Here is a 71,267-nt window from a genome sequence, read left to right on the forward strand (position 1 = left end):
GGCCAACGCCTCCTCTCCTAGGCCCACTCTTCTAGCTCCCATGGCTTGGAAAACATTTCAGCAGTTCACACATGCAGGGCCTGCTTGTGGAGGTACCAACAGACAGGGACTGTCTACTGCCACACTGCGCACTCAGCACTGGATCCTCCCGCCTGGCAGGTACTTGGGGACATGCAGATGGGCCAGAGCTGCGCCCAGATGTCCACCCTCCTGACCTCAGGGCCTGGCGCAGCGTGAGGCGGCCAGCCCTCCTGCAGAGCCCGCAGGCAGCCCCATACTTGACCCCCACACGTCACACCCAGGCTGTCACCTCTGCCTGCCAGTGGGAAGCATGTTCTAGGTAATGGCCCTCCTCCTCGCCAGCATGTTCACAGTCCTCGTCCCAAAAGACCTATGCCCTCAGCTGCTCCTCGAAGTGTCAGGCCCCCTGGCTTCCGCCCTCTGAGGTCTACAGAGCAGCCTGGGAGCGACATCCCGGTCTGACAGGGCCTGGAGGTGGCTGACCAGAAACCGTCTCTGCTGGAGCCCAGCTGGGCGCCTCCCGCCTTTCCCTTCAGACCCACATCCTGTTCCCAGGCCCCGGAACACGTCCGTCTGCTGCCGAGCCAAGTCTCTTCTCACTAGGAAGTCTCGGGTATTTAGTTTAATGTCATCTCTAGTCTTGTAGAAAAAGAGGCTATGGAATCAGAAAATTTTATTTTCTGCTCATGATTGTTTATATGGAGAAGTGAAAGGAGTAAACAGCAGCCAGAAATGGATGCGGTCACACTGTAGCTCTCAGCATGTCAACTTTATGGATTCTCGTGTGACCCAGAGTCCCACCCCACCCCACCCACACACACAAACACAGGTAGGTACCTTTCCAGAAACTGTTTTGGGACCCACAGGAGAGGGAGGCCCTATCTTCACAAGTAAAGAAACTTCAGAAGGCAAATTCACACATTTGAAGAGAGACTCCAAGACACACTCTGAAACATGAGTCACAGTAACCAGGTCAAATAAATACGAACAAAGACTAAGAATCTGAAAATAATCTCAGTATTGGTTCAAAAGAACAAAGAGGAAGATGGATACGGAATGCCTGTGAAAGGTTCATGCTGTAGTTCTATAAAGCCCAGCACTGAGGCTACTTTGTTAGCTGGGTGTAATTTCACTGCAGATCATGGAAAGGCTGATTTTAGCATCACCGGCATACGTACAAGTCACCACAAGCTGCAAACAGGCCGAGCCCCATCTCCCTCACACGCCTCACTGCACGTGTCACCTAACACTGGTTTACTTCCTGTGCTGCTGGTTCATGAAGCATTCATCCCCATCAGAACGGAAGTCCTGCATCCTCAGGCCACAGAGCAGGGCCTGGCCCGTGGCAAGCCCTCCCTCCACACTTGTTGAAAGAAGAAATAAATGCCGTTTCCCTCTCTGCTCATTCCTCTGCCTGTAAGACACTTTGCCCGACACCTTCTTCTCTAATGCCAAGTGATCACTATACAGCTAATTGGATTCAACCCCAGGGCAGGCAGGAGATAAGGGGAGAGAGCCGGAAGGAAGGGACATTTGGGGTCATTAGGGTCGGCTTTGCAGGCCGGAAGAAGGCAGGCTGAAAGGAAGGGCCCATGCAGCCAGCGTTCACCCCTCTGCACTGCAATGGGCAATGACGAGACGCTTCTGAGCCCACTGCCCCTTCTGGGCCAGCCAACCTGAGGCAGAGGCTGCCTGTATTTGCTCCTTGTATCTCTCCAATGGGCTTGACCCAGGGCCTGGCCCCGAAATGTCTGCTGTCTGGGGATCCCCAGAGACCAGCAGTCCTGCCCCACCTCACCCAAATGCACCTGATGGTACCAGCAAGGCAATTCAGAATTCAGAGAATGGCACTTTATTTTAAGACCTGATTTTTTTCCCATGATTCTCTATCAATTCTTCCATGATGGTGTCGTCTTCTTCCACAGTGACCAGGACCTTCTTGCCCACCAGGCTAAAGATGTCTTCGGGAGGGTAACCTTTGGGCTCCCCCACCTTCACAGTGAGCATGTCCAGTGTCAGAATGCTGCCTTCTGGGATTTTCACTTTGGCCACCACAGACTTGCCCAGCTGTGGATGAAATGTAAGATTCAGTGCCAGCCACACAAGTAACTAGCGCACGGTGTTTCATCCCCAGGGTCCCTGACCAGTGTTCTCATACGAGGTGCCTGGAAAGCAGGGAATCTGTTTTCCCCTTCGGTGCCTAGAACAATAGCTCACACACAGCAGGGTCTTGGCCAGTGTGGGGTGGACTCAGACTCAGAGGGGTGGCCTTTACAATCAAGGACTCAGGTTATGTAGCCAAAGAGAGCAAGACCCGAATCCCAGGCACCTGGGGACAAGGCGTGGCTGAGAGTCTCTGTAAAACGGGAAATAACAGTGCCTCTATCCCGTGGGACTATAAGGATTTGTGATGATGATGCCCGTAATCTACCTGGAACACAGACTTGGTCAGTAAAGATGGTGATTACTTTTGTCATCATCCAGTTCAGTATCACATTTTAAACACAAGGAAACAGAGGTCTACGGAGGGCAGGTAAGCTGGCGAAGGTCGCGAGGAGCCAAGAGGAGATCCTGGGATTCTTAGCCCCTGGCCCGCGGTTCGACGGACACAAACCTTACGGCCTCCTCGTTCAGTACAACAGGAATACGGAGGGCTCACGAGACAAGCATGAAAGGGGGCCTCTTAGGAAGGGGCAGACAGGCTGCGCAACGAGGGGAATGGGGACCTGAAGCTCAGAGCCAGCATCTCTAAGGTCTGGTCTATAAATGCTGTCCCACAAAGTATCTAACTCTGCATCTTCCAGGTGAGGGCCAAGGAACCCATTCTGGAATTTAAGTCAGGACAGAAGGTCTGATAGCCGATGATTATCAGATGTTGTGTCTTGTGGTATCTCACTGTCTACCCACGGAGCCAGGATGCTCAGAACCCAATTCAGTGCGCAGCTGCTGAAACTTATTCCAGTTTCTGAGCCAGCTTGCTCCTCTCTTCTTCTATAAGGCAGTTAGTTTCTTTTTACCGTTATTTTAATTTTCCAGTGTATATACCTCTTTGAGAGCAGCAAGTAGGCCCCACTGGAATAAAAGACAACCCTCCTGGAGGAGGCCTGGTGTGGGATCTCGGCTTCGGCCCAAACAGCCCGCAGCATCAGAGGAGTGCCTGCTCCCCTCGCAGCCCCGACTCAGAGGCCGAGCCAGGTCTAGGCCCTGGCTTCCAGGAAGGCCCCATGGCCCCTGTTCCAGGCGGAGTGTGCTGGCCTCCCCCCGTCCACTCTGCCTGAAGGTTAATGCTACACAGCTGGCTCAAAGGGCTCCCAGGGGAATGTATACATCATCCCCCAGCAAGCCCATGAGAACCCTTGCCCCAGCTTCCAGTGTCTCCCCGTGCTTCGGGATTCCTCGACTTATCACAGCCCTCCTCCCCCTGCCTCGTGGAACCCTCCACCTGAACATGCCTCTAGGATTACCTACAGTGTGGGACCCCAGACTCGACCTCCGCATGCCTCATGAGGCCCCAGACACCACCAAGGTCTTGAGCGCTGGGGCCACAAGCTTCAGAGACTTAATGGAAAGCCATAATATGATGCCTGGGAACCAGAGGAACAGCTAAAGTTCCTTCAATAAATTCCTCCCGCTGCTAACATGAACTCCAAAAACCTCAGAGGCTCGCAGCAACATCCCTGCATCACCCCACCGTTGTGGGCGCAGGCGGGGCTGGTTCCCACGGCCTCTCGGGGAAGCCCCCACAGCTCCTCTCGGCGCTGGCAGCCGGCGGGCCGGCAGAGCCCACCTTCTCGTTGCAGGCCATCTCACAGGGGAGCAGCTGCTTGGTCGGGGAGCCCAGCGCCCTCTCCACGAGGCGCACGGAGCGCACCAGCTCGGCCAGCTCTCCAGGCTCCAGCGAGGCCGCGTGGTCACTCCCCTTCCAGGTCTTGTCCAAAGTGATGTGACGCTCCAAGACCTTGGCACCCAGAGCCACGGCGGCCACAGATATCGCCGTGCCAGTCTCATGCCCAGAATACCCTATGGGGATGTCAGGAAAGAGCTTCTGGTATTCCTTTAAAATAGAAAAAGGAAAAGAAAGTTAAACAGTGGTGCTTTCCACATACAATCCAGAGTCAGGCTGATGGACCTGAGGCCCCGTTCAGCCACTCACTGTCTGTGAGGCTCCAGGAAGTCTCTGAGGCTCTCGGAGCCTCTCCTGGGATGACGGGAGCCGAGTGGGAGCTGCTATGAGCGCGGAGGGCGCCCAGCACAGTGTGAAGGCTCAAAGCTCCTGGCTGCTCTTATCAGGGACACGTCGCAAACCACCAGGAGTAACACCGGGGCTGTACCCGGACGCCTCCACTTCAGGGACACATCGCAAACCACCAGAGTAACATCGGGGCTGTACCCGGATGCCTCCACTTCAGGGACACGTCACAAACCACCAGAGTAACACCGGGGCTGTACCCGGATGCCTCCACTTCAGGGACACGTCGCAAACCACCAGGAGTAACACCGGGACTGTACCCGGACGCCTCCACTTCAGGGACACGTCGCAAACCACCGGAGTAACACCGGGACTGTACCCGGACGCCTCCACTTCAGGAACACGTCGCAAACCACCAGAGTAACACCGGGGCTGTACCCGGATGCCTCCACCTCAGGAACACGTCGCAAACCACCAGAGTAACACCGGGGCTGTACCCGGACGCCTCCACTCACGCAGAAAGCATCTGGCACATTTAATCAGGCTGAGCTGCGGAGAGCAAACGCGCTACATGCACAAAGATCAGCGTCAGTGATGCAAACAGCCCAATCTCAATCCTTCGGTGGAAGTGTTAAATAATTAATTAATTGGCTATCTATAATTCACTGGATGGAACAAAAGACGTGCTAAGTCGAGGGAGCCTTGTCAGGGAGGGTCACCAGAACGCTTAAGTGCAGCAGAAAGACCCAGATGGGAGTTAATAAAAGGTTAGGGCGGCTGAGGGGCAAAGGCCTCAGGAACCAGGCCCAAGGGTGTGTGATGGGCGAGGAAGGGCAGGCTGCAGGCCGGAGCACCCGCGCTGCCGTGATGGGCTGGGCTGGGCTGGGCTGGAAGGGGTGGGCAGCAGGCTGGCAGTTCAGCTCTGGTCATGCCCTGCTCTCAGGAGAAAGGACATGAGCAACTAGGGAGGTGGGGGGGGACGGTGGAAGGGAAACGACCGCGCTTCACAAAGGAAGAAAACCGAGGGAAATGTTTGGCATCTCACACACTAAACTGTCAGTTACGGTAATCTCTGTGGGGTGGGATTACACAGGATGTTCACTTTCTATGTTATATACGTCAGGGCTGAGTTTTTTTTCTTAAATCATGTTTTAATTTTTAAAATAATATGATTTAGAGATGAGCTAGAAATGGAGAAAAGACTACAAACTTGGAGGGACTAAAACTTCAGTTAAAAAGACAGCCGTGTCATTTCAAAAAAAGATTACTTTTTTAAAAGTTAAATATGAAAGACTCTCTAGAAAAATGTATAAAAGCTTACATAATCAGGGGGAGAAAACCTCAGAATGTCAAATACTGTACTGAAAGATCAGAGAGCTGGTAAATAACAGAACAGGAAAAACCAGAAGTTTCAAGAAGGTCTCCTACATCTCAATATGAAGAAAAATGAATATTTGCACACCAACATTCGTATCAGCATCATTGACAATAGCCAAAAGGTGGAACCATCCCAGATGTCCATCAACAGATGACTGGATAAACCATAAGTGGTATACACATACAGTGAAATATTATTCAGCCTTAAAAAGGAATGAGATGCTAATACATGCTAGAACATGGATGAACCTTGAAGACATTATGCGAAGTGAAAGCAGATGGACACAGAAGGACAAATACTGTAATGATTCCATTTGTTTGAGAAACCTAGAGTAGTCAAGTTCAGAGAGACAGAAACTAAAATGACAGCTGCCAGGGGCTGGCAGGGTGGGGGATGGCAGTGTTAGTGAGCATAGAATGTGATGCGACTCTGAGATGGGAAAGAGTTCTTCAGATGGACGAGGCGGTGGCAGCATAGCAGTGTGAACGCTCCTAGTGCCCCTGAACTAGACACCAAAAAATGGCTGAGATGGCAAATTTTATGTACATCTTACAAAAACAAATCCACCACTCATGAAGAAAAGAGAAAAGCCAGCAATTCACAGAAAAGGGACCCCAATGGCTAATACACACAGGTAAAGAAAATGTATATGGACAATTACAAAGACTCCACCTTAAACGACAAAAAAACAAATAAAAAACAAAAAAAATAAAACCCCGAAAGACTCCACCTTAAATGTTATAATGAGAGACATTAAGATCGGTGTTAAGAAAACTTAAAATCGTTAGAATGTATCTGACTGCTTAACTCCATAGTCGGTTCTAATTTGATTCTGGAACAGCAAGACTGTCAAGTGAAAGTGAAAGTCGCTCAGTCCTGTCCGACTCTTTGCGACCCCGTGGGCTATGCAGTCCGTGGAATTCTCCGGGCCAGAACACTGGAAGGAGGCCCAGTGACAAAGCATGTCAAGGCTGGTTAGTTTCGGCTGCATCCTCCCCACAGCCAGTGACCCGGGCAGACGGGCGCCCTCCTTAGGCTCACCGAGATGACACGCAGGTTGACGTCCTCAGGCTGCAGCGGGTAGGCACTGGTGCACTGCAGGAAGCAGAAGTTGGGGTTGAGGGGCTTCACAATCTGATAGACGAGCTTCATGGTGTCCATGGACTGCATCCCACTAGAGATGACCATCGGGCGGCCTGAAGGACCCAACACCGGTACCATCACCACCTTATTTTCAGGGGTCCTGACTCTCCCTTAAGCACACCCCCGCTGATGGTCTCATCATTCAAACAGCTCTTACACAGTGGGGGAACACAGGTGAGGTTGGTGGGTTTCTGTCCTCAACCACGGGAAACGTAGACTCCCTTCATCCCACAACATTATTCTGCAGCAAAGTGAACCAAATTAAGAGGAATCTGACACTCTTTAGAGAAGGATGAGCATCTCACTGTATTAAGAGGCTGCACTGCGTGGTAGGGTGAGCATGCCCCAGATTCAGGAGGGTGAGGCCCCGAGCTGCCACGTCCCACCTGTGTGGTCTCAGATCCTCGGCTATGAAGTAAGTAGAAAGCATCATCATATGATCTGCTTCAGCCCCAGTACTGACTCAGGCCCACATGAGATCACTCACGTGGTGGAACCACTGTACAAGCTCTGATGTGCAGAGGCTGGATGTTCCAACATACCGAGAGAGTGCTTCTCAAAGGCAGAGCTGCCTCTAAGGCGTTTCATTTATCCTGTCATAGCCTTCATTTTATATCAATATTTTATTAGAAATTAAAAATAATTTTCATTTAAAAATTCTTATGGGGACTTCCCTAGTGGTCCAGGGCTTAAGGTTTCACCTTCCTATGCGGGGGGTGTGGGTTCGATCCCTGGTCAAGGAGGTAAGATCCCACATGCCCCATGGCCCAAAAACTGAAACATAAAAAAGAAGCAATACTGCAACAAATTCAATAAAGACTTTTAAAAAATGGTCCACATCAAAAAAAGAAATCTTTAAAAATTCTTATAAAAACTGTATATCTTTCATTTCTCTCAAGTCAGCACATGAAAAAGTGGGAGTATATGCTGACTGGAAAAATCTGTCTTCAGGAGACTCCTTTAGTGGGTTATTACCAATGGTGTAAAAACACAAAAAGTCTAGACTCAGATTGTATGACGAAAATTGAACACTCACCTTTTTTGGCTGTCTTTTCCAGATACGGGAAATTGTTGGTGTCCCCAGATCCAACTTTGAAAAAGGGAACATTCAGTTCATGCAGAAACTCAACTGCCATCTACAAAAGTCAAAGAGGGAGCTCACATTCACCACGTTTCAAAATCACTGTCCTCAAGACAGGCGAGGAGCCACCTACAAATAGAAACACCCCTTCTCTTGCCCAGCAACTTGAAAGCAGACACAGATCAGTTATCAGTCATTTTATTCAAATTCAAACATTCCTTCACTCATATCCACCCATCCATCTGTCCGACAAACACTGCACCCTGGCGCACACTGTCTATGAAAATCTGGAAAAGAATCAGACCCCTGGCCAGACCTTCTTTCCCCAGGGGCCCGGGGCCCAGTGAACAAACAAGAAGGGTCATGACCTAATCTTGACTCAGACAAGTAGGCACTGAGAAGGGAGTGTCCCTCAGTAGCCTTATCCTCGCCTCAGGACCCAACGGCAGGGAAAAGAGGCCACTTCAACCCTTGCCAAAAGTAGAAGTGAAGTGTGTCATGGCCCAGCCCTGACACATTGATCCACGGCTGGCAGGGCCCATCAAACCCAAGCCCTTTCGGACCTCAAATTATGCTGCCCACAGAAGAAAACCAACCTGACTGTTTGAGGCTACCTCTCTAGGGCCCTTCACCATCCTTATCTGGGATTCATCAATAACCCTCAGGAAATTGGCAAATGTCAGCAAACACCTGCTGAAAGAATTAGTGGACCACAAGTTTTCAGAGTAAAATCTCAATTACCAAAACCTCCCAAATTACTTTTCATTACCGTTTTTTTTTTTTTAATTGAAGTTGAAGATCAGAAGCAGGGAGAGTCAATGCCTTGGAATATTTCCCAGTGTCTAAGTTCCATCTACCTTAAAATGCTGGCCAAGTCTCAGAAGTAAGTTTGGAAGACTTGATTAGCTAGGTCAGTGCTTCTCACACTTTAACACAGGCACACGAACCTGCCATGGGTCTTGGACAGATGAAATGCAAGTTCTGACTCTACTGATCTAGAATGGGGCCCAAGAGTCTGCATTTCTTGTAAGTTCCTCAGTAATACCACTGTTAGTGCTCTGTGAAACAGATTAGCAAGGAGCAAGGTTACTGGCATGGAAGTCCAAAGGGTTCAGGGGTAGTAAGGAACAGTATGAGGTCATTCTGCCAGCAGGTTCTTTGAATTAAACCATTATTGCCTGAGCTTTCTTCCATCTTCCCAGCAGATGATGAGCTACTCTAATCGCTGGCCTCACTCAGAGAATCAGTTTCCTCTAATAAGTAGGGGCTAGAGATGCTGGAGGAGAAGGCAGTGGCACCCCACTCCAGTCCTCTTGCCTGGAAAATCCCATGGATGGAGGAGCCTGGTGGGCTGCAGTCCATGGGGTCGCTGAGTCGGACACGACCGAACAACTTCACTTTCACCTTTCACTTTCATGCACTGGAGAAGGAAATGGCAGCCCACTCTAGTGGTCTTGCCTGGAGAATCCCAGGGATGGGGAAGCCTGGTGGACTGCCGTCTATGGGGTCGCAAAGAGTCAGACACGACTGAAGTGACTCAGCAGCAGCAGCAGCAGCGCTGCTGGAGAGACATACGGTGACTAAGCAGCCAGTGAACAGGCCAGGGGCAGACGGCACTCTCCTCTGTCTAGGAGACACCTTTCGGGATGGCCGAAGCACCACTCACCTCCAAGGCGCTAAGCCACCGCCGCCTCCTCCCCTCTGCTTTATGTCTTGCTTGTCTCTCTCCTCCCTTCCACAGTTTGCTGTCATTCTCTCCTGTGTATGTGTCTCTCACACTATTAACCAGCCCTAAGATGAAACTGAAAAGCATTTGTTTCAAACATATTTACTGAGTAAAGTCTAGTGTCCCCACCCTCCCCACTCTGTCTGGCAGATGAAGAGAGTGTATTCTATTTTAACAGGGAAAATCCTACGCAAAATTGCAAAATTCCGTCTCTAACGCTCTACTTTCTGAGAGCATGGCCCGTGATCGGAGTCCCCAGGGCGTAAAGAGATGGGTGAGCCCAATCAGGAGAGGCGCAGGGCGCATAGGGGCAAGGAGGGGCCAAATGTAGCAAAAATGCTTTGCAAAAGCTTACCTATGCTGATTGTAAAATCTGCATAAAGTGAAGTCACTCAGTCGTGTCCGACCCTTTGCGACCCCATGGACTGTAGCCTGCCAGGCTCCTCTGTCCATGGGATTTTCCAGGCAAAAATACTGGAGTGGGTTGCCCTTTCCTTCTCCAGGAAAATATGCATGGAGCTCTACAATTTTCAAGCGAGCAAAGGGTAAATTTCCGTTGGCAGAGAAAGATGCAGCTGGTTTCTTGCAGCCTTCCTAGGGAGCCAGCCCCACCTCGTGGCCACTTAGAAAACTGGCATCTTGGATTAATCTCTTCTGCAAAGGGTGCCAGTTTCAGTAGTTATCTGGAAGTATTACTGGGCCCAGGCCTCGTCAGGCTGGGTCAGCGCCAGTGGCTGCCTTTCTCTCTGTGGACTTCCTGGCTTCGTCTGTCTTTGCTGCTTTCAGTCCCCCTTCCGTCTACAGGATATCGATACAAGGCAGCCAGGCAGCCTCATAACTTCTCCTCTCCTCTGCCCCACATCACCAGGGCTTTCTGAGCCTGTCTGAAAGGAACTCCATCGAGTATGACCCTCCCTGGGCATCCAGCTGGGCTAAACACGGAGCAGAGGGTCCTCCCAGCAAACTGGCTCGGGTGCAGCGCTGCATTGTACAGCCTCACCTTGGAGGGGCCTAGTGAATACACTCCTCTGGCTATTTTACTCCTAGTCTTTCCCACACTTAATTCAGCACAGAACCCTTGTTTATTTGGGGAAGGGACTTTGACTCTAAATCAATGAATTAATGAGGAACCCCCTTTGCACAATGTACCCCATGAGAAATTTGGGAGCCTGCTGATCTAAGGGGTAACAGAAAAGACAGGAGTGGAGCTGGGGGGTTTTCTACAGCCGCTTCCACTCCCCTGATTTCCGCAGCTATGATGATGAGCCGGGAGAACAAGCGCCGGAGGGCTTGCCCAGGCTGAGGAGAGGATGAGGCAGGGAAGCATGGAGCCAAAAAGGCCCGGCCGGCCCTCAGCCCAGCCAGAGTACACCACAAGGCAGGCAGGGGTGCCATGGAGCAGGGGTGCTGGAGGAAGGAGGGCGGGCACCGCGGAGGCAGGCACGAGGAGGGGAGGGCAGCTCTGCCGGGACGGGTCCGCCAAGGGCCGCCTCTACGTCACGGCTCCCATCAAAACTCTCCATTTCGACCAAAGGCACTCTGCTCATTGCAGTCGAGTTCCACAGGCCTCTGTGCAGCTTCTGACCAGGTGCCCGGGTATTTTCTGGGCCTTCATAGAGCTGCACCATGCCTTAACCTTCCCTCAGCCCGCAAAAAACGCCCCGGGACGGCACTCAGTACACGCCTGCAGTCCATGAGGGCTCAGGGCGGGTAATTCTCAGAACGACTCACCAGGCAGACACGGAACAAGGGACCAACCCACCTCCGACAGCCAGGCAGACAGGACTTGCTGCTTCAGCAAAAAGGGCCCTGGCAGGGAAAGCAAAGGGCACTCTGGCAAAGGCCCTTAAGCATGCCGCCGCGGGAAGCCCTCGCACAGCACGGAAGGGCAGCCCCTGCTTTCCGCGACTAGAGAAGGCCCGTCACATCAGCAGAGACCCGGCCCAGCAAAAGTAAACCAACAAACCTAAAAAAACAAAGAACACCTTTCTCCTCGCTGCCTGTGCCCTGGTCTGTCGGACACCAGTGGGGAGCGAGCGGCACTCCTACGACAGGGAAGACTCCCTGCCCCGTTAAGCGTGAAGCAGAGAAAAGGATTCTAAGCACCAACAGCTAGCAGTCACGGGTACACATCTTGCAAGCCCCCGGTCCATCTCGCCAGGCCCTCACTGCAGCTGAGGGGTGGGCATCCTGATCACCTCCCTTTCACACATGGACACCTGTGGCCCAAAGGCTGCGTGACCAGCCCGCGCTCGCAGCACCTGAGCTCAGAGGGTGGCTGCAGAGCTCAACTTGACACCAAACGGCTTCCTGGGGAACCAAGAGGCAGCGCCAGCCACCAGCACCCAGCCTCCTCTCCTTCCCCTGCTGCTCCCGACTCTTAGCCTCAAAGCCAGCGGGCAGCAGAAGACCTACAGAAGTGACTGCCTGAGCAGCGGCGGCCCAGCCGCAGCAGAGGCCAGGCTTTCCCTTCGGAGCCCACATCCGGGCGCGCGGGTGTCCGGAAACAGCCTGAACAGGGAAGTCCTCATTCCCGGTCCCAGCCGCCTGAGTGACCCTGCCAGATTCTGCGCTGACTCGGGACAAGAGAGCGGGGAGAGCCTGTGGATGGCAGCGTCCTCACACGTCAAAGGAAATGGAGGCCTCAGGGTGGGCAGCGACTCGCCAAGCGCACATGGAGATGACCTCAGGGGAGCAGGGCCAGGACCTGGACTTCCTGACCCTGGGCCCAGGCCGCCTCCTCAGCTGTAACTAACGTGGCTGAGCGCTGGCTGTGTGCTTCATCTTCTGTGGGCGATCACACTTAGTCCTCACCACGGCCCTGTGAGATGAGCCCAGCTGAAGACACAGAAGCACGAAGAAAGTAAACAACCTCCATCCGGACTTCCCAGGAATGAGAGGCAGAAACCTCACCATGGCTGCTGGGACGTAAAATGGTGCAGCCACTTTCAGAAAGTCTGGCAGGTCCTCAAAAAAGTTAAACACTGAGTTACCATAAATATATATATATACCCAAAGGACCACATACTGTCTGATTCTTTTTATATACAGTGTCCAGAAAAGGCAAATCTATAGAGACAGACAGCAGATTAGAAGTTGCCTAGGGCTGGGAGCGGAGAAGGCAATGGCACCCCACTCCAGTACTCTTGCCTGGAGAAACCCATGGACGGAGGAGCCTGGTGGGCTGCAGTCCATGGGGTTGCTAAGAGTCGGACACGACTGAGCGACTTCACTTTCACTTTTCACTTTCGTGCATTGGAGAAGGAAATGGCAACCCACTCCAGTGTTCTTGCCTGGAGAATCCCAGGGACGGGGGACCTGGTGGGCTGCCGCCTATGGGGTCTCACAGAGTCGGACATGACTGATGTGACTTAGCAGCAGCAGGGCTGGGAGAATTGAAGGAATTGAGGAATGACAGCTAACAGGTATAGGGATTCCTTTTGGGTGATAAAAATGTTCTAAAATTAATTGAGTGAAGTGTATGATGTGTCAATAAAGCTGTTATTAAAAAACCTATCCCTGGGAATTCCCTGGTAGTCTAGTGATTAGAATTTGGCGCTTTCACTGCCCTGGCCCAGGTTCAGTCCCTGGTGGGAAATGAGGTCCTGCAAGCCACATGACGAGGCAAAAAAAAAAAGAAAAAATCTGTCCCCTTGTCCTGGGGGCAACGTGGGTCCAAGACTCTCTAGCCACCAACATGGAGGGCGGTGAAGAACAGGGAGAAGCCCAAAGGCTCTGCTGAGCTCTGGGAAGCTGCACATGCCTGGACCAGCACCCAGGTGGCTGCTGGGGGATCCCAGAAAGGTGTCAGATCTGCCCTCAAGACCCATTTCCCAACTGTGCGACATCACATAGACGTTCTAGCCCCTGGAGCCTCCGTTTCTTTATCTGTAAAATGGGACATAGTAGGGATAAGATATGCTACTGTAAGTGAAGATGCTTCATCAACTATAACATCGAATTCAGATGTAGGAAATTATGATTATTAGATGAATCACTAGATCTGAAGAATGTCATGCTTATGAATGCTGTCAATTAAAGAATGAATCTGGGCTACAGAACTGATGCCTGAACTTGTCAAGTTTCCCAGACGTCTAGGTGCTCTGCTTCCCCTCCTTTTTTACTCTACTAATGGCCTAGACTAGAGTGACGCTTCTTTTGACTTAATTTACAGACACAGCTTAGGGTTGGGGCAGTAACACAAGAGGTCAGAGGCCTACAGAAGGAACTGGAGTCTCTTCAAATACCCTAGCTGACTAAAAGAATCACAAACCGAGAGCCTTAAAAATGTTAAGTTTCATCTACTGATCCGTTTCTGCAAAGTTATCCTAAGGAAACAACTCAAAACACAGAAAGATGGTCATCTCAGCATCATTTAAAAGCACAAAAAGCTGAAAGTAACCTCATGTTCAAACATAAAGAAATAGTCACTTTCAGCAAAAGATATGGAGAATTACATGTCAATTATAGCTCAATAAAGCTGAGAAAGAAAACCAGGATATGGGTAAAAGCTGTGGTATAATATTAACCGGAAAAAGCAAACACAGAACTAAACATTCACAAATATAGCAACCAGGTAATAAAATATGCATATAAAACAAGTTCAGGAGGAAATATGTACAAAGAGCTGCCGTGTAGAGATTATGAGTCAGTTTTTCTCTTTTTCCTGTTTTCTAAACTTTCTGTGACATTATTCATATAACTTAATTTTTCATATTTGAAAAAAGAGCTCACGAAGGAGTCTTGAGGCAGGTCACAGAGCAGACGGAACCTGAGACCTGGCACCAGCTAGACTCTTCCAGGATGTGGGCATGGCCATCCCGGGAGCCACTCCCTTCTGGGAGATGCAGGGTCGCCCCACCCAGATCACCCACAGCCACTTGGCAACAGGAGGACTCCTGTTGGGACTGCAGTTTCCTGATTCTGAGTCTAGGCCACTTTCCACTGGCAGCAAACTGGCCCAGTGGGGTCTCCCAGGGGCTTCAGGGACTCTGGCTTTCCAGGGTGGTTGCCCCCTACTCCCAGAGACAGCCTGTTTTGAAAACCATAGTTCTCTTTCCTCCAAATCTCACTGGGCCTCCAATCCCCCCGGCCTCCTGTTTAGTTGGACATTGACCTGGTCAACGTTATGGGGAGCTCTAGCTCAGAAAACACAAAACAGTCTAAAGTGAGCAAGGCCTGGAGCTGGCTTGAAGTCAAAGACACCAGGCCACCTGTTGTCCCCTAGGTCTGCTACAATGGCAGAGGGCTCACCTCATCCATGCCAGAGGCAGTGAAGAAGATGCCAACCTCCTCGGCATATTTCTGCAGCTCTTTGTACTGGGCATGGCTGAACTCCAGATGGCGTTTGTGCTCCCCGTATGTCTTCCCCCAGGAATGCTTCGAGGTGTACGGCCTCTCCAAGGCTTTCCGATTAAACTTATACTCCAGCTCACTCTTCTGGAACTTGGCGCAATCGGCCCCACACTCCTGCAACACATGTTAGAGTTCCTTTAATTTTCAGTCACGGGCTCTCAAGAGAGAAGAGAAATGTTGGGGCAACTGCTATTAAACCATTATCTTTATAAACAACATCAAGGAGACTTCCCTGCTGGTCCAGTGGCTAAGACTCCATGCTCCAGATGCAGGGAGCCAGGGTTCAATCCCCGGTCAGGGAACTAGATCCCACCTACCACAACTAAAGATTCCACATACCTCAAAACTAAAAGATCCTACATGCCGCAACTAAGACCACTCACTCTCTCACTCAGGCTCAGGAACTAAGACTTGATACAGCCAAACAAATAAGTAAATGAACAAAAATTTAACAAACAAACAAATGCCAACATTGAATGACAGAGTTCTTAAGAACTCCAAAAGAACAGAAACAGGAGAAGCAAGGAAGTCTCAAAAGAAGAAAAGGCTGGGGATAGGGCTTCCCCTCTGTTTTCCCCTCTTAAGTTGTAAAAAAAAAAGAAAAAAAAGTGGGGGGGACTTTACATTATAATATTAAAAATAATTAATCAAACAATCAAGATTTTAAGTTGTATAACTCAGCAGAGGATATGAACACTGGACCAGAATTTAGGGGGAAAAGAATCTGCCTTAACTCTGACCCTCCTGGATAAGTCACTCCCTGTCTCTGGCCTCAGTTTCTCTATCCGTACAAATGGCCGTGTGGAACAGCTCCAAGGCCTATAACTTGAGGAGCCCCTGATGGGGGTGGCTGTTAGCTGTTTTGCACATGTGGTTTCTGTATGGCATCTTGTTTGAACAAGAGGTTCTGGGGCAACGGCAAGCAAAAAATATTTAGAAATGCCCCGGCTTTACCGAACAGAAGCTATAATATAAAAGCTGGATTGTCTGACTATAAAAGCTATAATTTTACTGCCAGTCAGCCTCCAAGCTCTCAAAATTGTTTTTTTAAAACCACTCAGCAAAAAGATTCAGGAAAACTCTCTCGAGTCTCAGCTCACGGACACCGCTGGAGACACACAGGTCTTCATGTTTCTGGGAACCTGGGCTCCAGAAATGTCTGTGCTGAGACTGTCACTTTCACTCGGAAAAGTCACAAAACGGTGTGGTCAGAACTTGATGCTAGAAAGAAGTTCAAAGAACATTAGACCTGAAAGTGACCTTGGACGACAGAGTCCTCATTGTCTAGATAAAGATCCCAAGGCCTAGAGGGACCTGACCAAAACTTCGGAGACTCTCTGGCAGAGGTGGCTGCCAGACGGCTTTCCTGGAGGCTGCACGGCATGGTCTTCAGAGCGCAATGCTCCCCTCCTTTCTTCTCGTGTCGGCCTCAGGCAGGTTACAGAGCTCGTCTCCATCTAGGCAAACCCTCCCTTTATAGGAAGTAGTAAAGTGAAGTAAGACAGCAGAAAGTTCTAATGATGAGAGATCAGGTAAAGTTCTACCACATCCCACATGACAACAATGGTACTGGGAGGACAGAAAGTTCCTCCCCTTCTTTTCTCCGCTTCTTTCCTAAACGAGATACACTTCTGTATCTGCTTAATGCTACGGTCAACTCTAGGTTCAGAAAACACAATCACTGTCCCTGTTTTACCCTACTGCCGATGGTTTCTTTGTTCAAGCTTTTATTGCTTCTCTACTGGCAAAAAAGCAAACTACCAAATAAGTCTTAAACACACCCTTTGCATCAAATTTGAAAGTTAGATGGTGCATTTTAAGGCACCTGACCCAGTAAGCATTCAAAAATGTTAACAATTGTTACTCTTTAAAGGCATATTTTACTTTTTAGATTTTGCCCATAAGTGATAACATACAGTATTTGTTTTTCTCTGACTTATTTCACTAAGCATAATATCCTCCAGGTCCATTCACATCATTGTAAATGACAGAATTTCACTTTTTTTTATGGCTGAATAATATTCCATTGTGCATATGTACTATATCTTTATCCATTCGTCTGTTGATGGACACTTAGGTTTCAAACAGACTCACAGATCTAGAGAACAAACAAATGGATACCAGTGGGGAGAAGGAAGGAGTGATGGGCAAGAAAGGGGTGTGGGATTAAGAAGTACCATCTACTATGTATAAAATAAATGAGCAACAAGGATATATACTGTACAGCACAGGGAAATATAACTATTATTTTGCAATAACTTTAAATGGAGGAGTATAATCTATAAAAATATTGAATCACTATGTTGCATACCTGAAACTAATATTATTGCAAATCAATTATACTTCAATGAAAAAATAAATAAAATTTTAAAATAAAAGTATTTCTTTTTTTTGGCCACGTGGCACCTAGGATCTTCATTTTCCAACCAGGGATCAAATTCACATACCCTACAGTAGAAGCAGAGTCTTAACCACTGGGCTGCCAGTGAAGTCCCAAAATAAAGTATCTTTATGATTCTGTTCCATAAAAGCAGAGTTAGTCCTCAAAAAGTAAAAGAAAACCTAATCACAAATGACAGAACAGCACTGGCTGAAGGGAAGTGAAAGGAAAAAAAAGATTTCGTGAACTACCTCTAAACCAAGGACTCACAGTGCAGATCTTCTGCTGGAAACTGGGTTCACAATGCAGAATGTGACCGGTCCCCCCTCCAGAGCACTCACAGTCTAACAGAGTGAGTTTAAACAGACAGTGACAATGCAATGCCATGGGAAAAATTACAGGAACCCAACTCTGAAAGGAGGAGCTGGAGAAAGCATCCAAGAGAAGAGGGAGCATGAGCATTCATTAACATCATATCACTAACAGCTAACGTGCATTGAGTCCTATTTGCCAAGCACTGTACTAAGAGCTTTACATCTTATCTGTATTTTATTCTCAAAATTCTATGAAGTAATTACAAGGAATGGCATATGAGAGAGACAGCAGCAACTTTCAGGAACTTCCCGGAAGTAATTCACTGTCGCAGAAAATGTCAGAGATTTAAAAAATGATGGGCTGGAAGAGGTCAGGTCATTAAGGTCTTGAAGACTTTATTAAAGGGTTTCGACTCTACAGTGGCAGTGCATAGCCACTGAAGGCTCACAAGTCTGTGTTTCAGAAAGATCATTCTGCCACCAGCAAGGGGCGAGAGAGGTCGGGTTAGGGGACAACTGTAGCAATGCAAAGAAATCGGGAGGGTGGGAAAGGGATGAAGAACAGGATTCGAAACATTTGGAACTGGACCTGGAGAGCTGGACGCCAGGCCGGATGCAGGGCACCGAGAGGCAGAGCGAGGATGATTCGGGCTCTGCGCAGCCCCGCCCCACCCCTGCACAGGCCGCTCTTCCTCCAGGCCCTTCCCTACCCCGCCCCCGCCCCCGGGCTAGTGCCCGAGTTGTCTAGACTGTCCCCTCACCTTAGCCATGCGGATCATGCGCTTGGCCACGTCCAGATCGCCCTGGTGGTTCTGGCCGATCTCGGCAATGATAAAACATGGGTGCTGCCCGCCCACCCAGCGCCCAGGACACAGCTCCAGCTCCAGCGGCATGGTGGCGGCTCACGCTTCCCTGCTGCACCACCAGTGAGGGTCCCGCCGCCTCCTCGGTGGGTTAGGTCCGCAGCCCAGGTGGACCCACACGCCGGCCCCGCCACGTCAGTCCTTGGTCGCCGGGCAGCCAATCCCCAAGCACGGCCTCGCTCCCGACAGCCAATCAGATTAGGGGGCGGAGCCACCCTCTAGGAGCGCTGTGCGGCGGAAGAAGGAAGTCCGGCAGCCTTCTCTGGAACTTGGAATGTGGCTGGCGGCCGCGAGCTTAACCTCCGACGGTCGTAGGGTGCGTGCGTCGGTGAGCAAACATTCCCCTAAGGAGGGTGAAGCCTGGCTGCCTTCGGCGTGGACAGAATGCGCCCTACGGTGTAATGGAAAGAATGGATCCTGGAGTTACAGTTAGAGCTGGTTCGAGCCCACCCCTGCTCTTGACCATGAATACTTTACACTTTCTGAGCTTTATTTTCCTTTTTCTCTAAACTGGAAAAATTACAGACTCTACATCCTAAGGTTCGTGAGATAGCGTATAGATTACCCTGATCACAGCACTTGGCCTGTAAGCTTTTGATAAGTGGTTGCTGGTCCTATTATGAGATGCAACAAGTTCAAAAAGTTCACTGACTTGTCCACGAGCCGTCCAGGAAGCCGCGGCGGAGCTGGGACTAGGACCCTGGATTGCCTTCCAGCCTAGGGCCCTTGCAATACCCTATACTGAGTTGCAAACAAAATTGAGAAATAAGTTTGAAGGAAAAAGCAAACTTGATTCTCTGCTTGACTTCCTGAACTAATGAGCAAAGTAACAACAACAGAAGGGAGAGGAAGAGGCATTTCCGGGTGGAAGGGAGAAGGGTAGGTTTGGGACACTTGGTATAAATATGCAGATGCGGGACTTCCCTGGTGGTCCAGTGGCTAAGACCAGGCTTAATGCAGGGGCAGGGTCAATCCCTGGTCAGGGAACTAGATCCCACACACTGCAGCTAAAGATCCCACATGCTGCAACAGAAGATTGAAGGTCCCATGAGGCATAGCCAGAATAAATAAATATTAAAAAATAAATATACAGGTGAAACTGTTCATTAGGTAGGAGGAGAGGCAGCTCTGAGGCTCAGTGTGGGTCTGGGCTGGAGATAGAAATCCGGAAGCCATTCTGAGTGAGGAAGGACTGACTAGGTAGACGCCTGAAGGAGAGAGTGTGCAGAGAACTGAGCCCAGGAGGAGTGAGCCTTGTGCAGCTGCCCTGGAAGGACGGAGAAGCAGGGTGTGTCCTGAGGAGGGGAGACCCGCAGAGCTGAAGGCCCAGAGCAGTGCGTGAGAACAAGGAGCAAGAACTCGGTGGGGGACATGGGGAGCAGGGGGAATGCTAGAGAAAACAGATTTGGTGGCCGAGGGATGATGGGGAAACAGAGGAGGCAAAAATGGATCTTTCCTTGAGAAAAGATCAGTTGTTAAAAGCAGATGGAAGGGGCTTCCCTGGTGGCTCAGTGGTAAAGAATCTGCCTGCCAGTGGAGGAGACACAGGTTCAATCCCTGGGCTGGGAAGATCCCACATTCCTCGGGGCAACTAAGCCCATAGGCCACAACTACTGAGCCTATGCTCTACAGCCCAGGAGCCCCAACCACTGAGCCCATGATCCAAAACTACTGAAGTCCATGCACCCTAGATGCTGTGTTCTGCAACAAGAGAAGCCACTGCAGGGAGAAGCCCCCTCGCTGCAATTAGAGAAAAGCCTGAACAGCAGTGAAGACCCAGCACAGCCAAAATAAAAAAATAAATAAAATTATATATTTTTAAATAAAGCAGCTGGAAAATGGACCATGGGCTGGGGATGGGGGTGGGGTTGTCCTAAAGTGGAGGGGTTCCAAAGAAGTGCAAGTTTAGAAGCAGGAAGTGGATGTAGGTCAGGGTGTGACCATCAAGGGTGCCTATAAATGGAGCAACTGAGAGCCTTGGGAGAAGCAGACTCTTTGGCCACTTGACACCAGAGCAGGTCTTCAGTGGCTGGGGTTGAGGAGCTTGGATAGACAGCAAGAAAGTAACCAAGGAACAAGGAGATTGCAGCGGGGTCCATTCATCTGCAATACGTCTAGACTAAGATGCCTTGTGCTTTAGGTCTCTCAAGTTTAAATGGCCTTTCACAGCTGGGTGAGGTTGAGCAACAGGCCTTGATTACAGAGAAAATTAAACCCAGCACTAAAATAACTCAGTCACTTGACTAAAGAAAACCATTATGGTTTTGCACAATTCATATATAAGTGGAAATTAAAGAAAAAAAGGTGACATCACATTTAAAAATATGATACCATGAAAGGAAGTTGGGCTAATGTTACTTGTGGTTAAATAAGAACTTTCAATAAATTAAAATACACACTTATTTAATACCTACCACAAATAAGGAGGAAAAGATGCAATGTTTATTCCACTCTTGTTCTTGTTTTTAAAGCCAGTTTCCATGCTTGGGTAATGAGTCAGTGTTCGGTCTGTCGAAATGGATGAGGACATGTGGGAAGGTCCTTAAAAACAAAACCAGTGAGGGACTTTTTTTTTTTTTTTTGCAGGAAAGGGCAAGGAAGAACTTACTTTTGGAGAAACTAGGGTACCCAGAGTGCTGGGTCATAAGGGTCAAGGTCAAGGATTGGACATAGATCCTAGAACTGCGACGCTGGGGCCTGGGACCTCAGGAGCTAGTTCAACTGTGCTCGGCCCCTCCTGAAGTTGATTCCTGCAAAGCCTCCTCCAATCTAGAACTCTGATTAATTTTTTGTCACCGCTCCATGTTCTAGTTACAGTGGACTGTTCTGAGTTCCTCTAAAAGATCATATTCTCTCCTCCAGGCCTTGACACGGGCGGTTTCCTGACCCTGCACACTCCCTCTTTCCCTACGCCCACCATGCTGAGCCCCTGCCTTCTGCAAGTCCTCCAGGGTAGAAGTCACTTCCTCTCAGGACCTTCTCTGATCTCCCCAACAGCCTTCTCTGCGCTCCTGCATGACCCTCTTTATTCTCCCCTTTATGGAACTGCCTCTTCTCTTGTCTGTCTTTCTCTCTATAGAGTGTGAGCTCCTTTGGGTTGGAACCATCTGGAGTACCTAGTCAGTGCTAAACCCAGGGCAGCGTTCTAGGCACCGTGGTGAACAAACCAAACAGACCAGGCCTCTGCCCTTACGTGGCTTAGAGCCTTGTACTGTAACTGTGTCCTCCAGGACAAAGAGCTGCTTGAGAGCAGGGCCTCAACCGTTTCCTCCTATCTCCGTAGCAACAAGCGCAGAACTTCACACTTCTTAGGTGCGGACAGACGCTTTCCGAGTGGCTCAGCGTAGGAAAGGAAAGATGACGGTGAAGACTGAGCGTGACGGACTCTGCACACATTCACTCTTCAGGCTGCGTTCCGCCTCTCAGGTGAGCACGGCCATTCCCTGAGTCAGCTTTCTGGAAAGTTCCTCTGAGGAAGAAGTGAAGTATTAATCCACCCAAGTTCCCCAACCCCCAGCCCCGCCAAGGACCTGCCCTGGTGTCAAATGGCCAAAGAGTCTGCTCCATTTATAGGCACCCTTGATGGACGCACCCTGAATTAACACCCAGTTCCTGCTTCCTCAGCCTTGATCCTCATCCCTGGAACAGAAGCATCATTTTTATACTGTCCCCGAGCGAACAAGCCCACTGTCACACCTGGGGCAGTATGGGAGGTGGAAGTCACTTCACACTATCTCTGTTGGAAGGATTTGGACCTGGGGTACACACCATACCTGCCTCCACTTTCCAAATGCTACCTCACTCACCCGTCCAACAAATGATTCTTGGGCTGCTGCATGCCGGGCACCATGCCAAGAACCAGGAATAGAATGGGGAACAAAGAGCGTGGGGCCTCTTCCTATAAACTGCATTTTACAGTAAAAGTAAACTATACTCACACATTGCTATAAAATCATGAACTGTAATAGGGAGGGCATGAGGAAAGCGGTTGAGTGCTGTGTGTGACTAACATGGGGACATTTTTCACACAGGTGGTCAGGAAGGGTCTGTCTGAAGAATCAACACTGAAGCTGAGGCCCCCCTCCCAAATTCCTTCCACATGATAATAATCTATTTGCAAGCGTGGTCCCCACAGGAGGTTGAAACAGTATAGTGTCCTGGAAAAAAAAAATCGCAGTGTTTGGAATAAGCGACGCCCGGGTTCTCCTCCCAGCCCTGTTCCTTCTCAACTTCCTGCCGAATGGAAACAGCCACCCCCAGAACGCGGGAGTGAGAACGCGTGAGACTCGGCTCGTGAGGCCCCGTAACAGCTGGGCCCACTTGCCCAGAGTTCTTGCCCCAGAGACACAGAGAGAAGTCTCGTCCTGAGCTCCCGCCCCCTGGCCTGCTTCCACGGCCTGTGGCCTGGAGGACCGTCCCCCTCCTCTTATCTCATCTTGATAGTCTGTGCCTCACGTCCTCCTCACCCTCCACCATGCCCCTCTGTCCGGAAGGTCCTACCCCCTCACCACCCCAGTTAAGGGCGGTGGGTCTCGGGAAGTTCCTGGCAGTCCAGTGATTAAACGAGGTACTCACTGTGGTGGCCCAGTTTCAATCCTTGGTCAGGGAACTAAGATCCTGCAAGCTGTGCGGAGCAGCCAAAAAAAAAAACCAAAAATAGTGAATCTGTTGTCTCCCCTTCGTCCTCTCACTCTTAACTTCCAAGAGTCCCTAAAACTTCAACAACTTTCACTCCTTCTCCCTCATGCTGTCCTTGGGAATATCATCCATTCATAGGGCTTCAAGATGTACACCCTCATGGGCAACTCCCAGATATTCATCACCAACCCCAGTCTGACTGCTCACCTGGTTGCCTGCTCAGCTCACAACCATCTCTGGAAACAGCCCCAGTACGCCAGAACATCCTATAGCAAGCCGGTCTCAACTATGTGATACTGCCAACTCAAGCCCAACCAGATTGATCCTAATGTGTTAAAAGATAATATTCCAATATTTCAAGCACATGAAAAGTTGCTCCACATCATTAACTATCAGGAAAATGCAAATCAAAGTCATAGTGAAATACCACCTCAGACTCAGTAGGATGTCTAGAATCAGAAAGACAGACAAAGGTGTGGAGAGACTGGAACCCTCATGCACCGCTGATGGAATGTAAAATGGTGCAGCCACTTTGGGAAACAGTCTGGTAGTTCTTCAAAAGGTTAATCATCTCATTACCATATGACCCAGCAAGTCTACTCCTAAATATATGCCCAAGAGAAATAAAAAAATGTGTCCACAAAAAATTTGTATTTGACTCGCCTGTCCAAACCTGAGCACCCAGGTCCACCTTTTCATCACATTGCTTATAATTCCAAACACCCAAGTGGGGGCTTTTCAGCACGTGACTGCCATTCTCTGCCCAGAGGATTTCACAGGTCTTGTGTTTGGTGTTCTGAGTTGAACTGTGACCCGTCTCCTTTTTTTTTTTTATACATCATATTTTTTATTTTTATTTATTTATTTTTTTACTTTTTCTTTTTCTTCCATTTATTTTTATTAGTTGGAGGCTAATTACTTTACAATATTGTAGTCATTTTTGCCTTACATTGACATGAATCAGCCATGGATTTACATGTGTTCCCCATTCCGATCCCCCCTCCCGCCTCCCTCACCATCCCATCCCTCTGGGTCTTCCCAGCACACCAGCCCCGAGCACTTATCTCATGCATCCCACCTGGGCTGGTGATCTGTTTCACCCTTGATAGTATACTTGTTTCAATGCTGTTCTCTCAGAACATCCCACCCTCGCCTCCTCCCACAGAGTCTAAAAGTCTGTTCTGTACATCTGTGTCTCTTTTTCTGTTTTGCATATTGGGTTATCTTTACCATCTTTTTAAATTCCATATACATGTGTTAGTATCCTGTATTGGTCTTTATCTTTCTGGCTTACTTCACTCTGTATAATGGGCTCCAGTTTCATCCATCTCATTAGAACTGATTCAAATGAATTTTTTTTAATGGCTGAGTAATATTCTATAGTGTATATGTACCATAGCTTCCTTATCCATTCGTCTGCTGATGGGCATCTAGGTTGCTTCCATGTCCTGGCTATTATAAACAGTGCTGCGATGAACATTGGGGTGCACGTGTCTCTTTCAATTCTGGTTTCCTTGGTGTGTATGCCCAGGAGTGGGATTGCTGGGTCATATGCAGTTCTATTTCCAGTTTTTTAAGGAACCTCCACACTGTTTTCCATAGTGGCTGTACTAGTTTGCATTCCCACCAACTGTGTAAGAGGGTTCCCTTTTCTCCACACCCTCTCCAGCATTTATTGCTTGTAGACTTTTGGATAGCAGCCATCCTGACTGGCGTGTAATGGTACCTCATTGTGGTTTTGATTTGCATTTCTCTGATAATGAGTGATGTTGAGCATCTTTTCATGTGTTTGTTATCCATCTGTATGTCTTCTTTGGAGAAATGGCTGTTTAGATCTTTGGCCCATTTTTTGATTGGGTCATTTATTTTTCTGGAATTGAGCTGCAGGAGCTGCTTGTATATTTTTGAGATTAATCCTTTGTCTGTTGCTTCATTTGCTATTATTTTCTCCCATTCTGAGGGCTGTCTTTTCACCTTGCTTATAGTTTCCTTTGTTGTGCAAAAGCTTTTAAGTTTAATTAGGTCCCATTTGTTTATTTTTGCTTTTATTTCCGATATTCTGGGAGGTGTGTGACCCCTCCCCTAAATGCGTGTGTTGAAGTCCTCACGCGCAGTCCCTCAGAATGTGACCTTACATGGACAAAGGGTCATTGCCGATGAATTAAGTTGAGTTCATTGGAGTGGGCCATAACCCAAGATAAATGTCCGTATAGAACGGGGAAATTTGTGCACGAACGCGTACACAAGAACGCCACTTGAAGAGGCCCAGGGAGAAGATGGCCATCTACCAGCCAGGGAGAGAGGCCTGGAACAGACCCTCCCCTCACAGCGCTCAGGAGGAACCAACCCTGCCGACTCCTTGGCCTTGGACTTCCAGCCTCCAGCACTGTGAGATGACATGTGTCTGCTGTTGATATCGCCCAGGCTCTGGTGTTTGGTTGTGGCGGCCCCAGGAAGCTAACACACGTGTGTAAAAATCACTGCGGAGGTTTGCAATGAGCGCCGGTGTGTGAGGCGCAGCAAAGGGACCCCGGCCTGCAGCCCGGAGCTCTCACTTCCCGGCAGGGGAGGCGGGGCGGTGAGCAGAGCAGCCAGAGCCAGGGCAGGGAGAACGAGGCAGTCAGCGTCACTGAACAAGGAACGCGGGGACAGAAGTCTCCCGTCTGCTGGCTCACGGGGGAGGCTGACGCCTTTGCACTGGCTTTTGAAACCGGGATGGGTCTTTTTCTTGCTTGGGTTTTGTCTGTTTAATATTCATTTTCGGCTGCAGCAGGTCTGAGTTGCGGCATGCAGGATCTTTGCTGTGGCACGTGGGCCTTCCCTCCAGTGGAGGCACGAGGACCAGTGGTTGCTGCCCGTGGTCTTCGTTGCCCCACGGCATGGGGGGCCTTCGTTCCAGGACCAGAGGTGGAACCTGTGTCCCCTGCATGGGTAGGCAGACGCTAACCACTGGACCACCACGGAAGGCCCTGGGATCGACTTGCTTATGCAGATGCGGGAAGCGTGCAGACAGAGGAGGCAGCAGGAGCAAAAGGCGAAACACACAGGAACGTTCAGATGGCTGGCAGGGTGTGTGGGGCCTCGGGGAAGGAAGTTAGGGCTGGAAAGGAGAATTGGGATGTGGTGTACACGGACTTGAGGGGGGTGGTGCCGGAAAGTCACTGAAAGTTCCTGAGTGGCATCAGGAGAGCCCAACTGTGGCGAGGTCCCTTGAGCAGCCTAGACAGGAGGGGCCCTGGGTGGGACACTGCGAGACCTCCAGTGGCCCTTGATGTGGGAACTTGGATTTCCTCAGCCTCATGTCTTCCATTCCCCTCTATCTTCCTCCTGCTGAAGCACCTGTATTGTGCAGCGCTCTGAGTTTCAGAAGTTCCCATCCACGTCAGGGGTCCTCTGAGATGAGCTCACCCAAGCTCAGAGGACTGGGTCCTGTAGTCTAGTTACTAGCTCATCCCTGGCCTTTCCCCCTCGATCAGTACAAGGCAAAGAGAGAAGTACAAGGGCTCTGCACTTGGGGGCCTTGCGACAGGCACCCTGACTGTTCCCTCATCTGAAGACGGGGTGGGAAGCACCCTGACTGTTCCCTCATCTGAAGACGGGGTGGGGGTCCTCACACCGCCTCTCTGGAGCAAGGTAATGGATGTGAGCTCTGCAAACGGCAGCCTACTGTGGAAACCTGGGGACCGCCATCCTTGTGTCAGAAGTGGGGCTTAGGACAAGTCAGGCCTGAGCTTGGCAGAGAGGTGGTAGAGTAGGATGTCGACAGGCAGGGAGCACCAGGTGGCTGCAGAAACAGGGTTACGGTGGGCCGGTGTCCCAGCCGGCAGGGAGCCAAATGACAGATCGGGGACAGGCAGGGTCCTGACCTAGCACTAGAATGGACAAAGTCAAGGAATTCCCTTCCTCAGGGGCTGGCTGTTCCCAGCCGTTCCCCACGTTACCCCTCACAGTGTCCAGCACTTTCACACTCATTAACTTAAGGCAGAGAGTGTGCAGGGCAGTCCCAATTTAGGAACGGAAAACTGAGTTCCAAGAAGCAAAGCGTCTTTTGCTGGCTCGCTAAGTTGGTATATGGCAGGGCTGCTTCTCTCAGTGTGGAAGTATTACGATTAAGAGTGGTAGTTGTATTTGTAGAATGTTCAGTGCTTGTCTGCACCCCTAAAACATTTCATGGTTCCAATTCTGAAAACTAGCTCTGTTGTAACTCTGCCCTGAACCTCATGTTAGCCTGCATCTACTTTGCTCCAGACTGAGAAGAAATAGGTCCACTAACATGCTCATTAGAACAGAGTCAGGAGCCGGACAGCCCTAAGCAGGAGCATTTAGCCATCAGCAGAAGCTGTGAATTTGGGCAGAGCTGGGTTGGAACTCCAGCCAGGCTGGCTATTTACTGGCTACTTGACTTTGGAGGCTCTTCACCTCTAAATCCTGCAGTTCCCACAGCTGTGAAGTGAGGAATTCAATTTCCCTCCCTCCCTCCAACTCAGAACATTAGTGCCCCCCAGAGGCATATATCCATCCTGCACATGCTACGGTGAGTCTATAATGCTATAGATACTCCCCAGACTGACTAGTCTAACTTCTTCAGTCGCTCCGTCGTGTTGGACTCATTGCGACCCCATGGATAGCAGCACACCAGGCTTCCCTGTCCTTCACCATCTCCTGGAGCTTGCTGAAACTTATGTCCATCGAGTCAGTGATGCCATCCAACCACCTTGGCCTCTCTCATCCCCTTCTCTTCCTGCCTTCAATCTTTTCCAGCATCAGGGTCTTTTTCTAATGAGTTGGCTCTTCGCATCAGGTGGCCAAAGTATTGGAGCTTCAGCATCAGTCCTTTCAATGAATATTCAGGGTTGATTTCCTTTAGGATTGACTGGATTGATTTCCTTGCAGTCCAAAGGGACTCTCAAGAGTCTTCTCCAATACTGCAGTAGTAAAATGGACTTACTAGTATCCCTATTGCAGTTTTTGGAAGACACCTCATTCACCATCAGTCTTAGTGGTTCAGCCCTCATGCAGACTTGTCCAGATAACTGTAACCACCTCCTCACTGACCTCTTGCTACAGGTCTATCCCCTTCTACTCCATCAGCCTAAGGCACAGCTTTCAGATTTTCCACCAGCCCAAAACCTTACCTGATCCTCAGGAAGGCGGGGTAAGTGGGAGTAACAGCTTGAGTAACTACTATCACGTCTATTGCTGGTTAGAACTTGGAGTATACATACCTCGTCCCGATGTATATAGCTATATCAGGGCTGCAAGCTCACTTAAGCTTGGGCTTCATCTTTCCAGTCGAGGAACTGAAGGTTCCCAGAAGGGAAATGACTCAGGAGAGTCAAATATCAGCTCGTGGCTAGGCTGGGGCTAGAACAGATCTCTGGGTTCTCTTTGAGGCTTCCCTCACCACACTGCCACTCCTCTTCTCCAGGGCTGGGCTGCGGCAGTGTTCTAACATACACAAGCTGGTCTGGGTCAAGTCCCCTTAACAAGACAGAGTAAGGGTCATTTTCTTTGTAATGCCCTCTGACACCTCTGGGACAAGTTGTAATATACTTGGAGATTACGAAGCTGACCTAATTGGCTCTAGAAAGAACTTCTACACTTGCTTCAATCTTGGTGGTTTTCCTGCAGAGCAACTGTTTGGCAGGTGAAGCTTCAGTCAGTTGGTAACTTGACTCCCTTTTCAAACTGTCAACACAGTGGTATCACCAGTCTCATTAAAACTGATGTCAGCACAACTTGACAGGGCTGGAGCAGAGGGAAGGTCATAGCCTAGGGACAGAACCACGTGGTTCTGTCTCATCTTTCTCTGATGGGAGGGTGGTGCAGCCCAAATAGGACGCCAGAAATGAAAAGGACTCTAATTCTGCTCACATGTGTCCCAGGTAGGAGTCCCAGCGGTGGTGACGAGGAGCGTGGGCGCGCATTTTACACAAACTGCTCTGCATTTCCATCAGAAGTGTCATTCACTCTTTAGGGCCTGGATTCCTACAGCAGGAGGAAACTAAAGGTAAGAGCCAAGTTGAGAACAGGGCCAGGTTCTTTCACTACTTCCTCAGGAAGCCTTGGGCCAGCCCTTGATGCTTTTCTATGCCTGTTTCCCTGTATGTACAAGGAGCAAGAGTTCTCTTGTTTTCTAAATGTTTATTTGGCTGCTTCAGGTCTTAGCTGCATCGTGTGGGACACAGCCCCCAGAGCACACGGGCTCTCAGGAGTGGTGTTGAGCGGGCTCAGCTGCTCTGCAGCATGTTGGATCTTAGTTCCCTGACCAGGGATTGAATCTGCGCCCCCTGCATTGCAAGGCGGATCCTTAACCACTGGACCAACAAGGAAGTTCCTAACCCTTCCTTTGTTTTTAAAAGACAAATGCAATCATGACATTCCGTGTCACATAGAACAGGGTCGTTACTCTGGTTGGAGGGCAGCTGTGTGTGGGAAAGACCCCTCTCCCCACCCTGCAGGAGGCAGGTAAGGACCAGTTATCCAGCCCATCACAGCTCCCACCCAGCTCAATGTTTAACTTAAAACATTCACTGCAAAAACGGAGAGCAAGTCCACTCCAACGTCTCCTTCAGAGGAGAGAGAACTCCAGAAACAGGGTTTGCTCTGTGACCTCATCACCAAATAGCCTGTTTCTCAAGAAGTTTAAGTCTTCAGTCGAGAGCACCTAGGCCTCAAGGCCCTATCAGAGGTCTGCACGTTACAGGCTTCTGGAAAATTTCATTTTAAAAGGAAAAGCAGGTCTGATGGTTCCCTAGAAATCCTCATTGGCCACAGGTCATAGGTCAAACTGACATTTTGTAAAGTGAATGCGCAGAAAAACTCTGCCGTTCAAGTCCCCATGGGATAAGGTCCCAAATCACTGCTCATGTCTCACCTGCCATTCCTCTCTTCCTCCTCATTCTCTGGTCAAACTTGCCTATTTGAAGCCAAGCGTATGCAATTCCCTACCTCTGACCTGTCCATCATGTTCTTCCCTCCTTTCTCCATTCGTATTTCTAGTCACCCATATCCGCATGTGTGGCTCAAATACTTCCCTTTCTAGGGAACTTCCCTAATCCTCCCAGTTGAAAGCTACCCTTCCCACCTCTGAATCACCCTCTTACTGGACCACTTGTTCTGGGTCTTGGTAAGCATCACTCCGCATCTTCTCTTCCTTACATTTCCAGTGAGCATCCAAGAGCTGCCTTGTCTCTATCCCAACCCCCTCCCCCTCTTGCCCAGCCAAGGAGAGCCTGGCATATCCCAGGAGCTTGAAAGATATCAAAAAGTTCTATAAACTTGAAAATGCAGGAAAACAAAAGCATCCGAAGTTACTGTTCGTTGTTTGACAATATATGCAAAACCTACGGACGCTCAGGTTGTACAAATAACTTTAATGTACTGAAGGTGTGCCAAAGGGCACTGAGTAAGACCTCGTGGTTGGGGAAATATGTCAAACCAGAAACTGATTTTCCTAATATTCCTTTGTAAAAAGCAACGTCCACTCTAAAGCCTAGTTGCTGCTGTTGTGGGTCAGTCGTGTCCGACTCTTTGTGATGCCATGGACTGCAGCACGCCAGGCTTCCCTGTCCTTCACCATCCCCGGGAGCTTGCCCCCGACTCATGCCCATCGAGTCGGTGATGCCATCCGACCATCTCACCCTGTCGTCCCCTTCTCCTCCTGACCTCAGTCTTCTCCCCCTGGAGTATCCAGGGGTCCACTGACACTATGTAACTTTTGCTAGAACTAAATTCAGATTAGGTTCCAACCTTTAACACTGCTTTTACATGTGTAAAAACCCACTCATTCCAGTAGCTTACAGCTAAGAGTTACCAAAACAATCCTCAGATCTTCCACTACAAAAAAAATTATTGACAAGTCACACGTGTATTGAACCACTGCATACAGACTGCAGAGTATTTTACCCCTCCCCCAAGTCCTTTGAGGGTCAGAGACCATCAGTGCTGCAAAAGACTTTCAGAAGCCATTTGGTCACACCCCCTCAATTTTATAGACTGGGGGGTAATCCAGAGGGCAACACAAGGCCACACAGGAAACCAGTAGCAGAGCCAGAACAACTCAGATCTCCTGGGACTCTTCTCTTTTATATGACCCTCCTTTCCTTAATTCATCTATTATTTGGACCTAACATTTTTTTACTGCCTTTCCGGGGTTCCACAGCACTGAATTTCAAACATCATTTTTCAAAAGTGTACATCATTTACTTCCACAATCATCAAGAATGAGGATTAGGTTTAAATGCTCAAAGATCCTACACACTTGTGTATTTCTCAACAACCACTAATAAAAAAAACACCAAAGAAACCAGTTCTTTAGTGTGTTTTAACACAGGCTTACAAAGTCTTAATTTACAAATGTAAGCATACAACTAGGCTTTATCAAAGAGGAATGTGTTTATTTCACTTAAATTCTTAAAAATATTTTTTTGCCAGTTGTCACAATGTCCTAATGTAAAAAAAAAAGTCTTTGAAAAGAAAAGCATGAAAAAACCAGACCCAAAATGTTAAGATTTTATTTACAAAGCTTCTTTGTTGTACAGAAAGTAAAAATGCTGTTACAATCTTGGTGTAACTGGTAGCCACGGACAGTTGACTCACCAATCACAGCTATCCACGCTACAGCAAGTCTTACACAAAAACCTAACAACGCTTACAATTTTGTTGGGGTGAAGTCCCCAAGCTTGGTGGTGGATTTCCAAGAGGGACTAAATGGAGGAAGGTGGAATGTCACAGGAACTATTCTTTGGCTCTTTGGGTGGGTGGGTGTCCTGGGGTTTGTATCACAGCTACCTTTTTTTTTCCTTTAAAAAAAAAAAACAGCTACCAAATCCATGTCAGCAGTCCAACCAATACTGAACAGTTCTTTTTTTTGCAGGTTACTGGGGTCTTATTAATCATCTTCTCCTTCATCATCTGTTTCTCTCTTCCTCTTTTCACCTTTCCCGCTTTCTTCCTCTTCTGTATGAGAACAAAAATTCACTGAGACAACTGGAAAGGCATATATGTACTTTGCCTAACTGTTGCAATTGGAAGCAACAAAAATGAATTTAATGGTTAGGAGATGAGCTCCTTAAGCCTAGTTTCTCATTAGTAAAATAGGGACAATGGCATTGACTCCATAGTGTTATTCTGAGGATTAAGTGAACCAGTGCAAAGTACTTAGCCTAGAAAACGGCAAGACTCAAACTGCAGTTCACATTAACTTTTAAGAGATTTCTTAGACTCTAGGTATTTGAGACCCAGAGACTTTCACATCGTTCTGTCTTTTCAACTACTAAACTCATGATTACTTTTATGAAGTTAACTAAATCTGCACTAAACGCTGTTTTAAAAATCCCCCTGAAGGCAAAGACCAGGCCCTGATCACTGCTGTATCCAAAGTAAATTTAGTTCTGAGATGGGCACAGAGCGAAGATGCTGCTGGGAAATATAAACTCACAGAAAGCTCAGCAAACAATTCAGTGCTCTGAAACTTACACCAGTGTTAAAATCTACTTTTTAATAAACAAGTGTTTCTTTGGTTTTATTTGTGGCGGGGAAAGGAGAACTGGAACAGTGCTATTTATCTATCCTGCAAAGATTACACTCCAATTAAAAAAATTTTTTTAATGAATAAATTCTGAACACAGGAATCGCCTGCCTAACAGTGACACAAATGACGGGGTCTAAAAACACAGCGTGCGGGGACTGAGGCCAGGGCCTCCTCCCTCACACGGGCATCAGGACCTGCTGCGGAGCGGGGGACGGGCCGGTACACACACACTCACAGGCCTTCATCCGTGCCTCTGAAGACCACCAGGGCCAAAGGTATTTTATTTTCTTCTCCCTGATTTCCAATTCTGTATTACTGAACTGAGGGGGACCAAAGTGCATGCCTTAACCCACCTTCATCTTCATCTTCGTCTTCGTCCTCATCCTCGTCATCTTCATCAACTTCTCCGTCTTGTCCAAACTCTTCTTCCTACAGAACGGTAAACAGACACCATCATTAGATTAATTCTGCCCACTGAGAAGTACGAAGAAAAGTAAGAGTTGTCAATAAACTTAACAGTTCATTCAAGGAGAAAACTGTAACGTTACTTTTATTTATTTAAGATACTGAGAGCTGCTGGTTTTTATTTAATGGGCTTAATTAAAAATTTTCTTTAAAAACTGCTTTTCAGAAGCACTTTATTTGCCAGACGTTTTTCATTAGTATACAACTTACAATGGATAACTCCAGAATTAATTTTAAAACCTTCAACTTCAAAGCAGGTCTGGACAAAGATTTCTCTTTTTAATTACTTGATTTTCGGCTGCACTGGGTCTTCACTGCGGCATGCAGGCTTTCTCCGGCTGCAGCACACCAGGTTTCTCACTGAGCGGCTTCTCTTGTGGGGCAGGAGCTCCAGAGCCTGTGGGCTTCAGCAGCTACGGCGCAGAGGCTTAGCTGCTCCCAGGAACGTGGGACCTTTCCCGACCAGGGACTCAACCCACGTTCTCTGCACTGGCAGGTGGATTCTTAACCACTGGACCACCAGGGACATCCCTGGACAAATATTTCTATATCCACCCCCCCATTTTTAAAATAAATAAAATGCTTCTTTCAGAAACTTACTTTCATTAGCTATCTACAAGATTATAAAAATGCTCAGTCTTATATTTGTACTATAAAAGAACGTTTTTTTAATGATATCTAATTTTCTTGGCCTGTGGCGTTGGAGAAGACTCTTGAGAATGAGTCCCTAGGACAGCAAGGAGATCCAACCAGTCCATCCTAAAGGAGATCAGTCCTGGGTGTTCACTGGAAGGACTGATGCTGAAGTTTCGAAACTGCAATACTTTGGCCACCTGATGTGAAGAGCTGACTCATTGGAAAAGACCCTGATGCTGGGAGGGATTGGGGGCAGAAGGAGAAGGGGATGACAGAGGATGAGATGGCTGGATGGCATCACCGACTCGATGGACATGAGTTTGAGTAAACTCCAGGAGTTGGTGATGGACAGGGAAGCCTGGCGTGCTGCGATTCATGGGGTTGCAAAGGGTCGGATATGACTGAGCGACTGAACTAAACTTTCTTGGCCTGTTTTTACAAATCCCCATTAGGATTAAAGTCACTCCTTTCTCCTATCCTTCTATGGTTAGAAGGATAGCTATGGCTTCTTCTTCAGCTCCTCAGAGATTCTGTTATTACTACATGTCCCATAAATTAGACCCCCTTCCTTGCTCCTTCAGAGTATGACCACATTTTTATTCAACTCTGCATCCTTAACTGTTTATCACAGAAGGTACATAATGTACTTATTTCATTAAGCTGGATATACAAGAAGTTTAGAGTTGGTAAAGATACCTTTCATTTCAATACAACAAAAGGAAGGCCATCTCATCAGTTCTCAATGTTTCCAGCTTTCTCACCCTACTGGATGAATCCTCAACTTGTTACTGCCTCCCAAAGTTAAAGGGTCAAGACTTACTCTGCACAGCCAAGCACTGTCTAGTTTAGCATTCAGTAAGTATTCCATTTAGTATTAATATTTACTAAAAGGGGGACAAAAGCTAAATGAGTCAAACCACTATTAGTCTATTTACAAGTATAGTAATTTCTTCAGGAGAGTTTTCTTTTTTAAACAATCCACACTTTAACTACGAGAGGGCAGAGGGCAGCAGGGCAGGCACTGACCTCCCCACTGACTTCATCCTCGTCCTCCTCCCCTTCTGCATCTTCATCTTCATCGTCATCCTCTTCATCATCAAACTCTTCTTCCTCGCCGTCTTCATCCTCCTCCTTATCCTCATCTTCTCCTTCTGAAAACAGTCCGAAAGGAACACATCAAGGAATACCTACTGAGGTGGCAGGGAGCTTTGGGTGGGCCCACGGACAAATGCTGGGCCACACCAATGTCAGGGAAAACCATGAACCACAGTCACCTCCTTCATCAAAAGCTGCTGAGGCTCAGGTCTTCTGACCTAAGATCCATAAAATCCAGAGGCCAGGAGTCCTATGTACATTATAATACTTACTGATGAAATGATACAGTGTTTAGAATTTGCTTCAAAATAAGGAAGGGGAGAAGTGGGTAGGAATGCATGTATATAAAATAAGATCAGGCATGAACTAATCACAGCTGAAACTCAGTAATGGGAACACAATAGTTTTACTGTTATTTCTACCTTTGTTTATGTCTCAAATTCTCCATAGTACAAAGTCACAAAACCCCCAAACAACCAAAATCCCCCCACCAACCTCCTCCTCTGGCGTTAACCCGTTCCACCACAAACCAGCTGTGCCAATCAGGAACCTGGGGAACACCCGTAACAACTCCATGAGGGGACAGTGGTGGCCAGGCGCCCGTGTCCTGTATCTTTACTGCATTTGGCGCAGGCCCCTGGTCAAGCTGTTCTCACCTCTCCAGGTCCTGGAGCTCACTGTGCCTTCTCCTGCCTCCTCCCTCTCCTTACTGTATGACCAACCCCGGCTCAGCCCTCAAGTCTCAGACAGACATCACTTCCTCAGGCCAGACCCGCAGCCTCAGCTATACGCTCTCACACACGTACTGGGGTCCTTCTCCGTCACCACAGACTTTGCTCACTTACGATTATTTATTTAGTTTGATCACTTAACATTTCTCTTCTTAGTAGACAAGGGGACAGGAACCATGTTTGTTTGTTCCTAAAACCATTTTCTGCAGCCTGGCGTGCAGGAGACCCAGATGCCCGCCTGACTGGTCCTGCTCCCAACCGCCTCTCACTCCTCACGGAGTCTCCTCTACAGGTGTCTGCACATGAGTGGCTGCTCTACCCACTTACGGTGAACTTAAGACAGCCAGCCAGACGGATTTGTAAGAGAAACGGAGAACCAGCAGTGAAGGGACTAAGTGATATGAACATCTGGAACAAGATGAAGCATCCTATTCACTTTACCATCTAACATCCCATGTCTTTTTGCCTTGTCTCAAATCTGCTGCAAAACAAAACTGCAAAATGTTTCCAGAGTACTATGCCACTGATTGCAATATGGTGTTCTTCACTTTTCTTGATTATTTCTGCCTTATAAACTTCTATCTTTAAAGAGATATAAGCTCTGCTTCCTCTAAGCCTCTCAGGTGAAACAGCTTTTAGCCTAAGAGTGACTCTTACTAAACAAGTCACTGTGTAGGGAGAGCACAAGCTGAGCAGGATTAGTTTGGGTGAAAAGATATTAAGACTCTTGGAGGAACCAGGGTGAAAAAACTGATCAAATGTCAAAAGTAAAAAGTACATTCTAATTCCATGTTATAGCCAGAGATTATTTCCTTTATTAAAGAGAAGATGGAAATCAACATACAGTGCTTTCAAATCATTACCTTTTAAAACTCTAGTCATCTATCGAAGGTAGGAAAGATATTTATATTTGAATATAAAAACCATGGACCAAGTACCCACTAAGTGCAAGGGCCTGTGAATGAAGAGCTAAGAAGGTAATCACAGCAAAGTCAGAAGAGACGAGAGTGGCCGAGTAACAAGGGCTGTGAGGAAGGCAAGTGAGGGAGTGCTCGGGCGCACAGGAGCTCCGGCACCACAGACGCTGCCCGGAAGAGCTGACAGAGGGGCGTCGGGAAGAACAAACAGGCAGTAGTCAGGAAAGGGGGAACTGCTGGGAGAAAGGCAAGAGACTTGAGGCAATGGTCCTGTTAGTGAACCATAAACCACTTCAATGGGTTGGAGCACAGTTTATGATCTCTAGGCTCCAAATTCAAAGCTAATTAGCTAACAAACCATTGTCTATCTTGAATCATTTGAAGACTTCAAAGTCCTGGTGGTTTAGTCACTAAGTCATGTCCGACTCTTGCAATACCATGGACTGTAGCCCGCCAGGCTCCTCTGTCCATGGGACTCTCCAGGCAAGAATACTGGAGTGGGTTGCCATTTCCTTCTCCAGGGGATCTGCCTGACCCAGGGATCAAACCTGGATCTCCTGCATTGCAGGCAGATTCAATGTCCTAAGAACTCCAAATTTAACAGAAGGCCTACGTGCATGGATGTAAATTACTTTTCTTGACAGCAAGAGCGTTCAGTGCCCACTCACCCTCATCATCCTCTTCTTCATCCACACCGTCCACCTCGGCATCTGAGTCTGGGGCTTCACGGTCCTCCCGGTCATAGCCATCCAGATAGGTCAGCTGGGGCAGGAGCTTGAAGACACTCTCTCGGTAGTCATTCAGGTTGGTAACCTCACAGTTAAACAGATCCAGGCTCTTCAGACATTCCAACTTTTTCTGAAGAAAAGGATCAAGAAACATACCTCCTAAACCAAAGGAACATAAGCAACGAAAACCATCTCCTAAAGAGGTAAAATTCTAGGCTCTGAATTCAATAAGCCTATTCAGCCTTGTACATAGGAAAACATCTCAAGTCCATCATAACCTTTGACTGGTCGCTAGATTTTTAACTAGTGTTCCCTTCTACCACTATCCTCTCAGAGAACTGTTTCCTTCTGGCACTATGAATGAATAATCTTAAGAAATATGAATTTTAAATATTAAAGGTGGATCTTTTTATAGTATGAGACAAATCAGAGACTTGAGTAATCAAATGACCAATGAGATCATGCTGGGTTATCAAGCAATCAGTGCTTTTGGGGTAGGAAAACAGGGGAAACATTTTTTTCAGTCACACCAATTCAGTCAGCATCAAGGTCCTTGGCATTTCTACGTGGGGACACAGATGCGAAACACTCGAGAACGGAGCAAAGTGAACCACAAGGTGTGGGGATGTGAGTGTTTTCTGGGAAGACGGGAGTCGATGCAAGCTGGCGGAAAACAAGGGGAACTCAGAGTTGAAACTTTGGGAGTAGAGAAACTTTCACTCTTTTCTTCTATTTTAGTTTTGGGGGCAAAGACTGATACTATTACCAGACCTTCCTGATACAAAAATCTTCTGATTTTACCATACCTTGAAGTTTTATTGCAATACCTCATTTGTTTGAAACCTGTTTCATTATCTAAAATAGTTAAGATCTAAAAACTTGGCCCAGGAAGTTTTCTGAGCAGCCAAACTGATAGGAAAATATCTGTGTATTCTACTCAGATCATTTGGTATTACCTCAGTGTACTAGTATTTCAATACCAGGTCTATTAAGTTTTGATTAAGGGTGAATTAAGAGATTGGGAGGGCAGAGGTAGTATTACAGACAAGCAAGCAGAGAGCAACAGAAAGTGACAACAGACCCTCACAGGGAGGAGGAGAGGGGGCAAGCCGATAAAGAGCAAACACAAACTGGGAGCCACTGGCTCGGTGCCTTTTCCAATAGGGAGTGGGGGTGGGGAACACGGACATATGGATTCCTAAACTTAACTCTTTATGAGACTGACGCGCTGCCTACTGCGCTAAGGAGGCAGATTAAACTTAACTCTTTAATGGTTCTGAGTCAATACAGAAAGTTTGGCATTCTCTAAATATTACTAAGAGGATCTCTTTATGAAGTAAATTGCAAAAAATAAATGCTGTTTAAGGACTGAGGCTTTCTTGAGAAATCTCCTTCAACTTTCACAAGCACCTGGAAGACACAGAGATGAAACAAAACTCTGTCTTCAAAACTTGAAGAATCTGTGTAATTGTTGGGAGTTACAAAATGACTTACTACAAAGCCTAGAAGATCTACTACCTGGTCCTGTAGGGGCAAGGGTTGCCGACCCCTGCACTCACCACCTTCATATTCCTTATCAAAAAGGTTCCCACACTGGCTTTATTCTCACTGAACAGCCCTTGGGAACATAAAGCCAGGCAGGGAACACGGAACAGGGTTATAGCAACAGGCAAATGTATTCCTCAAAACACCAATGTGCAGTTATCCAAGAGTTTGTGGATCCAATAATGTGCTTATTAAGTTAGTCCCTAAAGTGATAAGAAAGCTGTCCCCAGTCCTGATTGTAGGGAGAATGACCTCTGTGTCATGTAGCTTTCAGAATAGGCTCCCTACTGGACAGCCTGACCCCCAGAAGTCCAGGTATGACTTCTTGCCCAAGAGGAAAAAAATGCTGAAATACCACAGCAGGTAACTGGGGAAACTTTTCTCTTCACAAGTATGTTGACACTATACCACTTAAGATAGAACCATGAGTAAATCTGGTAGCTTTCCCACAGAGGCTCGGTATAAAATTCTTCGCTCAAAGGAACGAGCCATTTATTGGCCAACATTATTTCCTAGGAATGGATGTGCAAAAATACATACAACTCCTGATCTTCAATGTTCAACAGTGCCCCAGGCCCGTTTTCTAACTCCTTTGACTAGCCTAGTACACAGGGCCTCCAAGGCTTCCCAGTTTCTGAAACTCTGAATCTATAACTTTTGCTACTTCTTCAGAACGGAACCATTATGAATAACTCAGACGTGCCGAACAGTACGCTAGAAAATGAAGTGAAAGCAAATAAACAACAAAATCCCAAATAACTGGAGTACTCTATATAACTGTTTACAGCTCTAAAATTGTGCTTTAAGACCCCAAATACACTACACACAGATTATTCAGGATCCCAATGTAATTATGTAAATACTGCTTAAAAAAAAAAAAAATCACAACTCTACCATTTCAGAAATTTGGCCTAAAACTAATAGGCTAGCCATAATAAACAGTAAACATTTTATTAACAATAATTTTGCTTGCCTTCTTAGAATTTAGAAGGGCTTTGGGGGATGGTTTGGATGGCCCAGGTCTCTTAAAAAAGGTGTCCAAGGAAGTTTGAATTGATGCCTTCTTTGTCTCTCGATTAATGTCCCTGTAGTAAGCAGAGGCATTCACAATCATTGCATTGACTGTAAGAACTGGGCTCAACGTAGACGGTGTTCAAAATGCATGTGGTTGATGAGGATGAGATGGTGTTTTCCCCACTGAAGAATACTTTGAGAAGTTAAAATGGACCCAACACTTCCCCCCTTCACCTTCTCCTACAATATTATTTATCCTGAAGTTATAACTTCAGGAGACCCACCTGGCACCCCCAGGAACTGGAACAGCAAGTTCAGGAGAAGAGCAGGAGCTCTGCCTTCCCCAGACAGCCCTGGGCGTGCGGTCCATGGCTTTGTCACTGGCAGGCCAAGTGTGTGACTCTGGACAAGGGATTCAGCCTCTCCTAAGCCTCAGCTTCCTCATGTGTAAAATGAGGGCCATGTTATTTCTATCCATTTTGTAGAAATGTTGAAGATTATTAATGGATGACATACATAAAGCACCCACTACCGTGTATGGCACACAGTAGATCCTCCAAAAACGGTAAATATTATATAATGATTATTTCTCATACTTCACGGTTTCAGGGGATTAAGACTTTCATTGCCAAAGGGTCCTACCATATAAATCACTGATCAGGTCGGGAGCACTCACGCAAACAATTCCTACACAATGCTTGCTTCTGCTCTGCCTCTGAATGCGAGGACACTGATACAAGCTTCTGATGAAACATCAAAGACGACTAAGGTTGCCATGAGAATTAGGCAATCACCAGCGATCTTGCGTGGCAAGGTATGGCCTGGTACTCGGTTCTAGAGAAAAGGAGTTCCTATGCTTACAGTTACTGTGAACTGACAGGGCTGTCATTAAACACACAACAAAGGTTTAGTATAGCCCATGGGACCGAAGGGAGACCATCAGCGCTTAATTTACTACTGGAACTCCCAGTTTAGGTCTATTGGGGTATGGAGTAAATTTATAGGTTAAAAAGAGAAGAACAGGTTCCAAGGGCAGTGGAAAGAATGGCCTTGGACTTGAATTCCTGCTCACCATTTATTCCACAGCTACTGTGTAATTAAACTCAGTCTCCTCATTTCTAAAATGACATTCTCTCTTCTCTGCATTACATGAGGATACAATGGGCAAATGTTAACATCTCTGAATAAGGAAAACTGTAATAAAAGTCTGCTTATACACAAGAAATGGGAATTGACTTGGAGGAAAACAACAGTGAAACAGGAGGAAGCCTGGGTGTCTGAGTGTACCTAATATGAAAAAGGAGGAAGCCCGGGTGTCTGAGTGTAGTGTACCTAACAGAAAAAAGGGGCAAAAAACGGAGCAAAGGTGAGCAACAGGCCCCCAACATTTATGAGAAATAAGCTGAATGCCGTCCACTTAATGAAACATAAGAACAAAGGGTCTTGGTAAACAGTGATTAAATTTACACTGGAGTACAGCCTCGATTACTGATTAGGAGAGAAAAAACCTCTTAGTTCCAGCAAGAGATCTTCATTAAAGGAAGTCATAATTTAACTCTTATCTTCCCTTGAAATATCAATATTTTATGCAAATGATAAGAAGCTCAAATATTTTAATATATTGTGATGTCAGAAAAGATAAGAGACAGCAGAAGGATGCCTTTTCCTCTTGAGTTCTGCTCTGCTGGATCCTGAAAGACAGCTGCTATCTCCTGACTAGCCCCACTCCCAATTAATGTCCGTAAGTTAAATACAATGGAAATACTGACTTTATGTAAAACAGAAAAAAAGAAAGCCGCCACAGGCTTCTTTGGGTGGTATGAAACAGGCCTGAGTTTCATCAGCCTCATTAAAATAGAATTGTACGTCTGTGAATACAATGTTGTGCGTGTTTAGGGGGAAAAGTCAGTTAACAATCTTGAAATCACAGGAATTTCCAGGTGGCATCAAAAGAAAAAAAGAGTCTGTGGGGCTATCCCCCACCCGCCATTAACTGGGAAGAAAACAGGACTAGTGAGAAAGGAAGGAGCCCAACTATCTGAGTGTACCTGTAACAAGGAAAAAAAAAAGGCAAAATTCATGGAGCAAAGGAGAGCAACAGGCCCCCAACGTTGCTTCGTAAGCTCTTTTCTGGTCACTACAACTTCCACTTAACTAGACCCCCATCAGCACAGCTTCCCAACTTACAATGTAAGTACATTACCTTATTTTATTCTCAGAACTCCTAAGTGAGGTAAGGCAGGGATCACTATCCTTCCTGCTTCATAAGGGAGGAAACTGAGGCCCAGAGAGAAGAAGCAACTTGCCCAAGGTCACACAACAAAGTCTATAACCCAACTGGCACTTAAATGGAACTTTCTATAGTTTATCCCAGCATGTAAGAGGAGGAGAATTTGGGGGTTCCCATGCAAACAGTGATCCAGGTGGAGCTCAAAATTGTGAATCAGAAGACCTAAACCTCACTGGAGCTGCCTTTGAGATGCCCAACCCGATATAGACAGCCTTTTCTATAAAAGTATAGAATAGCCTGGCCAGTCTGGGGAAAATTTTTTAAGATAAATGTTTAAGGCTATAGTCAATATATGACATTTAAAAAGAACAAAAAAGAAAAGAATTCCCCTTTGAAGTTAGCGGCCACAATAAACAGGGAGGGAGAGCAAAGTCACAGGAATACATGTAATTAGAGGTTCTGATATTTTACTCTGGACTCCTTCTATAGAAAGTATTATTAAAAAACCATCTTCTCATTATTTCCAGGTATTTCCCTCACAATAAAGAAATATGAAATGAACATGACCAATAAGTCCTGGCTTCCAAGTCCTCAGCTACTCACCAACGGCTCCAGCGTGCTGATGTCCTTCAGCTTATTCCCACTTAAGTTTAGATGTGTAAGATTCGGAAGTTTTTCTGCTAACATATCCAGACCTCCACAGATTCTATTGTCACTGAGCTCAAGCTGTTAAGAGAAAATGCATACAGCACACAAACACACAGAGAAACAGGCGTCATTGAAGCGTTAGAAGCAACAAATACAGTTCTCAGACACTTAGCAAGATCAAATGACCTCTATTTTTCATTAGGGCATGTATGTTCATTTTGTTCGATTAAACCCAAATTACAGATCCTAGGAACTCTTCAGGGAAGGAGAGACATGTAAGGATGAGAGGGTTGCATTTTCTTAATCAGCTGCTAATTTTAACAGTTTGAGCCCTAACATCAGTGAATACATTTTCTAACCTAAAAAGTGGGTCAAAGCAAATTAGAATTCTTTGAGAAGTTGCAATATGCTGTATGTGCCAGGAAAGGTAAACGCATTCTAAGCGGCTATTCTGTGTGTCAAGCAAAACTCATGATCCCTACTTGAAACCCAACCTGTTTCCGTACAGTGTGGACTTGCCACGGGGTTCTACTTCTGGAAGCCACCAGGGAAGGCCGCCCTGAAGGCTACGGGAATGGTACAGGCCCTTAGAGAAGTTCCATGACTTCAAGAAAGGGGATGGGGCAACAGCTTCAGGGCTGGGGAAGCCAGTTCCCCAGAGGACACTTCTTACACGAATCTATCGTGAGCCTTTACAAGAATTCTAATTTCTTTGCTGCAGGTCAAGTTGAGTGGTAAGTGGTATGCCAATGAAGGAATGAGCCTTCACCAAGGAACAGTACAGTGAAAGAAACTGGAGCCTGGAAAAGTAAAGACAGTTGAGAGCATCTAATTCAAACTCTTCATTTAGCAGATGAGAGCACTGAGGCTAGAGAGCTGGTTTCAATTCTACTTTAACTGCCAACAACAACAATGGTTAACTGTATCTAATCCTTGCTACTGCTTCTAAGTCACTTCAGTCTTGTCCGACTCTGTGCGACCCCATCCCTGGGATTCTCCAGGCAAGAACACTGGAGTGGGCGTATCTAATTCTTACATAGTACTTAAGTGTTAAGTACCCAAGTACTTATGGCACTGCTCAAAGAACTAGAAATCCATGAACTCATCTGATCTCACAACCACCCTATGGGTAAGCAGAATTATTACCCCCATTTACAGATGAGGAAAATGAACTAAGAACAGACTACGCAACATGCCCAAGATTACACAGCTGTTACAGTTGTGAACCTATGATCTGCAGCCAGGGAGACACGCTTCAATGTGCTCCTCCCTGTGCTATGTACCTAGAATAGAAGGAAAACCTACGTAATTTAGTCTGGCATGCAAAGAAATGAAGTACATCATGCAGAGCAGAAGAACTCTAAAAAACTGAAACATTCACTGCAAGACGGAGTTTTAAAGACAAGAAGTCTGTTTAGGTGTTTTTAAGCATTTCAGAAGAGAAAAATACCACATTTCAATACATTTGTTTCCCCCTTCTGATGGGTAGTCCAGTAAAATACCTAAAATTTCTCTTGGTTGGTTAGAATATCGACATATATAACATTCACAACCTTTCAACATGAGTATCTTAGGGAGGAGAGATAACAAGGCAATCTGCCAAAACATTTGGTGGCATATTTATTTTGAAATGAAATCAATGTGTAATTTAGGACACTCGTGACATTTCTCTCAGAACCTGTTTCTTGTGACTTTCTGAGTAAGGATGGCAGTAGAGACCACAGTAATTCAGGAAAGTGTACCAGGCGCCAGGAGGGAAGAGGACACAGCACACAGTCGGGACCTGCTAGGATCAAGTCTGTGCAGACACAGGCTAAAATGCCATCGTTTCCAATGGGCTTATTAGAGCTTCCCATGTCATGATAATCTACATAAACAAAAATGGATTACACTTGAACCTCTAAAGTAGATACCGATCAGAAAAAAGAAAAGAAATGTACAAATTTAAATATAACAGAATTCTTTTTAATAGCAGGGTTGCCTTGAAACTCATGAGGACTACCTGAGCATTTAAAACACACAGCACTTCTGGATTTTAATTCATGTATTTAAAAAGAAACAAGTCCCTCTCAAGATTCAAGCAAGCATATAGGAACAGCTTACCTATTTGTTGCCTAAATTTCATTTCAGTTTTCTATGTGTATCTTTCTTAGATGAAGCTTCAACTTAAACTCCCTAATAAAGAGATTAGGTAAACAGTGGAGAATTCTGCAACACTGCCAAGACCACACACATTTTCATATGTAATGGAAAAGGTAGTGGGTCAGCAAATAAGAAATATGGTTCTAGTTTTGGCTCTAGTACTAAACCACTTCTGTGGGTGGCTTTAGGCAAATTACTGTACCTGTCTGGGTCTACTGCTGGGTCTGTGCCTATAAACAAGGCTAGAAGATCTTCTAAGTTTCTTTCAGTTCTGGCAGAGGCTTTGTGACAGGTTAATGTGCAAAGACACACACAAAAGAACATTTTTCTTGACAATTTTTTTTTTCTTGGTGCGTGGCAAGGATGAGGGGGAGTGTGTGTGGGGGTGGGTGGGTGGGCAGTGTTAAGAGAGCATAATGACTGGTTTATAATTAGACCAATAAAGCCCTAACAATGGACCATTAACTAGGCAAGGGAAATACAGTTTTGTTTAAATGAATTCTCAATCAGTCACAACACATTTTAAACTCCCTAGTCATTAAGAATTACATAATGGATTTGAAATATCATAGGCTACAAATCTGAAAGGTCTATACTTAAATCCTCCCTTAATCAACGTTAAACATGAAAAGCAGGAGGAACCCATGGTTCCTAAACCAGAGCATACTAAGAACAAAATGTAGTTAACATTATAGCAACAAATCCATAACAATTATTGAGTACTAAATTATTCATCATAACTATTTATTGAGCATCCAACATGTATTATTTCCAAACATCACAGCAATTCTGCAAGATCAGATGGTATCACCAGTTTACGGGTGAGGAAACTGAGTCTTAGAGAGATTACATAACCTGAGAAAGAGTCACCCATCAGGGAAATGATAGAGCTGGATGGAACGCTGAGTTCCAGATCTGCCCAGTTACAAAGGCCATGTGCTCTCTGTTACACTAAATGCTTCCTTACAGATAGAATTGTTTATTTTTCCCTTCCCCAGAATGGTTCTCTTCTATTGTTAAAAGAAAAAGTACTTACCTTTTTCAATTTAGGTAGTTTGGGAAGATTTGAAACTGAAATCAAGCCTACATTTATTAAACTGAGGAACTCTAAGTTCACAAATTCAGCTGTTAAGCCCTCAATTTTCCCATCATTTGATTTGCAATTGTCCAGGACAAGTTCTCGAACCTGTGGGTGACAAAGCAGGGAAGAAAAGTTTTCAAAAACATATAGAAAACAAAGAACAATGCAAAAGCTCCAACCATAAATACTCAACAAATCACCCACATATAAGGGCAGCCTCTACTTAGACCCAGATCATAGTTGCAGATAAATGAAAAAATGATTAAGCCTTTAACAACAATATTCTAATAGATATCAAGGGTGAAATGTCAGACCATGGTTACAAATAAAGATTTTAACTCTACTTTCCAGAGACAGAAACTACAGCTCTTAAGATGTTAAGTGAAGAGAAACAATACCCGCTCTTAGTCCTTTCCCCAAGTCTGTTCCAAGAGGCTTGCTTTAACTACAAATGCAGGAGAAGCTACCCACCTCTCATCTTGGCCCATCCTACCCATAAACTCCTTTAGGCCACAAGGCCCAGGAGACTGACACAAGAAGAAAACTTAACTTTTCCAGCAAGGTCACTAAGAGACTGTGGCTACAGGTTTCTGGACTAACATTTCTACCTCTGGTCTTATTAATCCTTACTAAGATTATCTTGACACTAGGAAAAGACCAAGATCCAAGAGCTCTTAATTCAAAACCAAGATCACTTTGTTTTATGTGTAAAAAAGATATTTCTAGGGAAGAGAACAGTTAGATATTAGATTCCTTTTTCAGACCACAAAATCTCCTTTAGAGGTCCTGAAATTCAGAATTCAAACCCATCCAAGAGTATCACATGTGAAAATTCTGAATACGGATTATTTAATAAAGTCTACTGTGTAAATATCTACCATGCTAATCTCTATTGCCATTCTTGCTCTGTGGTTGACTATGACACTTCCTAGTTTTAAACACGTTTTGATAAATTTACACGGATGCAAATAAGTTTTAACTGCCAAAGGCATTCTTGCAGTAAATCTAACACACTTAATGGCATTAATGCGTAATCAAGCATGTATGAGATGCTGATAGCTCTAAAATGAAAATAGGAGTTAGTATCTTTATCCTCCCACACAAAATCCAAAGATACTACTCTAGCAATTGCTAACATTTATGGAGAATTAACTCATTATTCTTTTTACCACCATACCCCCCTGCCCCCAATTACAGAGAAGGAAATAGATTTAAGAGTCAGGGATACCCACACAGCCACAACTTCTCACTCTCTACTACTCTACTTCCTCTTCAGAAGCCTTGCTCTCAGCATGCACACAGGCCCATTACATCTGTTTCTTTCTTCCCTTCCTTCCACTTTTCTCTTTATGGACAGTCTTCCCTCTTCTGATAAAAATTAGCCTATCTGAAAACTTAAAGTAAACTGAGGAGAGCTGGGCGCCAGAGACAGATGCTTAGGGTCAATTTCTAGCCCTGCCATTTACAACCTCTGTGACCTTAGGCAAGTCACTTAACCTATCTGTGCCTCAGTTTCCTCAAGGTGAAGTAGAACTGTTATAGAAAGTAGTGCTTTAGACACAGTGAAAGCTGAGAAAATAACCTCTGGGAAAAGGTGTAGGAGAATGACAAGGACATGTATCTCTTTTGCATTAAAAAAAGGAAAACCAAAAAAATCATTAAAAAAAAAAAAAGTCAACCGTAACTACCCACCAACCTAAGCAGTATATTGCAATATAACTAAATGTTTCCATTTGATTTGGGGCTTTTCTATGACTATATCTGACAGAGAATCCAAAAATGCTATACAGAATGACACCAATATGCCAAAAGCCAAATAAGGAGGAATTTAGATGGCCATTTTGCCTCCCAGCCCATGGGTGAAATCACCTCTTGGACATTCCTCTCAACTGGTAAAATTCCGCTTTAATTAGAGTCAAAGAGAACAAGTCTGCTGGTTGCTTCAGCAGAATAGGAATCAAGAAAGAGAAACTGGTAGGGAAAAAAAGATGTTAAAAGTGGTCCAAATCTGCAAACTGAATTGTTGGGTCTGAAAGAAGATGGAGAAGAATTAAGGTTCTGGTTTAAAGAAATGGGAACTATGCAACTGGATGGAAATAGGAAGGAACAGTTTTGGGTGCGGGGAGGGGAGCAGGTATGTAATGAATACTACAGAGGATATCAAGTTTAAGGTTCTCATGAAAAATCCAGGTGAAAGTATCCCCAAGGAGTTGGACAGGAGAATTTGAAGTTCAAGGTTTAACTTCTGTATATGGAAGTCATCAGAGCAGAGAGTAGTGGAAGGGGATGGAATTCATATGAAAAGGACCAAGGATGGAATCCTGGGGATCCTGCAAAGGAAGCCTGAGAAGAATCAAGAGTAGCAGTACCCAAAGGTGAAGCATTAGTTTCAAACACATAGAAAGGCTTAGGAAATAAGGCATAAGAAGTCACCGGGGCAAGCGGGAGGACTGAAAAAACTAGATAATTTGTCCATCAAGGAGAGACATCTCCAGGAGACACTGGGGGATGAATACAGAAAATGTTTTCATTTATGTAACCTGTCACACATTCACTTTCTTATATTCTTCTCAGGGAGTAAAAGTGACTGTCCTGGGGACTTTCCCATAATCTTATCTAACATTTTTACAATGAGATTATTGATCTATTTAAAAAAATTAAGTTTAAAAAGAGTCAGTGCTAGATTTTAAATTTCATCAAGCATCATGATGGCAGGGTCATGCCTATTTTAGTTACCACCATATTCCGGGAGTTGGTGATGGACAGGGAGGCCTGGCGTGCTGCGGTTCATGGGATCACAAAGAGTCGGACACGACTAAGCAACTGAACTGGATATTTCAATATGAGAAAGAACATTTACAACAGTCAAAATGGAAAAACTGGCATAGGAGCTTGTGTCAGGATTGTAGGGACTGAGGAAATGATGAAACAGGAAACCTGGATATAGAAAGAAACTACTTTCTGATGATAGGCATAATCACATGCAAAGAATGTTGCTATTTGTCACTTAATATTTTGGTTTTTTTTTCAGTCTTTGTATATTTTAAATACAGTAACATGAAACAGTATTACTTAATAACAACTATACTTTTTAATGTCTAAAGAAATTAAAAGATATGATGTAAAATAAATTACAATACTCCCTAATGAACATGTTTCTCAACTTTCCCTATTATAAATAATGCCATGCTATCTTTTTATGTGAAATTTCTTTTGGAATAAGGATTATCTCCTCACAATCTATTGCTAGGTGAAAAAACAAACATCAGAATCTTTTTGAGTTACAAGTTCTTTATCTTAAAATGACAATCAACCTCTCTCAAGATTTTTTTGTTACCTTTCTTGATATATGGAAATTCTAGGTATATGCATATAGTTACCTTTTTCTTGAGCATATTGGTTTTATCCTGAGGAAAAAACAAATACCCCAAAATACTAACAAAAAAGCAGACAAGTCATAAAAACATAAATCATCAGTAAACAAACTCATTTGACTACAACAAATCATAAAAGATACGTATTAAAAATGAGATGTCATTCTACTCTCGAGGATGGAGAAGAGATAGGATAAGAAAAGGAGCTGGTAAGTTTACAAGTGGGGAGTGAGAAGTCAGGGCATACATACCTGAGACCTTTAATTTTCTCCATGAGTAGGAGGAGACAATTTATTGGGGTGAGCACAGGGAAGGGCTTACGGCTCAGCAGTGAAGTCATGTCCCTGAACTTTTCCAGCAAGGCTGAGGATGCAGTAAAGAACTGTGTTAACCCCAGAACCAAGTCCAGAGTCACAGCAAGAAGATGAGCCACAAACAGGCATAGAGCGGAGTGGAAATTACTGCAGAGCCCAAAGGAGGGTTCCCTCAGGGCTGTGCCCAAGGACGACAGGCCTGAAAAGCCTGCCATAAGCACCCTTCTGGCCAGCCTCAAGTTCTAAACAGGACTTTGGGGAAAAGGTGTCTGTTCTCAGACATTATGTCAACAGCATGTAAGATTAACTAGGCTTTCCCTCTTCGTGAAGTCCTTCCCGAGTGTGACACGATGGGGGACCGATGTTGTCACTGCCTCCTGATACAGGCCCAGAATAAATGGAAGGTTCGAATCCAGGAAAAACAGCCCTAGTTTTCCTCCTTATGTCCCAAACCCTCCCTGGGAGGGAATGCTGGCAGGCACGTGTACCTCTGTGTGTAGCACTTACCACTATTTGATCCAAGCCACAGTTGCTTGGCCTTCGCTTGAAGATACATGACAACTTTGGGGGCCAAATTCACTCTTCCTCATCCCTTATTTTCCAACTAAATTAGTTCTTTTTCCTCAAACACAAATTTAAGGCAAACACTTAAGAACTAAAAACAAAAATCCAAACTATTTCCTATGCAACTTTTTAGTTTTCTATAGCTATCAGCAAAGCTGATACTCTAGTTTTCCCATGAAAAATTTGAAATACATGGTAGCCAAGTTACAGAGATTGGGGCTAGGAGCCACAGAGGAGATCCACGAGTTTTCCTTTCATCCTCTCCACTTGGTCTCATTTCCTATTTCCCTGGTTGGTGGTGGTTTAGTCATTAAATTGTGTCTGACTCTTGGGAGCCCATGGACTGTAACCCACCAGGCTCCTCTGTCCATGGGATTTCCCAAGCAAGAATACTGAAGTGGGTTGCCGACTCCTTCTCCAGGGGATCTTTCCCACCCAGGGATTGAACCCACATCTCCAGCACTACAGGCAGTTTTCTTTACTGAACGAGCTACCTAGCTACTCTTGGGGTGACCTTCCCCAATTATCAGTTACAACTGTTATAAGAGGAGGAAAAGACAATATGGAGAATTAAAGATCATTAAGTCATCAATTATTTTAGTTAGAAAATACATGATTATTATAGTGAGTGAAATAATCCAAACACATGGAAAGTAACTCTTGCCACCCTTGACAACTCCCGTCCTTCAGAGTTAACCAACCTTCAGACCTTCCACCCTACTACTATTTTAAAAGAATGTCTGCAAAATGACAATAGAACATTAGTAGTACTGAAATGTGTTTGAGTGGCAAAACTGCCTGTATGAAGGAAAGAAACACTCATCCTACTGGCGGGTAGGTAAAAAAGAGAACCATTCTAAAAAGCAATTTGGCAGAGATTCACAATACAAAATGTTTGTTACAATACTAATTAAAACAGCAAAAAACTTTCTAACCACCTAATGAGGATGGTTAAATTATGATCTATGCAGACATTAACAATGCAAGATAGATGTTTACTATACTTTAACAAGGTATTATATTCATTAATAGCAAGATCCAAGTTCAGAAAAAACTTTTCCTGTGGACTATACCAGAATATCTTGGTGGTAGAATGTGTGTGTGAGATTCCTGGGTGTTTTTTAAAGTTTTTTTAAATCTATATCTACTATTTTTTTTAGCTTATCTGTATCTAATTTTTCATTCAATGATGCTGTAAACTAAAGAATACAAGAAATATATATTCTATATAAGAAAAAGAACCCAACTGGCTGCTATGCAGCAAATTTGAACAAGCCCTTGAGTTTAAAATAACGAGACACAATAAATGCCAAAAGTTGGGGGAAAGGTTTTTCTCATGTAATAGATTTTTTTTTTTTTCTCTTAAAGGCCACTGCCATGTGGTATGCAGGATCTTAGTTCCCTGACCAGGGTTCAAACCCACGCTCCCTGCATTGGAAGCATGGAGTACTAACCACCGGACCATCAGGGAAGAACCCTCACATGATGTATTTAAAAAAATTTTTTTGTCAATATCTTGGTACTAAGGAAAAAGTATTCTTACTTGTGGAATATGAAATGTCTCAGTTTAGCATACAGGCCACTAGTGTTCCTGCCAGGTGCAGTCTGCAAACCACGGTAACTGCATGACTTTCTAACTCTGAACAGACTGGAACATCAAGGGCAGATGTCCCTAGATTCATCGTTAACGAGGTGCTCCTATCAGTGGCATGTCTGGCATAATAGGAAAATGATAGTCTCACATAAAGACACTGTTCCTCCAATTCTGGAATATATCTAAATTCCAGATCTAGATATAGGTTGCATCAGTATCTCATTACTGCACGTGTCACCACATCTGCCAGCACCATCAATTTCTGTGGTGCACCTGTATGTTCTACTGCTAGACAATTTCCTCTCAATGAAACAACTGACAACACCAATGTTTTGAATAAAATAATTCCTACCCTTTGCCTGTATTTTAAAACAGTGATCACTATTCTTTTTGAATATGACTTTATAATGCCATTTTAAGCCATTTTTCCACTATGAGAACAAACTTCTCATATAAAGAGGTGTTTTGGACTCAGAAAAAACTCGATTATGTACTTCTTTACGAGCCACTCCCTCAGGTAAACAGCACACGTTAGTAACAGGTGACATGGAACCTACTCTCTTGGTCTGTCTTATGTGTTTTAGTTAAAGAACACAAGAAGGTGAAGTGTTACCAGGGTCTTCTTCAAACTTCCAAATAAAAACATAAAAACAAATCAGCCATACTCACAGAAAAAAAAAGCCCATCTGATCTTCAAACACAAACTCTGAAGATCAAACCTCCACTTACCCTCCTCCGTCTTTTACCTCACTCGATGACATCAAGGTCAACCAAGGAATATACTGTTGTGCATTTAAGAGCCTCTTGTCTTATACCAATAGGTTTACAAGAGACAGGATTCTTCCTCTTTTCCCAGATGAAAAGTCTACAGGACCCCAGAGGTCAAGCCTACTCTAACACACACAGGGAGCCACATGACTAGCTGACTTAGAATCATTCTGTAACTTCTCACTTACCTGAAGGATGCTTTTGTGCAAAACATTTTTAAATTAATCTTTTAAAATTTCCTTGAAATCTACAACCCCACTCGCCCACAGCTCAAAAAGCCTTCTGTTTAAGGTCGAAGCTTTCCTCTCCTAAACACCTAAGGCCTACTCAGGCTCCCTTAAGTCCCTCGGGGAGCCATTCTTACCCCACAATCCTGGTTGGCCCCCATGACACTCTCCCAAGGCCTCTAACTTGCACAAGGCAGCAGGCGCCACGGGGTTCTGAGGCTTCAGGAGGGAAGGGGCTGCTCTCTGCCTTGTGCACACTGCTTTTCCAGGCCCTGCCATACTGTTGGGACACAAATATTTATTTAATAAAATCAGTGGATTATATAGTAGGAGAGTGAAGTCCAATAAAGTAGCCAACAGTCACCTGTGGCTTGAGAACCTGATATGTGAATAGTGCAACTGAGAAACTAACCTTTTAAGTTAAACAGATACATGACTTCAGCCTGTTTTTGGCAAAAGGGCAAAGCTTAAGTTGATTTCTTGAGAAATTAACACGTGCACATGTATGTGTATTTTAAAAAGCAATAATTAGTTATTTCAAATACAAAAAAGTCCATATACAACCAGCCCAGTTGTGTTTCCCAGAAGGAACAACGGTGCTCTTAGCTGAGTATTTTAATAGTGCTTTATGCACATTCGAAGAATTCAAATGTTACATTTTAAGGCACTGAAGATTCTTGTGTATTTTCTTTTGGAAAATTTGGCTAAATCCAATACCTTCATATTCTACTGACTTGGAACTACGCAGTAATAATTCAAACGTCTTAAATTAACAACGCCTCAAAATGAGACCACAACTCTGCAAGTTTTACGATGTGAAGAAGCTTAACAGTTCAGGATACTAGCACGTGGCCGAAACAAAATGTCTGACTGATGGACGGAAGGGACGAGCGCGGTCAAACCTCAACCTTAAAACTCGGAGGACCGAGTCGAGACGCTCACCCCTCGAGGTCCTCCGGGGACGAGTGGGGAGGCCACGAGGTGCCACAACCCCGCACTTCATTTGTGGGGACCTCAGGGATTCAAAACCTCGTGCGCACAAGGGAAGGCCGGGCTGACCAATTTCCACAAGTGAGCAACTTGTTACCACAACCCTGACTGCACGAAGCGAGCCCATCGCCAGCTCGGGCGGAGATGGAAGGACCTCCCTTGGGCTGCCCAAGGGACAGAGGACGCCACTCACCCGAAGAGGGGGTTTGGCAGCGGCGCGGCCCCCCGGCGAGGGCCGCAGGAAGCTGCTCTGGGTCGCGAGGAGGACCAGGGGAAGAGAAGACGGGTCTTAAAAGGCCCACCCGCCGCGGCAGGCGAGCGCTGGCCTCGGTCGACGGCCTGTAGCACGTGCGGGGGCAGAGGCCTCCCGGCCCGCGAGCCCGGCCGAAACCCGCCCGGACCCCCTAGACGCCCGACTCGGGCGGAGGCGGCCGCCTGGCGTTGCCCTTTTAAGAAGGGGGGAGGGGACGGCAGTGCGCCCAAGAGATGAGTCGGCGGCGGCCGGAGCGCGCAGCTCCCGCCAGAACGAGCCGAGCCCTGGCGAGGCGGGCGCCAAACAAGCCGCAGGCTCGGCCCGGGGAGCGGCGGCCCACAGCCACCGCCGGGAGAGACGAGCGGGGCCTGGCAGGCCGAGCCAGCCTGTTGGCTCACGCGGCGGAGGGAGACGAGCGCTAGCCAACATGGCGCTGTGTCGGCTTGTGGCGCGCCCGGGCTGACGCGAGGAGCCGCCGCCCGCCCACACCGAGGGGCCAGCCTCCCGGGCAGGGGCCCCCGGACACCGCCGCCGCGGCGCGGGGGGAGGGAGAAGCCGTCTACGCCACAACGGCCGGCCCGGCCGAGCGACGCCCGCCTTGGGAGGCCGGGACGGGGGAAGGCCGGGGGGAGAAAGGGTAGCGAGAGAAATGGAGGAGAAAGTTTTATTTTTAGGCTTGAAAAATGGCGGGAACCGCGTCCTTTTTTCAAACTTAGCCTGGGGAGGGGCGGCGGTTGCGCCACCTACGCCGCCCGGACTCGCCCCTCCCCCGCTCCGCGCGCGCCCAGCCGCGCCCGCTCTAGCCCCCTGGCGCCCGAGGGGGCTTCCCGTCCCCCTCAGAGGCGAAGAGCCCCCTTCTCGCCCTTCGGCCCCTGCCCGGGTCCGGCCGGCGCCAACCGCGAGGCCTAGCCTGAGGAGACCCTTCCCGCACCCCGAGCCCCTTCCCCGGCCGGCCTGGGGCGCGCCGAGCCCAGCCTGGCCCGCAGCGGGCCCGGCTCCGGCTGGCCGCGCGGCTCCTCGGCAGGCCCGAGCTCCGCCCGGCCGCGCATCCCGGGAGGCTGCAAACATGGCTCCCAGCGTTACACAATCCCCTCCTCCCTCCCTCGCTGCCGGCCACACGCACACGCGCTCCTCAGGGAAAGGACCCCGGCGGGCGAGGAGCTCAAAGTTTGCTTTCCCCTACCCCCACTGCCTTCCCCGGACGGCCGCGGGCTCCCGCGGGCGCCAAAGAGTTAATCCCCGCGCGCTCGCTCCCCCCCTCAGCGCCCGCCCGCCTTCCCCGTCCGAGCCCGCGAGCTGCGCTCTTCCCCGCGCCGGGGCCGGCGAACCCGCGGCCCGGGCCCCGCAGGTGGCCACCATTACATGCAAGTCATCGGGGGGAGAGGGCGCCCGAAGGGGGTCTGCTTACAGCTGCCGGGGTCCGGTTCCTCAGCTCCAGGTGGATCCTCCTCTTCATGTCCATGTTTCTCTCTCTTCCCCCCTCTTCAAACTTAACTTTCCGCGGCGGGGGCGGAGGGGGGAGAGGCGTCCCAGCCTGCGCAGCGAGGGCCGTCGGAAGGGGTCTGCTCGAAGCAGAGGCCGACGGCGCGGTCCTGGGTAGCGGGCGGCGTGCGGGCAGGCGAGCGGAGCCCCCGGAGCCAAGTTACTCGCGGGAGCGGAGAGAAACCATGGAGGGAAAAGGGGGCTGGAGCGCAGCTCTGGTCTCACTACCGCCGCCCCCGGCCGCGGCCCCGCACTGCGCTTAAACCGGCGACGCGGCGCGGGTGGCTGCTCGGCTCGACTCGGCCCCGCGCGGCGCCGCTCGGCTCGGCAGCCGCGGCGCACCAAGGACGGGGCGGGGACGAGGCGCGGCGGGAGGGGCGGAGGCTGGGGTGGGAGGGGGAGAAAGGCGCAGCCCCGGGGACTGGAGCGACTTACTCCCGCCCTCCGATCGTACGTGGGGTGGCTGATGTAAGACCCGCCTGGGGGCTTCCCCGCCTGCCGCTGAGTTGAGACCGTGGGGTCCCTTCTCCACGCGTCCGGAGGCGGGTCTCCACCCCCTCGCTTGGACGTTTGCTGGGAGGGCTGGGGGGAGTAAATTACTGCCCGGCCTCGGGGGTCCCTAAGACCAAGTTCTTCCGCGAAGACTCGACCAGGCCAGCCCGACACCCGCGAAGGCGGGAAAGGTGTAGAGAGCGTGGGACAAGGGCTTTCGGGTTCACCTTCCGCGCCTCCGCACCGTGTGGGGCCAGCAGCCCGAGCCCCGCGTCTCTTTGGGCGGATGGGTCTGGAAGTGTTGCGAAGACCCCAGTCGGCGGCAGGAGCGCTGCGGTCCGGGGTTGTACCGCGTGGCACCGGGCGGAGTCGACCTTCGCGGCCGGCGGGGACCGGGTAGCCCGGGCCGCTTGCCCAAGCCACAGAGGAGCCGAGAGTCCCCCAGTCTTGGAGGATCTCCCTGGGTTTTCTAACATTTAAATATAGGCTAACGAAGGCAGCAATTAGCATTTCTAACGGGGCCCCGGAGTTAGTTTCCCCAAATACTTTTATCTTTAAGGGCACCCCTGTGAGGTGTGTGAATTCTTGATGGGCTCCATTTCGGGGAAGCTTGGCAGGTAGCCTTTGTAATGGGCTGCCTCCGAGAGCTCCCTGAGAGACAGGGTTAGAGCCCTAGGCCGGCTTTGCAGACCTCCAGGATGTAATGTAAGGTTACATTCCGCTTAAAATAAGTAAATACGTCACTTGTCAGATCAGATACCGTCTTAATTCTAGTATAGACGAGGGGCTCCAATATTGAGAACAATTTATGAATAGAGAAAAGCATAATTCTATGCGTTAACCTGTTTTTCTTAATGTTAAGAAAGACTGCACTCTTCCATTTAACTTAAATTCATTTAGTGGCAAACGAAACTGTATCAATTTTTAAAACATCAGATGCATTAAAATGCCAAAGCAAAAAAATTTTAGAAGGATTATGGAAAAAAGAAAAAAAAATTGCTAGTATGTTGTTTCCTAAGTCTTTAAAATGTTAGCCTTAGAGACATCTCTGAGCGAGGGAAGTGAGGAAAGTGCTCTTCAGGATGTCACAGGAAGTCTGTTAACTGTAAGCTTATGAGAACCGCAGGGCCGTGAGATGAAGCTAGCAAATTAGTTACATGAGTTGACAAGCAATGATTGAGCATCCGCTTTTAGGGCTTGATCCTGTTCTTTCTAATTTAATCCTCAGATTAATTAATGTCGAGTAGATTGTATTTTAGTCATTTTTAGAGATGCAGAAGTGGCCGACAAGAGGTGGAGCCAGGGTTTGAAGTTAGATGGGTCCGACCCCAAGGCCTCAGTCTCTTCTGGTACACTATCAGTCTGTGGAATGCAGTCATATAGCGTGGGGGTCTGCTTTGGAACAGTAGGTTGGGTACAATCTGTAGAGAGCCTTTAATGTCAAACAGAGGCTGCAGGTGCCATCTTGTAGGTAAAGGGGAGATGCTGAAGGTGATGTGATGTGGCAGCTCTGTGCTAGAATAGAACCTGGTAGCTCAAGGGAGAAGTGATATCAATCCTTATGGAAAGAAGGCAGAATCTGGGGGTCTTTATCCTCTCCTTATGAGCAACTCAAGGGTGAAGTGAGTGAACGTCGCTCAATCGTGTCTGACTCTTTGTGACCCCATGGACTACACAGCCCATGGAATTCTCCAGGCCAGAGTACTGGAGTGGGTAGCCGTTCCTGTCTCCAGGGGATCTTCCCAACCCAGGGATTGAACCCAGGTCTCCCACATTGAAGGCAGATTCTTTACCAGCTGAGCCACCAGGGAAGCCCAACTCAGGGGTATGAGGACTCAGAAGATAAATGTGTGTTTTATAAAATTAAGCTACAAAGTAATTAATAAACATAGCCACAATGTGCAGCAAATAAAAAGAAAGCGAGAGCGCCCAAGGGGAGACGACAGAGCCGGTACTGTCCCTTCTGACACAGCCGTGCTGGCACGCACCTCCGTGAACAAAGAGTGTGTGTTCCAGTGACACGCGGCTTTGTCAGGGGCTTCCCTGCCAGAGGCATAAATCACAGGCAGAACAGGGTGTGTCTCACTGGACCGTCAGTCCCCGGGCCTGAAGGGGCTGTTGTCACACTGCCCCGGTTCTGAATATTGCTGCACTTAACATCGTTCTGTGTGTGCATCTGGCTGTGAGAAAGAAGTAGAATATTGAACTGCATCTAAGCCCCAATTATTACCATGACCATGAATTTGTGGTTTGGAATGACTAGAAGGGAATAAGGAAAAGAGAAAAAAATCTTAGTTTGTGAGGGAATCTGAACTATGGGTAAATCTCTTTTTACTTCCATTGATGTTAATGTTTGTCTAATAAGTAATACAGATCTCAAACATCGCCTTGTTTTGGCACTCCATTGAGTCTTAAAACTGCTTGTTAATCAGAATGTATGTGTTCCAACTATCTCCAAAATATCTGAGGAGAACACTCTGAGCTAGTGTGTAACTCCTTGGACCTGCTCTCCATCCCAGCAACGTCATCGGACGATCTGAGCCTTCCACAAACTTTAAGTATATGAACAGACTTTGACAAATCTAAAGATGAGAGGAAAGAGCCCCACACAGGCATTGGCTTAACTGGCCTTGAAACCATTTTAGCAGAAGGGGCACCTTTTCTCTTTATGAAAGACAGTATATGAAACACATGTGGGTGAAGAGACCATTACTCTTTAAATCCTAAATACTTCCGTTCTTTCCCTCCTCTCCCATGCGCATGTGCATGCACTGGTAAATTTACCCTCTGAGTCTCCACAGCATGGTGTGTGTGCCTTTTATAGCAGTTAGGCAACACGTGGGAGCTGTTGAAGGATCTAAATTCTCAGCGAGACTATGAGCTCATACAAATATTTCTGGGCGATATGAATGGAGAGCAGGAGCCTGGGGCCATCTTTAGAACATAGGTGCCCTGCAATTGTATGTTATGTTGAAATAATGTCACGTGTACTCAAAAATACTATGGAAAGACAGCTGGGACACTGAGGCAGAGAAGGAAGGCAAATGGGTGAAAATGGGTTAAGGATGAGGCCCTGCTAGTCTCCAGATGGCAAGAAAAAGCCGACGGGAGAGAGTCAGGCGCGCAGGCAGCTGCAGGTCCAGGAAGGGGCTCTGCCAAGAGAGCCAGGTTCTGTTTGCTCTCGGAAACAGCTGGAGGTGCTTGGCCTTCCGGGGGCAGCAAAGGGAGAGCTTTGACCACCAAGAGTTGAGTTTAATATTTATTAAGCACTATCTTTATGCCAAGTACTGTGCTTGGGACTTTTCGTGTACATTGCATCTCAGTTCATCCTGGCAACGGCTCGCTGGGACAAGACTTTATAATCCCCTTTCATTGTTTAGGAAACAGGCTTAGCAAAGTCAAGTAGAACTCACAGATAGCTAGTAAGAACCTGGATTTCTATGTAATTAAAATCTCACTGTATTTATTCTCATTACTTTGATCCACTAGTCTTTACAACTACTTCTGAAAATCCTTTTTGTTTTCTCTGTTTTAAGAAGATTTACATGCTCAAGGAGGAGGTGGAGAGGAAGTTAAAAAAAAACTAAAGAAAAAAATTTTAAATTCTTACTATTGAGACATATCCACCATTAAGATGTATATCCTTGTAACTTTTTTCTATTATTATACATATTTTAAAAACAATATTGGCATCAGATACTTGTTTTTCCACCTACTTATGATAAGTGATGAGTTTATGTGCCCAGTCGTGTCTGACTCTGCAACCGCATGGATTGTAGCCCACCAGGGTCCTTTGTCTATGGGATTTCCCAGGCACAAATACTGGAGTGAGTTGCCATTTCTTTCTCGAGGGGATCTTTCTAACCCAGGGATTGAACCCATGTCTCCTGTGTCTCCTGCATTGAAGAAGGATTCTTTACCGGCTGAGCCACTGGGGAAGCCCAATGAGTTAATACTCACCCCTCCCTTCTCCTTAGCAGAGGCCCAGAGCTTGCTGGCCTCCTGAGGGGCTGTTGAAGTTCTACTCTGGCCATTAATCTTCCACTTCTGCTCCATGCTCTTCATCTCATGTATTTGCTCTGCCCCTTTGGCTGAGGGAAGGCTCACCTCAAAACAATATAAGGTATTTTTTGTTTTGTTTTTGTTTTGGGGGGCTGTGCTGCACAGCTTGTGGGATCTTAGTTCCCCCACCAGGAATTGAACCTGGGCCACCACAGTTAAAGTGATGAGTCCTAACCACTGGACCACCAGGGAATTCCCTCACCAATGTAAGTGTTGACGTTGAAGACGGGTGGATTCATGTTCTCTTTCATGCAGCCTTGGTCTCTCTTGAGTGGCTGGGAACATACTCCTGGAAAATATCTGTGTGGCTTCACAGTGTTGGGTATCCTTCTCATCCATAATTAGCCAGCGTCCCCACCATCTGGACTCTCTGCTACCTCATAGGGATTTTCTTGTCCACACAGAACTAAGATTGATCCAAGAGCCCTGCTCCTGCTCACTGAACTCTCCCATCTGTTCTCAAGCTTGCTTTACCAGCTGCTGCCCAGCCAGGGCCCCTTGGTGGGCAGGCAAGGTGGTCCTCCCTTACTGCAGACTCTTGACACTACCACTCTGAGGTGGTGTGCGTGACCCTAATTTGCTAGTCTCTTATTTTGTAAAGGCCCAAAGTCCCAAATACCCTCACACTCTGCTTCTTTGAAAAGTGGAGCAGCCGCTTTCCTGATTTCTTTTATGTGTGTTTATGCACATACTACAGAAAACTTGGAAAGTATGTTTAACAAAAAAATTAAAATCTCAGGTCAGGGCTAAGCATTGCTCACGTTTTGGTGTCTATTCCTCCAGTCTTTCCTCTACACACATATGGCACTTTCTCAGGTCTCAGATTGCCAGAAGCGTCATCTCATTAATAACAGCTTTGCAGGCAGGCAGGGAGGGGGAAGCCACTACATTAAATATTCATATTGATGGCAAGAAACATTTTTATTTCAGAAATAGTAAGTGGTGAAAGAAGGTATCATAGTACGTAGGAAATAATGTGTATATTACATTTAAAAAATTTAAGTGGGATACTGTAACCTGCTCTTTTCAGTTAACATATTATGAACACATTTCCATGCCATTGAATATTCTTCTACGATATATATTCCTTGAGGACATTTTTCTGCAAAATGAAAATAGCTTTTCTCTTTCTGAATATAAAGACAATACATATTCATGGTGCAAATGCATAAAAAGCACCAAAAGTATAAAGAAGAAAACACAAGCTAGCTAAAATCCCATTACCTAGCAGCAACCACTGTTAACATTTCTTGTTAGCAGTGAGCTGTTTCTATGAATGTAGATGCATATGTAAAATATGTAAGTGGAATACTACTTTAAAGGGTGCTTTGTAACATGCTTTTATTTTTCACTTAGCAGTGAGTCACAGTTATTGGTCCAAGTCAATAAATCATTTTATTTTAAAGTCTGCATCATATTTCATTGTATAGCTGTAACACAATTTATTCACCTCATCTTCTGATAAATATTTATGTTACTTCAGTTGTTCACCATACCCTGGAGAAGGGAATGGCTACCCACACCAGTATTCTTGCCTGGAGAATCCCATGAACAGAGGAGCCTGGCAGGCTACAGTCCATGAGGTCACAAAGTCAGACACAACTGAGCAACAGTTCATTCATACATCTTTTTACAGTTATCTCCTTGAAATAAATTCCTAGAAGTACAACTCCTGAATCAGTATGTATTTTTCAAATCAGATATGCATGGCAAATCACCCTTCAGAGGCTGTTCCTCAGCAGTGTGTAAAACTTCCCCTCATTCTTGCCTAAATTGGATATAATCTTTAAAAATCTTTATCATTTTTCACCTAATGACAAGGTGGAAGACCTAAGGGTGCCAAGACAATTCAACATGAAAGAATAGTCTTTTAACAAAATGTGCTTGGACTCATATCGATTCAGCTGCTCAGTCATGTCCTACTCTTTGCAGCCCCGTGGACTGCAGCACACCAGGCCTCCCTGTCCATCACCAACTCCTGGAGCTTACTCAAACTCATGTTCATAGAGTTGGTGATACCATCCAATCATCTCATCCTCTGTTGTCCCCTTCTCCTCCTGCCTTCAATCTTTCCCAGCATCAGAGTCTTTTCCATTGAGTCGGTTCTTTGCATTAGGTAGCCAAAGTTTGGAGTTTCAGCTTCAGCATCAAGACTTCCAATGAATATTCAGGACTGATTTCCTTTAGGATGGACTGGTTGGGTCTCCTTGCAGTCCAAGAGACTCTCAAGAGTCTTCTCCAACACCACAGTTCAAAAGCATCAATTCTCATATATCCACATGCAAAAGAATGAAGTTGAACCTCTGCCTCACAGCAAATACAAAAATTAACTCAAGATGGACCATAGGCTTAAATACAAAAGCTAAAACTATAAGAGGCTTCTCAGGTGGTATAGTGGTAAAGAATCTGGCCGCCAATGCAGGAGACGCCAGAGATGAGGGTTTACTCCGTGGGTCGGAAATAGCCCCTGGAGTAGGAAATGACAACGTGCTCCAGTATTCTTGCCTGGAAAATTCCATGGACAGAGGAGCCTTGTGGGCTACAGTCCAAAGGGTTGAAAAGAGTCAGACATGACTGAGCAGCTGAGCACACACACAAATAAAACTATAAGACTCAGAGGAAACCAAGTAAATCTTCATGACCTTGGGTTAGGCAAAGCTTTCTTGGATATGACGGTGAAGGTACAACAAACCAAAGAAAACAAGAAATAAATTTGACTTATTCAAAATTTGAAACTTTTGTGCTTCAAATGACACCATCAAGAAAATGAAAAGACAATACATAGAATGAAGGAAAATATTTGTAAATCATACATCTAATAAGGGATTTGTATCCAGAATAAAGAAATATTAGAACTCAATGACAAAACAAAAACCCAATTAAAAATGGATAGAAAAGCTTGAATAGACATTTCTCCAAAGAAAATATACAAATGGCCAATAAGCAAGAAACTTAACATCATTAGGCATTTGGGAAATGAAAATCAAAACTACAGTGAGATACCACTTCACACCCACTAGGATGGCTGTAATTAAAATGATGGATAATGAGTGTTGGTGAGGATGTGGAAAAATTGGAACCCTTGTGCATTGCTGGGGAGAATGTAAAATGGTACAGCTGCTATGGAAAACAGCTTGGCAGTGCCTCATAAAGTTAAACATAGAGGCAGCAATTTCACCTCTAGGTATATACCCAACAGAATAAAAATATATGTCCATACAAAATTTGTGCATGAATGTTCATAGCAACATTATTAATAATTGTCATAAACTGGAAAACAACCCAAATGTCCATAAGCTGATGAATGGATAAGCAACATGTGGTATATACATACAATGGGATTTTTTTTCAGTCATCAGAAGGAATGAAGTACTGTTATGTGCTACAACATGGATGAACTGTAAAAATATTATGCTAACTGAAAGAACTTTGACAAGATGACTGTGTGAGTCCACTTATATGGCGTGTCTAAAATAGGAAAATCCATACGGACTTCCCTGGTGGCTCAGATGGTAAAGAATCTGCCTACAATGCAGGAGACCCATGTTCGCTCTCTGGATCAGAAAGATCCCCTGGAGTAACGGAATGGCTACCCACTCCAGTATTCTTGCCTGGAGAATTCCATGCAAGGGGAGCATGCATGGGCTACATGAGGACAGAAGAGCCTGGTGGGTTACAGTCCACAGAATCCCAAAGAATCCCACACGACTGGGCAGCTAACGCTTTCACTTTTTCATAGAGGCAGAAAAGAGATTAGTGGTCACCAAAGGCTGGGAGTAATTGGGAGCGACTGCTAGTGAAACCGACTGGGGCCCTGTAGGGCTCCCAGGCACAAAGGCCTTTCTGTCCCCCATTTCCTATAGTCAAGACTCCAGTCATGAGTCTGAGTGACCTTCCATGAGTTCCAAAGGGCAGATTTGAACAATTGTTAATCAAGGGAGGTACTCCAAGAAAGGTATGCCAAGAAATCACCTGAGGCAAGATTAAAGGGACTGGAAAAGCTCCTTAGGACTAGGAGACCCACCACTTGAGAGAGGCTGAGAGGAGGGAGTGCAAGACCAGCTTACACCTTAATCTTGTCAGAGACCTTTGACTCACTGTTATAAAAAGCAAGAATCAAGTTCTCTGGGACTGGGACACATGGTTTTTGAGGTAGAAACTTGGTGTGTCTCCCTTTGTCTGGCAAAGCACTAAAGTTATCCTTTGCTACTTCACCCAAAACTATCTGCAGGATTTGATTTGGCACCAGTGTACAAAGAGGGCTTCCCAGTAAAGAACCTGCCTGCCAATGCAGGAGATGGAAGAGGTGCTGGTTTGATTCCTGGGTAAGGGAGATCCCTTGGAGAAGGACATGGCAACCCACTCCAGTATTCTTGCCTAGAGAACCCCATGGACAGAGGAGCCTGGCGGGCTACCGTCCATAGGGTCGCACAGAGTCAGACAGAACTGAGTGTGGGGTTTCTGTTAGGGTAACAGGAATGCTCTGGAATTTAGAAAAAAAGAAAAGTATTTATTTATTTGGTGGTGCTGGGTCTTAGTTGCTGCATGCATGTGAGATCTAGTTCTCTGACCAGGGATCCAACCTAGGCCCCCTCATTGGGAGTGCAGAGTCTTAGCCACTGGACCACCAGGTAAGTCCCCAGGAATGTTCTGGAATTTGATACTGATGGTTGCAGTACTCTGAACATACACTAAAAACTACTAAATTGTCATCTTTAGAAGTGAACTTTATGGTATCTGAATTATATCTCAATAAAACTGTAAAATTTTTTTATCAATTAAGCAAGTTGACAGTGATATATCATTTTTATTTTAATCTGTTCTTATTTACAAATCGAACCCAGGTCTCCTGCATTGCAGGCAGACGCTTCAACCTCTGAGCCCCCAGGGAAGCCCATATAACTAATAGGGTTGAATTTTTTTTCAAGTATTTAAGGCTGTTTGTTTTCCTTTGTAAGTTACCTGTTTATGTCCTGTTGGTATTTTTAAATTATTAACAAGTGCTCCATATATGTTAAGAATATTAACACTTAGCCTGATAATGATCTTCAAGCTATTTTTCCCCACTTGTTGTTTGCTTTTAAAATTGTATGTATATATGTATTAATAAACATACACACACACTAGTGAGGGTGATGAAAAATTTTTAATTTTTATTTAAGATAAAATTAATCTTTATTGCTCTCATGTCATGAGAACTTTTCCCATCCCAAGATTATATCAGTATTCACATATATTTTCATCTGATACTTCTGGTTTCATTTTTATGTGAAATCTATATAGATTAATATTTTAATGTATGGCTTGAAGTAAAGGTCTAATTTTCTTTATTTTTAATGGTTAGCTACCTGCCTCAATACCATGTGTTAAATAACCATCTTTTCCTCAATGAATATGAAATGTAACCTGTATCACATGCTAAATTCTTCATATTCTTAAGTCTATTTCTGGACCGCCTTCTCTATTCACTTATTTTTCTGTCTATACACTCTGGGACAGTTTAGCAAATGGGAAGCCAGTGGACAAATGGCAGAAGACCAGAAATTTACTCTCTGGAGGCGTGGGCTTGGAGCGGCGCTGGACTTGGGGACGTCAGGCCCAGGAGAGAGTGCGTCTCCACTGACCACGTAAAAGGTGGAGAACACGCCTTTCAGAGCGCACAGCGACGCCACTAGTCCTGTGCTGCCCGTCGTATTTCTCCCTTCCTGTTTCTTATCATTCGTCCCCCAGAGAATACACAGTTGACCCTTGAACAGTGCAGGTTTGTACTGTGTGGGACCACTTACATGTGAATTTTTTTCAGTAAATATAAATTACATTTGTATACAATATAAGATTCACTGAGTCCACGGATGCAAATTGGATATGGAGAGCTGGCTCTAAGGTTTTACATGAATCTTCAACTTTAGGGAGGATGGGCAACCCTAACCTTGTGTTGGTCAAGAGTCAACTGGATAATCAGACAAGATGTAAGATGGTATCAGAAGGATTTCTGGTTGGTCGTGGTGGATTCCTGGAGTGCTGCAGTCCATGGGATATGGAGAGCTGGCTCTAAGGTTTTACATGAACCTTCAACTTTAGGGAGGATGGGCAACCCTAACCTTGTGTTGTTCAAGAGTTGACTGGATAATCAGGCAAGATATAAGATAGTATCAGAGGGATTTCTGGTTGGTTGTGGTGGATCCTGGAGTGCTGCAGTCCATGGGATTGCAAAGAGACACAACTTAGTGAACAACAGCAGCAGTGGCGGATTTGTTGAGAAAATTTTCCCAGAAACCGAACAAAAAGATAGTGAAATATACTAAAGGACAAATAAAATCAAAGGATCAGTCTAGGAGGTCCAATATCTGACTAATCAGAATTCAAGAAATAGAGCCAAGATAAAATGGAGTCCACATCCCAAATGTAGGTTCCCCTCTGATTCCCCTTCCCCCACTTAGTTCCAGGATGCTAATGGCTATCTCCAAAGGCAGGAGATTGGAGGATTCTCTTCTGAGGAAAGTGACTGGTTTAAGAGTAAACATCTAAGATAACCAAATTTTGTTTTATTTTAGCTGTAATTTCCAAGGGAGGGCTCTTTTTTTTTTCTTTATAATTATTCATTTTTATAGCATCCTGTTTTTATTTCATTGATGTAACACCTCTTATCTTTGAGGAGATACGTTTTATCGTGATCTCTGAATTGTCTCCATTTTCTCCAAGTTCCTTTTTTTTTTTTTTAATTGCAGTTATTTGGCTGTGTTGGGTTTTATTTGCAGCACAAAGGGCCTTGATTGTATCACTCAGGATCTTTCACTGTGGCCCAGGGACTCTCTAGTTGTGGCACTTGGGCTTGGCTGCTTCACAGAATGTGGGATCTTAGTCCTCTCACCAGGGATTGAACCCGTGTCCCCTGCATTACAAGGTGGATTCTTAGCCACTGGACTACCAGGAAGTCCCCTCCAAGTTCCTTTTTACCAGCTCAGATTTCTGGCTCTTAGAGTCTGTTAACTGACAACAATAACAGCCAGTTATTTTGCCAGCGAAGTGAATTTATTTGGGACCAGCAAAGAATTGCAACTTGGGACACACAACTGTGGTGAATCACTGGCAAGTCCAGTTAAGAAAAAGAAAGGAAACTCTTCTACAGAAGAGAAGGAGAAATTGGGATGTGCTGTTAGAAACAAAAAGCCCATTGGCGGAAACTGGCTGAGATGCTACCGGGCAAGGAGAAATTTTTCTTCCTCCCAAGGTAGTACAGTAGTGTCACTTCCTCCCAGAGATGCAAGAGAGGTCTCTACCCGCGGGGATCTATATTGATGTTGTGTAGTACATGCATGAGAGCGCCCCTTCTGGCCTCCCAACTCTATTTTAGTGAGGTTTCTCTTTCTCAATATTCACAAGTCTTTCCTGAGTATATGGTCATCCTTGAATATCTATTCACATTTACGAGAGAGGGACTTAAAAGATGATCAGAAACTGATGTACCGGTAGGCCTTAGAGACTAGTGGGTATCACTCCATGGTGGTCAGGAAGCAAGCTGGCATTTCCATGGAGAGACCTCCAAATGCCAGTATTTTCAGTACCTACAGCTGTAAAGGATGAAATTATCAAGCAATAACAAGCACAGTTCCTTTGGATTTCCAGACTGAAATGGCCCATCAAGGCATCTTATAATGAAAAAACAAATCAACGTGTCCGAAGAGAGAAAAAAGTTATAATGAAAAGCTCAAAAATCAAAATGCATGAGACTTAATAGAACACGGGTAACTAGAAGACAGTGGATGATTTGATGCCTCCTGAGGAAATTCTGAGAAAAAAGGATCCGCCTCTTAGAATGCACAGGGGACATGGGTTCAACCCCTGACCCCAGAAGATCCCACATGTAGTGGAGCAACTACTGAGCCCACGCTTCAGAGCCTTCGAAGCTGAACCCGTGCGCCCACCTGCCACAACTCCTGAAGCCTGCAAGCTCTCGGGCCACAAGTCACAACTGATGCGCCCCTGTACTGCAGCTACTGAAGCCCAGGCACCTCAATGAGAAGCCCGTGCGTTGCAGCTAGAGAGCAGCTCCTGCTCTCTGCAACTAGGGAAAAGCCCGCGCACAGCAATGAGGACCCCGTGCCGCCAAACTAGCAAATAAATACAGCAGTGTGTACACATCATAAATAGATTAAAAGGGTGAGCAGAGTCTCCTTAAAAAAAAAGCGTGCAAGCTGGCAGAGGTGGCTCCTGACTGTGGGTATGGATGCTGGGAAAAGGTGCTCTGCCTGCCTGAGATCTATTCCAAAAGGGCTGGAGGTCCCCAGAGCACAGAGGACAGACCGAGGGCTTCCCCACCCTTTCTGAGGCAGTCTGCTTCTGGCACGGAGGTGGGCATGATAGGAGCTCAAAACTGGGTCAGATTTGCTCCATCCCTCTGCAACACACACTTTGTAAGAGCAGAGATGTTGCCAAGTTTCTGGCATGACATTTCTGTCAGGTTTTTACAGTGTTGGGGCCGCAAAGAGTCGGACACGACTGAGCGACTGAACTGAACTGAACTGGGAGATCCCTGATTTCCCAATTTCTTAAAATGTGTTTTAGAGAGCAGTTGAGAGAGGGCAGGGATTACTCTGAAGCTACTGTATTTGGACATCCGGTTCTCCTTTCTGCAACAGCCTAAGAAGGTCAGCCTCCGTCTCAGTTGCTTTTTCTCCTATCTTTCTCTCTTAAATTGAAGAATAATTACGTACAATGCACAGATGTTAAACTTACAATTGGTGACTTTTGGGGTAACTTTTAAAAATTTGAAAAAAAGTTTTTCTTTTGGCTGCACTGATCATAGGGTCTCTACCAGGAATTGAACCTGTGCCCTCTGCATTGGGAGCACAAGGTCTCAGCCACTGGACCACCAGGAAAGTCTTCAATTGGCTACTTATGACAAAGGTGTTCAACTGTGTAGCTGGCACCCCAGTCAAGACAGAAAACATTGCTATAGCCTCCCCCTGTACTCCTTCCAGTGCCCCATCAGAGGCAGCCCTTGTTCTCAGTTATATCCCCGAGAGACGATTTTGCCTGTTTTTGGACTTCATGTGAATGAAACCATACCACCTGTACTCTTGTGTGTCTGACTTCTTTCACTCAACATATTTTTGAGATTCATCTGGGTTGTTGAGTAAAACAGTAGCTCATTTCTCTTTATTTATGAGTACTATTCCAGCATATGGATGCATCATGAGTTAGTTATCCATTTTTCTAAATAAGTCTCTTCTCTCTTTTGACTAGCTTTATTTCTGAGCTGGAGCAAGTCTTCTTTACGTGACCTTTTTTTCATTTTTTCTTCACTAACACACTAATGGACTTGTTTCCACAGCATGGAGTTGAAAGATTAAAAAAGAGACTTTTTAAAGGACCAGCATAATTTACACCCATGTTACAAATGGAAATTGGGTATAATACATGCTCATTTAGGTTAGAGCTATTTGTGGACTAGGAGACCAATTAAAAGCCTGTGAGAGTAACCCACATGTAGGGTGACTGAAGTCTGCACCAGTGTTTTTGCTGTGAAAAGAGAAGGGGGGGGATAGGCTAAATGTTTCACAGGAAAGCTTGACAGGGCTTTGTGGCAGGTGTATGGGATGAAGGAGCAGGATGAAACAAGTGTTTCCAGGTAGTCATTTGCCTCGATATGTCCTTCTTCTCTTTAGGAAGGACCTGGGTTGATCGCTCCCTTTGCAGGCTCTGTCGTGTTGGGAAACATGAGGAGCTCTGGTTCAGCAGCTCAGCCTGCCTTTCGGGCCCACTTGTTTCATCCTGGGCCTGGTAGCTAAGCTCTTACCACACATGGTGGGGCTATTGAAAGTCGTAGTGACATTTTGGGAAAAACACTGAGTTTGGATTTGGTTAGTTTTTCATTCTTTCCTTCACTGAGGCTCCCTAAGTCTTGGTTTCCTCATAGGTGAAATGAAGATGAGTGCATATCCCCACCCTACCAAGATGGTTTTGAGAATCAAGGGAAGTAACTTCAAATTTCTTATAATGATTCACAAGAAGCTAATAAGATCACCTATAGGAGGGGTAAGACGTATTGGGGGAAGAAGTGGGAGTGAAACTTTTAGTGCATACTTTTTTTTTTTTTTAAACCATGTGAGCATATTACCTTTTACAAAAAATTCTAAACAGAATCAAATAAACTATCTCTATAAATGGTTAGGCATTCTAGACTGCTGAAGAAGACAGAGTCTGGCTACCTCCTGTCTGTGAGAATCTTGAGGTCCGTTAGCCCAGAAGTCCTATCACTCCAGGATTACTTGCCGGTAGCAATTTAATGACAAAGAAAAAAAAGTGCGTTTGGGGCTGTAGCGAGAACTCAGCTTCAAGAGTAAAGAGATCGGGATTCTAGTCCTGGCTCTGCTGTGTCCTTCAGGTGGGTTCCTTCTCTTTTCTGTGGTTTCTCCTCTTGAATGAGAGAGCAAGACTGCATGATCTTTCAGATGCTTCCAGCTCTGATATCTAGAATATGATGCTAATCTCTAAGCCACAGAGGGTCTCGTAATGGATTTGCTGATGACGTTTTTGTATCTAAGAGTAGAGTAGGGCAGTGAAACACATGCTTCTCTTTTCACCTTTTAGTTCCTTTGATGCTGAAGTATCCCGAAGCCATGCATCAAGTGGAGTGTGTTTTCCAGGAAAAGGAAATTGAGTTGCGTTTCAGTAGAACCATTGGTGCAATCCCATTGCTGTGTGCTATTGACATTAGCTGAAGGGTGTATGGGTGATATGTATATACAGCACTTCATATGGATATCAATGAATAGGAATTCAAAAATCATATAATTCAAATTCTAAGACTCAAACAATGGCCTTTGGTTCCAAGGAACTCACTACCTCCTGAGGTGCTTCATTCCATTTTCATATTGCTCAAATCATTAGGAAACCGTTTAGATTGAGCTGAAATCTTGACTTCATGATCACCATTAGTGCCAACTTAGCTCTTTGGACTGCAAAATACACCTGTGTGCTCTCTGGCCAAGATCACATACTGCTGAAATGTGGGCCAGTACTAGACCATGTTTCAAAATATTTAAATTAGATTTTGACATCAAAACATCATGAGGGGAACTTTCCTGGAGGTTAAGATTTCGATTTCCAATGCAGGGGGTACAGGTTCAATCCTTAGCTGGGGAGCTAGGATCCCACATGCCTCTTGGCCCAAAAACCAAAACATAAAAACAGAAACAACATTGTATCAAATTCAATAAATACTTTTTAAATAGTCCACATAAAAAAAAACAAAGTTTAAAGGAAGGCTTTATTTTTTTTTTACATAAA

At 46.1% G+C, this 71,267-nt stretch overlaps 2 protein-coding genes and 1 long non-coding RNA gene across 4 annotated transcripts; 1 reads left to right on the plus strand and 2 right to left on the minus strand.

The window, feature by feature from the left end:
* Positions 1 to 1,857: 1,857 nt before the first annotated feature.
* On the minus strand, positions 1,858 to 18,590 carry NANS (N-acetylneuraminate synthase). Its single transcript, XM_043486745.1, has 6 exons — positions 18,349 to 18,590; positions 14,792 to 15,007; positions 7,768 to 7,867; positions 6,630 to 6,784; positions 3,809 to 4,075; positions 1,858 to 2,088 (listed from the first exon to the last, which is right to left on the minus strand). The coding sequence occupies exons 1-6, from the start codon at positions 18,478 to 18,480 to the stop codon at positions 1,879 to 1,881; spliced, it is 1,080 nt and encodes a 359-aa protein (XP_043342680.1). The 5' UTR covers positions 18,481 to 18,590; the 3' UTR covers positions 1,858 to 1,878.
* A 143-nt stretch (positions 18,591 to 18,733) lies between these two features.
* LOC122452924 lies at positions 18,734 to 23,393 on the plus strand. Its single transcript, XR_006272883.1, has 3 exons — positions 18,734 to 18,990; positions 21,037 to 21,876; positions 22,482 to 23,393. It is a non-coding gene; the product is annotated as an uncharacterized LOC122452924 (long non-coding RNA).
* Positions 23,394 to 29,035: 5,642 nt separating this feature from the next.
* Positions 29,036 to 55,765, minus strand: ANP32B (acidic nuclear phosphoprotein 32 family member B). Of its 2 annotated transcripts, none has more exons than XM_043486809.1 (7): positions 55,348 to 55,765; positions 45,811 to 45,960; positions 42,588 to 42,710; positions 37,136 to 37,325; positions 34,751 to 34,875; positions 32,977 to 33,052; positions 29,036 to 29,076 (listed from the first exon to the last, which is right to left on the minus strand). In XM_043486809.1, exons 1-7 carry the CDS (start codon positions 55,399 to 55,401, stop codon positions 29,051 to 29,053), a joined length of 744 nt encoding a protein of 247 aa, XP_043342744.1. In that variant the 5' UTR covers positions 55,402 to 55,765; the 3' UTR covers positions 29,036 to 29,050. The 2 variants fall into 2 exon arrangements, with proteins under 2 accessions (XP_043342744.1, XP_043342743.1); XM_043486808.1 differs by lacking the exon at positions 29,036 to 29,076 and adding an exon at positions 31,589 to 32,049.
* Positions 55,766 to 71,267: the final 15,502 nt, after the last annotated feature.

This window comes from Cervus canadensis, chromosome 14, assembly GCF_019320065.1.
Source record: "Cervus canadensis isolate Bull #8, Minnesota chromosome 14, ASM1932006v1, whole genome shotgun sequence".
NCBI lineage: Eukaryota > Metazoa > Chordata > Mammalia > Artiodactyla > Cervidae > Cervus > Cervus canadensis.

Coding starts and splice junctions, on each gene's coding strand:
- ANP32B (XM_043486808.1), bottom strand. CDS start 55,401: ATGGACATGAAGAGGAGGATCCACCTGGAGCTGAGGAACCGGACCCCG. Junction 37,326..42,587: donor TCAGCACGCTGGAGCCGTTG/GTGAGTAGCTGA, acceptor CCTTTTCTTCAG/AAAAAGTTGGAATGTCTGAA. Junction 34,876..37,135: donor TGAAGAAGAGGATGATGAGG/GTGAGTGGGCAC, acceptor GACTGTTTTCAG/AAGGAGAAGATGAGGATAAG.
- NANS (XM_043486745.1), bottom strand. CDS start 18,480: ATGCCGCTGGAGCTGGAGCTGTGTCCTGGGCGCTGGGTGGGCGGGCAG. Junction 7,868..14,791: donor CTGCCTCTGGCATGGATGAG/GTGAGCCCTCTG, acceptor TGACTTTTGTAG/ATGGCAGTTGAGTTTCTGCA. Junction 4,076..6,629: donor TCAACCTGCGTGTCATCTCG/GTGAGCCTAAGG, acceptor TCTATTTTAAAG/GAATACCAGAAGCTCTTTCC.